General features: G+C 37.7%; 4 protein-coding genes and 1 long non-coding RNA gene across 6 annotated transcripts; 1 reads left to right on the top strand and 4 right to left on the bottom strand.

Moving 5' to 3' along the window:
- Positions 1-8929: 8929 nt before the first annotated feature.
- Positions 8930-16699, bottom strand: LOC146324705 (uncharacterized). Its single transcript, XR_014770678.1, has 3 exons — positions 16534-16699; positions 16206-16428; positions 8930-9063 (listed from the first exon to the last, which is right to left on the bottom strand). It is a non-coding gene; the product is annotated as an uncharacterized LOC146324705 (long non-coding RNA).
- On the bottom strand, positions 9531-15957 carry LOC146324706 (uncharacterized). The gene is made up of 7 exons (XM_084722019.1): positions 15918-15957; positions 13821-13974; positions 13687-13739; positions 13289-13387; positions 12365-12402; positions 12110-12268; positions 9531-11133 (listed from the first exon to the last, which is right to left on the bottom strand). The coding sequence occupies exons 1-7, from the start codon at positions 15955-15957 to the stop codon at positions 10933-10935; spliced, it is 744 nt and encodes a 247-aa protein (XP_084578145.1). The 3' UTR covers positions 9531-10932.
- A 9524-nt stretch (positions 16700-26223) lies between the features above and the next one.
- On the bottom strand, positions 26224-31704 carry LOC146324704 (uncharacterized). Its single transcript, XM_084720317.1, has 7 exons — positions 31532-31704; positions 29962-30312; positions 29429-29623; positions 29051-29152; positions 28148-28185; positions 27893-28051; positions 26224-27015 (listed from the first exon to the last, which is right to left on the bottom strand). Exons 1-7 carry the CDS (start codon positions 31569-31571, stop codon positions 26815-26817), a joined length of 1086 nt encoding a protein of 361 aa, XP_084576443.1. The 5' UTR covers positions 31572-31704; the 3' UTR covers positions 26224-26814.
- Positions 31705-33108: 1404 nt separating this feature from the next.
- LOC146324703 (uncharacterized) lies at positions 33109-40019 on the bottom strand. The gene is made up of 8 exons (XM_084722047.1): positions 39993-40019; positions 39457-39562; positions 37961-38311; positions 37393-37614; positions 36995-37093; positions 35313-35350; positions 35059-35217; positions 33109-33498 (listed from the first exon to the last, which is right to left on the bottom strand). The coding sequence occupies exons 1-8, from the start codon at positions 40017-40019 to the stop codon at positions 33298-33300; spliced, it is 1203 nt and encodes a 400-aa protein (XP_084578173.1). The 3' UTR covers positions 33109-33297.
- Positions 40020-48821: 8802 nt separating this feature from the next.
- Positions 48822-52669, top strand: LOC146324702 (uncharacterized). Of its 2 annotated transcripts, none has more exons than XM_084720315.1 (6): positions 48822-48934; positions 49057-49386; positions 51526-51843; positions 52189-52296; positions 52379-52413; positions 52498-52669. In XM_084720315.1, the coding sequence occupies exons 1-6, from the start codon at positions 48895-48897 to the stop codon at positions 52606-52608; spliced, it is 942 nt and encodes a 313-aa protein (XP_084576441.1). In that variant the 5' UTR covers positions 48822-48894; the 3' UTR covers positions 52609-52669. The 2 variants fall into 2 exon arrangements, with proteins under 2 accessions (XP_084576441.1, XP_084576442.1); XM_084720316.1 differs by having other exon boundaries at positions 48829-48934; positions 49060-49386.
- The last annotated feature ends 8279 nt before the right edge of the window (positions 52670-60948 follow it).

Below are 60948 nucleotides of genomic sequence, written 5' to 3'. Positions count from 1 at the left end.
TATTTTATCACTAAGTAACGAGGGTAATGATATTTTTCTACATTAAATGTGTAATTGTATTGTTGTACATTGAAAACTGATAGTCACTGACATCTATTTATTGCTAATAATCCTGAAGAATCATGTTTTAAACTAGCAGACACGGTCAGAGCTGCGGTCGTGGACCTGCAGACACAAAGCAACAATTTCAGCTAATGTTTTTGATTTAAAATGTGATTCTTCATCTTGAGGTTTCACATCAATGTTCTTCCACTGATGTTATTTTCTCTCTTGTGTTAAAGGGACGTTGTTGTAGTTTGGAGTCTGGGTTCATCTGCACTCGACTGTTGGAGCAGGAGAGCCGCCGCACAAAACGTATTCAGAAATTTATTTCTCTGTTTGCATCGATTTGTGTCTCGTGTCGCCCAGCTGGAAGCGCGAGAGAACGCATGTCATTAGTCTGATGAGCCGATCAACGGTAATGAATGAAAGAAGGACAAATTTGGCAGCACTGGTTGAGATCAACACCAACATTAGCTCTGTTTCCATCCAAATGCAGAACAAATTTTAAGTAAATTGTGCATTTGTTGGGAACTACTTTTAGCAGCGGATTAATCCACATCTGGGGCTCTAGTGAATTCTTTTTCTTCTTTGGCACAGAGGAATAAGATTTATCAGGAAATGGATAAACTTAGTGGGATTAATTCGTTGATGTTTTCAGCTTCTCAAATGTGAGAGTTTGAATTTCTTGAGCTGTGGGAAATTATAACATTTTTTTTTACTATTATCTGACACCTTATTGATAAAATGATCAATCAACGTACAGGGAAAATAATATTAATGAATATACAATTAATACATAACAATAACGCAGACAGTGTTTGATACATTACAAGCAAATTTTAAGAAAAACCCTTAATTCTACACAATGGAAAATTGTCGGCTGAAAGATAAAATGTACATAATTCATCGTTAAGGAGCTGAAACTTTTAATTTTAATTTTCAGTTATTTTTCCTCTCCTGCTCTGACGAAGGTGGTGAAGATGAATCCACGCTCCACAATTTGCACTGAGACACTTCAGAGCAGAGTCATATATTTAAATTCTTTGAAATCTCTAAAAAAAAAAAAAAAGTTTATTTTGACAATAAAGAGCAAAGCTTCCTTCGTTTAAGTTGATGAAATAAGAAAGACGTCGAAGCGTGGTAAATATACGACTCTGCTTGAGAGTAGAAACGGCACACGATCTTCCAAAGTCGTTTTCTCTACATTAGAGATTTGTGATATTGATTCTATGCAGCTTTTATTCTGTCAGCTGACCTTCATCCTCCTCCTCTTCCTCAGTGTGTTTACCTGTAATGTGCCACAGCATTTATTTTCACCTGACACTCCTTTATTTAAACCTCATGCTGTATTTAGTTTACTGTTTATCGAGTCATTATTATTTTATTCTTCTTTGAGCACTGTAAGGCTGTAAAGGGAAATATTTACCAAGTGTTTGTCTTCCATTTATAATTGATTTTACATTTTAAGTTAAACTTCATTGTAAGTTAAGTTTAGTAGATTTTTGTATTTGTGTTTTTGTCTTTTTTATGGACAACATGGACGAGCCACGCAGCAGTTTGGTGAGTCGAGGCATCACAGGACATTAATCTGTGTAAATGTTATTTATGCCATTTTCAGTTCAGCTGCCACTTTTGTTCACACCACATGTAGTGATACAGATTTTAAAAGAAAATCAGAGCTTAAGGACATGAACTTGTGACAAGAGTAGTTGATATTTTTTGTAACGTAGTTTATGAACCTGCTTGCAGCGTCTTGAACCGGCGACGCTGCAGTTCGTTACACTACAGCACAGTCTGGTATTCAACACAAACCTGGAGGAGATTAGTGGCTGAAAATATTTATACACTTATTTTGTAAAAGATAAAGACCATAAACTGTTTAAACTGCCAATGTTCAATTCATGTCAAGTTTATTTTCATTAAAAATATGTAAATTACTGCTTCTGTTCCGATTCATTCTTTCACTTCACAGATGTTGTTTATGTTTGAACAGTCGGTTAGAATAAGTCAGAATAAAGTCTGATAGAAGTTTGATATTCTATTAAATATCAATGTTATTAAAATGGAATGTTGTGATATTTAGAATCAAACTGTCAGTTATTAAAAATTTTAGATTCACCACCAAAAAAACAATTTTAGTTAAGAAAATGCAGAGAAAAAGCTCAGTACTTAGCTGCAGTAACAAAATGTATACATTTATACAGAGCTGATAGAAATGTCTCATCTTCACTGTTAACATTTTAAAACATTTTTTCCAGTGAGCAAACGTTTGTGTGAATGTGATGCATTCAAACAGTGAGTTCACCTGTTGGCCACTGGAAGTGTAAACCGACAGGACTGACAGCTTGAGGCGAAGCAACGGTCGAGTGCAGAGGAGGCGAGGAGGCGAGGCGTCTTCAGCGAGGCTGCAGTCCGAGGAACAGCAGGTGAGTTTACTCAAGACATCTTCCATCTGGAAGAAAACAAGAGTACATTGGTATCTGTGTAACAGTGACGTTTGTCCACAAGGGGGCACTGAAGAGTTTATTATATTAAGTGAAATGTGTCACTCAGAACATATCACAGGCACATTTTTCTTAGAATACAGATTTAAAGGATCCTAATCAAAATTTATGATTATGTCTTCATGTGCAACCCCGATGTTTTAAATGAAAACATAATTTAATGGTTTGCCAATCATTTTCAACTACTATTCAAGATATTTAATGTTCAAAATAATAACTTTTATTGGTTTTGGTAATTTTATACACTCATTCTGACTTTGATGCCTGCAGCACATTTCAAAACAGATGTAATGAGGCAACAAAAGACTGAAAGTTGTGGCTCGTTCCACAGGTAAACAGGCTGGTTGGTAAAAGGCTCAGCTGTTCACATGTATGGAAGGTGTGAGGTTGACCACTTTCTGAAAAACTGCAAGAGCAAATCGTCCAACAATACAAGGAAAGATTTCTGAACACAAAGCTGCAAGGAATTTAGAGATTTCACAATCTACAATCCATAACATCATGAAAAGATTCAGAGAATCCAGAGAATCTCTGCACGTAAGGACCAAGGCTGAAAACCAACACTGAATATCTGTGACCTTTGACCCCCTCAGGCAGCGCTGCATTAAAAACTGCATTAAAAAACCCACATCATTGTATAAAGGATAGTACATGGGCTCAGGAACACTTTGGAAAACTGTTTTCAGTAAACACAGTTTGTCTCTGCATCTACAAATGTAAGTTCAGACTCGACCATGCAAAGAGAAAGACATATATCAACAACATCCAGAAACACTGCAGACTTCTCTGGACCCGAGCTCATCTGAGATGGACTGACGCAAAGAGGAAAAGTGTTCTGTGGTCTGACGAGTCCACATTTCAGACTGTTTTCACAAATCATGGACCTCGTGTCCTCCGGGCTAAAGAGGAAAAGGACCAGGGTTAAACTGACAGCTTTCAAAACAAACTGCGCTACACGGACAAACAGACCACAGTCCGTTTTAACCAGACCAGATGAGTTAGGTGTGAAAACGCCCTCAGCTGTTCAGCCATTATTTTTCGCTGTACTGTGCATGTTCTGACTATGATGCCAAACTTGAGGCTTCAAAAACATAGTTGACAAACCAAAGAGTGACACTGCGGTTAATTCACACTTACAGCCACTTAAAAAAAAAAGGCCCCTCCTCTGGTCCCGGGACAGGAAGTCCCTCTGGTTTTGAGTTTGAGTTTACTCGCCAGTTTTGTCACATGCTGCCTCTTGTAAAAAGTTTTATCAAACACAGTTTTATCTCCAAATTTTTCATTTAATATTGAACTGAGTATCTGTATTTCAGTGAAGTTTCCACCGTCTCTCACGCTGAAACATCAGTCTGAAGACTTCCTCATCAAGACAGCAGAGGCTTGTATGTTGAGATATGATCACAAACAGGCCTGGTTCCTGTTTCTGAAAGAGGCAGCATGTTTGTCTGAAATGCAACAAAATCCTTCCTCGGTTGTTACTTACTTTTTTCTGAGACCTGGCTGCGGTGGACACTGTAAACTGTAGATATTTCTGCAGGAGGAGATCTGCTGCGTCTGTCCTCCTCTCTGATCTCAGACATCTGGATGACCTGCGGGACGAGAACGGGGGTTTGTTTTTTATCAAATCAGCTGGTTTCACATACAGTAATGATGCTCAACGTCCCAGAATTACTCAAACTCACCTCACTGACATTAACATACTCTGCATCAACACCAGCTTCTGAAAAACATGCAGTTCAGGAGATTAGGTCCACTGTTAAAACATCCGGCTCAGTCAGAGAGACACATAGAGCCCACTTCCACCACAATGTTCCAGGAACTAACAGGAACTAAACCAGGCCTCTGTATCTGTACTCACTACCTTTAAGGTATGGACTGAAATGACCCTGAACAGAGTAGTATCAAAACTTCTTCAGTCAAATGATACTGGAATAATTTGATGTTGCCTACTTTTATTTTGACTTTTACTCAGAACACAAAAGAAAGATATTAGAAAGATATTAGAGAGTCTAACCTGGGATTTGAATATAACAGAAACAGCTGGTTTCCACCAATAATTGGTGACGCCTGCTGGAAGGGCTGCAGAGTCGACATGTTATGGTTGAGACACATCTGACGGCAATATTATTTCATGAATTTGTCAAAAAAAATAGAAAGTTTTCCAGTGCTTGAGTAGTATTCCCATCTTTTTTAAACCAGGAAGTGAGACAGGGGTCCTTAGGGTACAGCTAACCCTGATTAAGGTTCAGCTATATATTTTAAAACAAAGATAATTGTAAGCACAATTTGTTGCATCTTTCAGTTATCAGTAGGTATTGTTAGTTTTACATTTTGAAAGCTTTTAACATTTTTAAATTGTTTGAAGTTGTGATTTTTTTGTTTTGAACAAGGCTGTTTTCTGACACAGAGCAACTTTATGAATTTAAAAAATTTAAAGCAAACCAAAGCACTGTTGTTGTTGTTGTTGTTGTTGAGCCAGATACTGGAGTGTAGATGACAAACAGCAAAATAATTGTGATAAAAACATTTAAATATTGATTTTGAGTTCACTGGAATATTGATATATCTTATCTTTTTCTTTTCATGTGATAAAAATGTGAGAATATTTGTTTCACATGTGAAAATGTTCATGTTTTGGATGTGCAGTTGTCTTTGTTGTGAGTGTGTGTGTGTGTGTGTGTGTGTGTGTGTGTGTGTGTGTGTGTGTGTGTGTGTGTGTGTGTGTGTGTGTGTGTGTGTGTTACCTGCAGGTTTACTGATCCTCTTCCTGCAGAAGATCAGCACAGCTGCTGATGATAAGATGATCATGATGACCAGAGTCAGACGCACAGACAGTAACACACCTGTGGGTTTTTAGCAGTAAAAAAAAGTTTAACACTTCCTGGTTCATAATGAAAAAAAAAGTACATGTATATGCAAAACTTACTTCAAAGAATCAAGTACTTCTGTATGTTTGTACAGATAAAAATAAAGGGTAGTTGTTATTTTATTATGCTAATTTAAAGGAAAAATCTGTAATATATTTACTATAATAATAATATGACATAATAATAAGAATTATAATATCAAAGATCAAGGAAACATTTCATGTGACATTTTGGTTTGTCTGTTTCTGGAATAACTTGAAACTTTAAGTTTCAGTTAACTAGGAGACCTGCATGTTTCTGTGCTGTGGAAAACTGAAGTTATAAACAATTAAAATACACATGAATTACTGAAATGTACCTGAAGCTGCATCTGAGTTTGTTTGTTGTGCAGACACATACAACCTTTTGTTGAATTCTGTAAATGTACCTGGACCTCCAGCTGTCTGTTGCTGTTGAGACTGTTTGGTGGTTTCGGTGGAGGCTGATGAAGATGAGGAGCTTCCTGAACTGGAGCTTAAACTCTGTGTTGTTGTTGTTGTTGGTGGCGGCGGCAGCGGTGGTGGTGGTGGTGGCGGTGGTGGTGGTGGTGGCGGCGGCTGTGGTGTGAAGGCTGATGGGACTGATGGTAAAAAAGGTTGAGGAGTCCAGATGAAAGGCACAATAAAACAATCAGATAGTGATTGTACAGATACAAAGAACACTGTGGCAACATTTCAATTAAATAACACAAATTCTCTGTAAATCTGTCAGTGTATTTTAATCATAAAGCTAAATATTAATAATCAATGTGTTTGGTGCAACAAATCAGCCGCAGTTTGTCTGTTTGTGTGACACTTTCAGATAGTTGTTGGTTTTAAAGGAGCATTTATCAGAGTTCACAATGATGAGAATATACAGCTCTAAATATAAACTGTTAGAATAAACATGTTATTTGAAACTTCAGCAGCTGTCAGTGAAAAGTTCATTTCATGACTCTCAGTAGAAACTCACCATCTTCAACTTTAACTTCAAAATCTTCACTTGAATCTAGAATCCATCTGTCCAGACTACATCTGTACTGTCCAGAGTCAGACTTAGTCAGGTTTGTGATGATCACATACAGAACTGCAGAGAATAGACTATTTTTTTCTGTATATTCAATGCTGTATCTGCCATTCTCATCTCTGTCTTTAGTTGTATCAATGAGAATGTCTTTTTCGTCTTCACATTTTTCCCTACAGAAGATCTTCCTTTTTCCAGAGAGTCTGAAGGTACACGCATGTCTGATGTTTCCTCCCTCCTTCTCTGTAATGATGCGTTTTTCTGCACTGATGAGACGTTTGTTTCCATCCTGCAGTGCTGTTGAAAAGATGAACAGTCAATAGTTATTATATGTTCTTTGCACAAGTCAAGATGATGCAGTTTGATTTATTTCACATTTGCACAGACCCACAGAGTCATACTGGGAGCAGCCCAGTCCAACCAGTCTGTGACTGAGGAATGACAGTTTAATCCAACAGAAACTGGTTTGGATTCATTCAAGATTTTACACATCAGAATCTTAAACTGTCCTGAACAAAAAAATGCAAATGTAAACTGTACAAACTACATCATTCAGTAAACTATAACTAATGTGAAGAAGATGATTTTAGATGTGAAAATACTGCAGTCTGATAATAAAGTAATTCACAGATCCACAGAGTCACACTGAGAGCTGCTCAGTTCAAACACAGTAAAACAGAAATATATTTAATTTGGATTCTGTCAGTGAAGATTCAGAGCATTGTGGAATCTCTATTCTACAATTTTATTAAATTGATAATCTGCAATTAATGTTAATAATTCTGAAAGAAAGAATTGTTCATATTGCATAAAGGTAATGAACTGATCAACTCAACACATGTAAACGTCACAGTGTGGTTTTAGTATAAAGAAAGACATTCATTCAGATTCCCACCAGCGTTATCCTGAGTGTCTTCACTGTCCCTTCAGTCAGTCATTCAGACTCTTTGTTCAGATTAGCTGATTTTGCAGAGGGAACAGTTTCTGATAAAGTGTGTCCATGAAAGAAAATGTAAGGAGAATTGGTTTGTTAGCAGCCGCTCAAGTGACTTTAGATTTAGAAATCAACATCTGATTGGTGGGTATCGAAATCTCTGTTTAGTATCATGTGACTAGTTTTCTGTTAAACAGTTAATCTTTTGTTTTTCATGACAAGGAGAAAATTGAAATAAAACAATTTAAAGAGTGTGTTTTGTTTTTAATGGGGTTGTATGAGGAACTGCACAGTCAGTGTATTACCTCCAGTAGATGGCGGTCAGTGTGGTCTGTATACACCAAATTTAGTATTTTTTCACAGCTTTATTTTGACTTTTTTTTTTGGCCGTAGTTCTTCCGTATATTCCTACTCATCAGAGCACTTGCTTCTGCCTCGCTCACTGCCTCATCGCTCTGCAAATCAGCTGTTTGGGGAGTAAACTGAAGTTTATTCAAGAATAAATGAAAATGAGAAAAGCAACAGCGACAACTACATGCAGTTCACTGTGTGTGTGTCTTGAGAAAGTGTAGTGCCAAAATAAAAGGCTATCTGGTGGCAAAGTAAGGCGGTTAAAAAAATTCAGTTTAAAATTCAATTTAGTGTATACTTGAACAAATATTGATTTTTTTTTTTTTAGTATTTACTTATGTGTCTAACAGTACAGTGCTGAGCTCCATGACTTCTCTCCCCTTCTAACTGTGACTGAGCTGAACATCATCATCTGACAGTAACGCAAAGTGGACCATGAGTTCTTATTATTTGTTTTTGTGTTGTTGTTGATGTTGCATCTTTGTGTTTCTTTTTGTTCTGTGTGTGTGTTTTAGTACATTTCATTCTCTCTTTCTGTTTTTTAGCTTCTGTGTTTGGTTCCTCAAGTTCATTTTCTCATGTGTTGATTGTCGCTCTGTGTGAAATGAGGTTTGGGGTGTGTTGTGTAACATGACAACACACATCTCAGTTTTTCAACAAGGTAGCTAACAGTGGTTCACTGCTGCTGTTCTTCCTTTGGAGCTTGTTAACATAAAATTAAAAAAAAAAAAGATGAATGTATGTTTTCTGTCTTTGTTGCTGAGAAAGTAAATAAAACCTTTTAACAAACAGGAAGTTAAATAAAGCAAGGCAATGGTTTAAAGTGACTCATATCAGACTCTGAATATCATGTTTAACCACAGAACAAAACAAGATCAATTTAAACAATGCAGATCAATATATTAAGATAAAAAATTAACAAAATAATAAATAATCCCACAATGGGGAGATATGCAGCGCTATGGCAGCAAAAGGGAAGAGCAAAAAATAAACTCAACTAAACAACCGAACAGTAACAGGAAATATAAAAAATAAAGTTGTGACGAGTCCCTCAAAACTGTTAAAAAGATGTGACAAAACTAACTGAACTACAAAAGATAAAGAAGAGAACATGAGAGAGAATGATAGAAAATAAAAGTAGTTTGTACTCACAGAGGAGGAAGAAGCAGATCAGAGTTTGACGGACGTTCATGTTGGAGGTTCTGGTGGTTTAACGCTGCTTCTCTTCTTTCCTGACTGATAAACCAGAAACTTCACCAGTCCCTCCTCCAAACACCACACACTCACACTTCCTCCTCTGTTATTAGTCTTTTAGAAGCTGTTGCTGAAAGATGTAAACAGTGGAGACTTTGTATAAAACAAACAAAAAAAGTTAGTTAAAAAAAACAGATAGAGAAATCAGTCATTTTCAGTTTTACGTTAGTGAGAAAAAACTTAGAGGCTAAATCAACAACTGCTCTCACCTGGTAACTCACCTGGTTTAAGCAGTGACTGAAGACTTGTGTGTGCAAACACTGATGAACTGATGAAACCACTGACGGCCAAAAACATTTTGTGTGTTTTGTAAAAAAAAAGCTCATGAAATGATACGTGACATGTTATGTTGATATGTGCGACCACATTTTCTTGATACATGGATTTATACAATTAAAGACGTCCAGAGCGCAGCAGTAACCCTGCAGATAGAGAAAAACATGAACATGTCCATAATCAGACACTTTGATTCTTTTTTTGGACTTCAGAAATATGAGCCTGTGTTGGCAGTTAATGGAGATGTGAGGTGGAATCAGGAGAATAAAACCAAATGACACTTTTAGAAAATTCATTCAACACCACACAGAATGATTTTCATTTCTCTTGAAAAACTTGTTTATTTTAAAAGATAATTCATGTAACATAAAACATGCATTTTATACATTTAGCTACAACTGGCATAGTTCACTGTTAAATTAACAAAATAAATTAACATAACAGTTTATTTTGTGAAGCTTTCAGACTTTTTTCCCTTCAGAACTTTTTTTTTTTCAGATTATGACTGCTAACTGACTCTCATTGCTGGAGGAGGAACGTAAATTAAATACCATCACTGCAAGCTAGTAAGTTAGAAACATCCATCCATAACAAATGTGGTGTAAGTAAATAACCTGTCACTTTATTTCCATCTGTGAAAAATAAGAGACACAAAAAAAGGATCAAGGATCCTTGTCATCTCCCTCACAGACATTCATCCACACTTGATAAAGACTAAACTTCCAGTTTCAATTCTGCAATACTTTTTGTCATTTTTCTTCCTCATTCAAACTTTCTGTCTCTTTTTTGTGTAACGTCACCAACTCTCCACAAAGACTAGAGAAGCTGTTCACTCCAGGGTCAAACCTCACTTCGTATTCAGTGAGTCTTTAAAATTGACCTTTCCTCAGTTTCACGAATACATTTCACTTTTTTTTGATCAAGCTTGGTATCTCTGTTAACCTTCTCCTGTCCTGCTTCCTGTACTCAGATATGTTATGTGCAAGACTTGTGTATCTTGAACAGAAAAACAGATTTTGAAGATGTTAAAAAGATGTTGCTGAGGAGCCTGAAAATGTGACTGTATATAGTTACATCTTAAGTTACCTGATGTTAGCAAAACACTAGCTATCAGAAATCAGAAATAATGGATTGGTAATGTCATTCAATCAGTTTTAAATCAGATGACACAGCGTTCAGCCGCCGCTCCCAGAGGAATTTAACCTGTTTCAAAGCTTTACAGCTCAATGACAAACATATCAGCTATAATCTCATCAGCGCCCCTAAACACACAGCACATCTAAACACAGGAAAGAGGAAAGGAGAAAGTTGACTGAGGTTTTGCCGGGTATCGAGGTTGCTTAACTCTTATTGGAGCACAGAGTGAAAAGAGGCGGGACTTAGGAGAGGTCAATCAGGCAGCAGCTGGTAATCACACACTAGAAAATAGTTTTCAGTACAGACTGTTGACAGTGAAATCTGTGGATTATCCTGAGTAACTGAAACTGAGTGAAGCCCAAATTATAACCCAAATAACTTATGATAACTTATATCTTCAACCAAAAAAGTTGAGAGAGCTGTAACTTCTCACAGGTCGTCACATGAACATTTTTGTGTGAATGAGACTCACTCAAACCACTTCGTGTTCACCTGTTGGACACTGAGAGTCGATGAGGCGCTGAAGCTACTGCTGAGGCAAAGAAACAGTCGAGTACAGAGGAGCTGAAGCACCTTCAGCAGGGCTGCCGTTCGAGCTCGCTTCCACCTGAGGAACAGAGTAGATGAAGTTATCTGCGACGCCTCGGGGGGCGCTGCTGAGCGACGAGGCTGCACCGTTGGAGAAGTCCACCTCAGAGTAGGTGAGTTTACTGGAGTCGTCTTCAGCCTGGAAGAAAACACACAGAGGTCAAAGGTCATTATTTACTGACAATTTTAGACTCAATCGCAACTTGAAGTGTTAATTTTACTTTGAGGCTACATAGATTCTAAGACAAAAAAAAAAAAAATCCAGTGACAAACTAGTGAAAGATGCTTTTTTCTGTCTTGTGCACACAAGTTATTATTATAAAATAATAACCAAAAAATCCCATGTCATTTGTTTTAGATATCAGCAGGGTTTTCAAGGATTAAGGATCACAAACTGACCTGGTTCCTGTTTTTTCTTAACAAGTTACTTTTCTGTCTAAATGAACAAAACAGACAGATGTGCAAGATGTTTTCTTTTCTTTCCTGACAGCTGATGAGCAGAAATCAAAACCATTACCGCGTCAAGTTATTTTTTTTGTCAAAGGTGAGAAGTAACTAAGTACAATACTTTGTTACTGTACTTAATTCAAGTTTTCGGGCATCTGTACTTTACTTGTGTCTTTATTTTTCTGACAGCTCTTTTACTTTTACTCCCTACATTTCAACACAAATATCTGTACTTTCTACTCCTTACATTTTCAAAATAGGCTCATTACTTTAGTTTTAATGCAGTTGAGAGGAACTGCTGATTGTTTTTATTTTACATCACTGTCTGCTGCCTTCCCAACATCAGGACCGACTCCAACCAAAAGAGACAATAACACAAAACACAAAAGACGATTCCTAACAAGATGTTACTAAGATGAAACAGACACATAGTGAGACTAGATCTTGGAGAAAAGGTGACGCTCAGTTTGCTTTAAAAAGGAACAATAGAAATGTCCTTCAGACAAATTTTTACTTTTATACTTTGAGTGCATTTTGGAGCCTGAACTTTTTCACTTTTACTGCAGTAAAGTTGAATCAGTTCTTCTACCTTGTGTCTTATTGACACACGAGTATCTATAGCTGCAGATGTTTTCTAAGCCTGCAATCTGAGAATAATTAAAACTTACTTTGTCCTGAGGACCGGCTGCTGTGACGAGGCTGTAGTCGTCTGTTGTTTCCACTGCATTTGGTTTGGTGTATTTGGCAGAAGTGTAAATTGTAGATATTTCTACAGGAGATCCTTTCTGTCTGTCCTCCTCTCTGATCTCCTCATACTCTCTGTCGGGCTGTAGGAAGAAAACAGGGTTTTTGTTTTGTGTTAATATCAGCTGGTGACACAAAGACTAATGACTCTGACATGTCCCTAATTTACTCAAACTCACCTGTGTGACATCATCATAAACAGTTTCCAAAGTATGGTCTGAAAAACATGCAGCTCAAAAGATTAGGTTCACACATACGTCCCATTTTGACCAAAACGTTCTCGTAACTATGGAATTGACTTTGAAGTGTCCCCAGTATTTCTCAGTGTCTCATGTGGCTGTGTGGTTTCTGGATTGACTGTCAACCAATCAGAAGCCAGACAGAAACATGAATGATCAATCCCTGATCCCTCCTCCTCACCTGAGAGACAGCCACGCAGGCTGTCTGTGCAACAGCACATCATAATATTTGTATTATTGTTAGGCAGCGACCTCCAATGGTCGTAGTAATCATGACAGGAGCAAAGGAGGAAGTCAGGTGACATAATATAAAGACTGACAAGTCCATGTATAGAAGAGGTTTGACTGGATGGATGTATAAATAAAACGCAGGACTTTCACCCAGGTCGTCTCACTGATACTCTTTTGTGAAACCAGAAGTCAACACTGACTTATTTTTCTTATTTTATAGCTTTGCGTCCTCATTGCAGCACACTGCACATGTGCAGTAGTGTTTCTCCTGCTACTTCACACTGGGATGACATGATGCACTTAAAAAATTCTTTAAAATGTTCTGAGAGGTTTACAAATATTAACTTTCCATGGATTAAAAAATCCTAATTCAAAGAGTCATAACTGACTTTCTTTACAGTTCAAGTTTCCTGTTAACAGTTTTACAGACGTCTCTGGTGATCCAGAGGAAAATTACACTGAATAACTCTCAAGTCACAAAGGACTAATTACACACAACCTACCAAGTTGCGTTATTTAGAGTATTTATTTCACATATGAAATCTCATTTGACAGGTAAAATGTTGTTTCTGAGAAATGTTAAGTTCTGGATGTTGCCTCTGTTATGTGTGTGTGTGTTTTGTGTAGCCTCACCTCTGGGTTTCCTCGTCCTCTTCCTGCAAAAAATCAGCACAGCCACCGAAAACATGATCACCATGACGACCAGAGTCAGACCCACGTACAGCAGCACGTCTGTGGATGTTTGATCTGAAGTTAATTTTTTACATGTTTTGCATAACTGGACTCTCAGATACATGTGGGGACCTGAGGATCTGTTCATGCAGTGTTTTCATACTAATAACATCAACTAAATATTTAGATCATAAAAATCCATATGTAATAACAATACACAACAATAAAACTAATAATTACACAAACCAACCATGATTAAAATTTCCACACAGACAAGCACACACATCCATGTATTTGCATATCTACAGTACATGCAGACACATACACAAACAATCTTTTGTTGAATTCTGTAAATGTACCTGGACCTCCAGCTGTCTGTTGCTGTTGAGGCTGTTTGGTGTCTTCAGTGGAGATTGATGAAGGTGAGGAGCTTAAACTCTGTGTTGTTGTTATTGTTGTTGTTGTTGTTGGCGTTGTTGTCGTTGGTGTGGAGGCTGATGAAGGTGAGGAGCTTCCTGAACTGGAGCTTAAACTCTGTGTTGTTGTTGTTGTTGTTATTGTTGGCGTTGTTGGCGTTGGTGTGGAGGCTGATGGGAGTGATGGTGAAAAAGGTTGAGGAATCAGTTTTGGTGTTGAAGTGATTGGAGCTGTGAAACATGAAAAACTCATTAAAATAACATTAATAGTCGATGTATTTTTAAACATACAGCTCAATGCAGGAGGAAAACAATGTGTTTGGTTCAACAAATTAACTTCAGTTTTTCCAGTTTGAGTTTATCAGATATTCTGAACTGTTGGTTTTAAAGGAACATTTCAGTTTTCCTGATGATAAAAATATGCAGCTTCCAAAATTTATTAGACTGAACATGTTGTGTTATTTGAAACTTCAGCAGCTGTCAGTGAAAAGTTCATTTCATGACTCTCAGTAGAAACTCACCATCTTCAACTTTAACTTCAAAATCTTCACTTGAATCTAGAACCCAAAATCTGTTCAGACTACATCTGTACTGTCCAGAGTCAGACTTAGTCAGGTTTGTGATGACCACATACAGAACTGTAGAAGATACTGGAAAAGTTCCTTCTGAATATTCAATGCTGTATCTGCCATTCTCATCTCTGGCTTTAGTTGTATCAATGAGAATGTCTTTTTTGTCTTCACATTTTTCCCTGCAGAAGAGCCTCCTTCTTCCAGAGAAACTGAAGGTACACTTGTGTGTGAGGTTTCCTTCCTCCTTTCCTGTAATAATGCTGTTTCCAGCACTGATGAGACTTTTGTTTCCATCCCGCAGTGCTGTTGAAAAGATGAAAAATCAATTGTTATTATCTGTGCTTTCCTCAGTTGTCACAGTTTGATTTGTTTTACATATACACAGATCCACAGAAACATACTGGGAGCTGCCCAGTTCAACCAGTCTGACTAGTAGTAACAATTTAATCCAACACAAAACTGATTTGGATTCATTCCCCAAACATTTTAAACATCAGACGTGCCACGCTGAGCTCTGTCTTCAGTTGTATCAATGAGAATAATTTTTTCTTCACATTCTTTCCTACAAAGGATCCTCATTTTTCAGAAAAAGAGAAGATGCATCCATGGTTGAAGTTTGCTCCTTTTCTGTAATAATTTGCATCATTCTTTTTCTATTTGCATTTGTGAACAACTGAACAAACCATCTGCTAAAAGACTCGAGATGCAGTTAAGATCCAGTGAAAGCTAGAAAGTGGACCTTGAGTTCTTATTATTTGTTTTTGTGTTGTTGTTGTTGTTGTTCTTATGTCTTTGTGTTTCTTTTTGTTCTGTGTGTTTTAGTACATTTCTTTCTCTCTTTCTGTTTCTTTCTTTCGTTCTTTCCTCGTGTGTTTGTGTTTTTTAGCTTCTGTGTTTGGTTCCTCAAGTTAATTTTCTCATGTGTTGATTGTCGCTCTGTGTGAAATGAGGTTTGGGGTGTGTTGTGTAACACGACAACACACATCTCAGTTTTTCAACAAGGTAGCTAACAGTGGTTCACTGCTGCAGTTCTTCCTTTGGAGCTTGTTAACATAAAATAAAATTTAAAAAAAGACGAATGTATGTTTTCCATCTTTGTTGCTAAGAAAGTAAATAAAATCATTTAACAAACAAGAAGTTAAATGAAGCAAGACACACTGACTTCTCTATTGGTCTGTAAGAAATGTTTGTTTTTGTTAAATCTATGAGACGAGGTTTTGAAGCGAGAACTGTCTCAGCACAGTCAGACTGGAGCAAAACTAATGGTTTAAAATGACTGACATCAGACAAATATCATGTTTAACCACAGAACCAAACAAGATCAATTTAAACAATGTAGATCAATACATTAAGATGAATAGAAATTAATAAATAATCCCACAATGGGGAGATCTGCAGTGCTACAGCAGAAAAGGGGAAGAGCAAAAAAGAAACTCAACTAAACAACCGAACAATAAGAGGAAATATAAAAAATTTGAATAAAGTTGTGACGAGTCCCTCGAAACTGTTGAACAGATGGTACAAAACTAACTGAACAACTACAAAAGATAAAGAAGAGAACATGAGAGAGAATGATAGAAAATAAAAGTAGTTTGTACTCACAGAGGAGGAAGAAGCAGATCAGAGTTTGATGGACGTTCATGTTGGAGGTTCTGGTGGTTTAACACTGCTTCTCTTCTTTCCCGACTGATAAACCAAAAACTTCTCTAAAACTAAATGATGGAGTCCCTCCTCCAAACACCACACACTCAAACTTCCTCCTCTGTTAGTAGTCTTTTAGAAGTTGTTGCTGAAAGATGTAAACAGTAGTTAAAAAAAAAACAGATAGAGAAATTAGTCATTTTCAGTTTTATGTTAGTGAGAAACAACTTAACAAATTTTTCCTCTTACCTGTAGTGATATTTATCCATCTATTCTTTGGTCATTGGCCGTAGAGAGTTTTTTACACGGTGCATCAGTTCTTGCAGAGCCGACAGCAGGCTGGAGGTGTTACTGGTGGTTTAACGCTGCTTCTCTTCTTTCCTGACTGATAAACCAGAAATGATGGAGTCCCTCCTCCAAACACCACAAACTCACACTTCCTCCTCTGTTATTAGTCTTTTAGAAGTTGTTGCTGAAAGATGTAAACAGTGGAGGTTTAAAAAAAAAAAACAGATAAGAGAAATTAGTCATTTTCAGTTTTACGTTAGTGAGAAACAACTTAAATCTTTCCTCTTACCTGTAGTGATATTTATCCATCTATTTTTTTGATCATTGGCTGTAGAGAGTTTTTTACACGGTGCATCAGTTCTTGCAGAGCCGACAGCAGGCTGGAGGTGTTACTGGTGGTTTAACGCTGCATCTCTTCTTTCGTGACTGATAAACCAGAAACTTCAGCAGAGTCCCTCCTCACCACCATCAACACCACACCCTCAAACTTCCTCCTCTGTCATTAGTCTTTTTTCTACTGCAGAGTCATTGACGTGTAAGCACAACTTTAAATTACTCTAAAACTTGTCTTGGTTATATGAGGAAGATTTACAAACAATGATGTGTTGCTGAAAGGTGTAAAAAATTGAGGCTTTATATGTATTTAAAAAAATAATAATGCATTTCAAAAAACAGGTAGAGAAAGGAGTAGTTTTCAGTTTTATGTTAGTGACAAACAACTTGAGTTCACAGATAAATACAAGTGTCTTGTTTTGTTTTTTTCTAGATGAGAGTCTGTTGTTTTTAAATTGTGCGTCAGTCCTCTGCAGTGGAGCGTTCAACATGTTCACACGGCGGCCATCCTCCTCTGATGTCACATTACATTGCAAGTCGTGCAACACCAGTTCTCGACAAACTACAAACGTGCTAAAAGTCTTCAAAATCTAAAGCTAACAATATCTACTGATAACATAAAATAAAAAATCATCATCTTTGTTTAAAAACACATTTTTTATAAAAAAGGTTGGCCCTTTAAGGTTGTGTCCTAACTGAGAGGTTGAACCGTTAAAAGGTTCAACAGCCAAGAGTTTGAACCTTTAAAATATATTTGTGTGACTCATTCAAACCACTTTGTGTTGATCTGTTGGCAGAGGTGGAAGTAACTAATTACAAATACTCAAGTTACTGTAATTAAGCTGCTTTTTGTTTTTTGGCACTTGAGTAGATTTTCAAGTCGGTGCTTTTATTTGCACTTAAGCATTCATCACACCATGTAATCTACTTAGTTACTTTTAAAATTATAATTGAGTACAATTTGATTTAATATCCAAACCTTTCATCTGTATTTTTGTAGCCAAAAAGACGATCTGATCACAAACAGGTCGACGAAAACCAGGACATATTAATTACAAAACAAAACACTGCAGCAGCACAGGTTTGGAGCGAGAATGTTAATAATTATTAATCAATCAATCACCACTGAGGATTTAACCAATTTATTCCATTTCCGTGGATATTTAATCAACAGTCTAGAAATGGCAGAAACTGCTTCTTATTTGACATCGTTCTGTCTGACAGAGTCACTGGTTGACTGAAGAGACTTCAACTTTAAATGAGAAAAAAAAGAGACAAAACAAAATTGAAAAAGCTGAAAATTAGGAAGAAATACCAGAAAAAAATTTTAAAGAAACACAAACACCTTTGATTGAAAAGCTGCTACTGATAATAATAAATTCTGTGTTTTGTTTTATGTGCCGGTAAATGAAACCAGTGGCTACATAAAAAAAATAAAAACAAACATTCAAAAAAAAACACACTGCTTCTTTCAGTTAAGTTGAAATATGAAAGACGTTACAGGAAGTGATAAATCTACTTGAGAGTAGAAACGGCACAGATTCTATGCAGCTTTTATTCTGTCAGCTGACCTTCATCCTCCTCCTCCTCCTCAGTGTGTTTACCTGTAATGTGCCACAGCGTTTATTTTCACCTGACATTCCTTTATTTAAACCTCACATGTTGAATTTAGTCATTATTATTTTTCTTCTTTGAGCACTGCGAGGCTGTAAAGAGAAATATTTACCGAGTGTTTGTCTTCCATTTATAATTATTGTTTTTAGGACATTAACTTGTGACAAAAGTAGTTATTTATTTTTTTTTTTTAGTTTATTTTCAGTAAAAATATGTAAATGATTGCTTCTGTTCTAATTCATTCTTTCACTTAACAGATGATGTTTGGAGAAAAAAGTGAAGACAACTTTATTCAAAAGAGCATTTATGTTGTGAATATGGAATCAATACATTCCTGTTAGAGTAAATATTGTCCAGTATTTAGCTGCAATGACAAAATATATCCATCTGTACAGATACACAAGAGTGAAGATGAGATGTTTCTATGAGCTCTTGACATTTTTAAACCTAAATATTTACTCTTTATCCAGCAGTTATGGCTGTTTGATGTTATATTTTATAAAACTGATCACCTGCTGGGACACTTTTCTCACCAGGAACATTTAATGTTAACTATAACTGACATAGTTCACCATTAAAGGTCCAGTGTGTAAGATTTATTCTAGAAAATGGAATATAATAACCAAAAGTATGTTTTCATTTTCACCTCTATGTTTTTGGTGCCTTAGATTGAGCTGTTCATCTAGAGACGGCGCAGGGCCTCTTCCACAAAGGCCACCATGTTAAACTGCCGTGTTTCTACCAGAGTTGTGACGATACCAGAATTTTAAACTTCGATAAACGACACTTGATTCCTCTGACGATACCGCAGCTAAAAGAAAAAAGTTCCAAGCACAAAAATTAAGACAATTTCTGTCTTTGTCTTATAAGAACCTGCACACAGTGCTGGCACAGGAAAAGTCCCTGAACACACACTGAACTGAGGTCTCCAATGAGCACTTAGATAATTTCTTTTTATTGCTTTAGTGTGTTCAAGGATATAAAATGTTGGTATTGTATTTAAACGTGGTATTGAATAGTGTCCGTACTTTCAAAAACCCAGTTTCCATAGTAGTCCAGAATGGACAAACCAAACGGCCTTTCATGAGTTTTGCAGCCACTGCAGGTGTTCACACTCTGTAGATGGCGCTAAATCCTGCACACTGGTCCTTTAAAGTAGAAGCAGTAAAAGTACATCTGACTTGAAGCAAACTGTTGTTCCAGCACAGTTATGTCATAAATGAGAGAGACGTAACTTCTCACAGGTCGTCACAGGAGCAAACATGGATTTTTGTGTGACTCATTCAAACCACTTTGTGTTCACCTGTTGGACACTGACAGAGTCGATGTTGAAGCTACAGCTGAAGCAAAGCGACAACAGAGCAGGAGAGGAGCCGAGGCGTCTTCTGTCCGAGCTCACTTCAAACCAAGGACAGAGCGGACGACATATGGCGACATATGACAGATTATGAAGCTGCACCGCTGGAAAAATCCCCCTCAGAGTCGGTGAGTTTCCTCGGTGAGTCTTCAGTCTGAAAGAAAACAGAGTAAACTGGTATCAACACGAGTGCTGCAAGTTTGTAGCAAGAAATCAAAAAATTCAATTCACCCAATCAAAAATGATGATTGAGTGTTAATGTAAAAAATAATAAATAGCAGACTAGATCCAGCTAACTAGAGCCAAACGATCCCTGGTCATTTTTGCTACTTGCCACTCCCTAATATTGGCATTGACCCCAAAAATCCAATTTTAGTCAGGCTCTATTCTAAACCATAAAATATTTCTATCAGCAGCACAAATCCATTATTGACCACTTTGTCAGTCGTTTGTGAACTAAAGATACATCTTAGAAAATGCAGTGTTACATATTAAGAGAGGAAACCGTTCTCTTATTTTCAGGATGAAGTTTGTTTAATATAGACCCAGATGTTGTTGCAGCTGGCCTCTAGTGACCACTGGTGGTTCTGCATCTTGACATATTTCCACACTGCTGTAGTGCAGGCTGTTGAAGCAAACACCAGCTCATGTTTCAGTGTGCAAACAGATTATTCATATTTTATGTTTTCACATTTTAACACAAACATGCATATTAACCACAGACTGTATACTAAACAGCAGACAGAGCTTCCAGGTCTGAGAAGTCAAGTCGATGCAGAAGAGCTCTGAACCTGCATTTGTTTCTAATGGCCAGCAGGGGGCGACTCAACTGGCTGCAAAAATTAGTCTGATTGTATGAAGTCATGAGGCAAAGTGGCCCCACCTTTCACTCGATTTATGATCTCATTCATGAATTTATGGACTCATTTATTAGTTTCAAGTCTTCTTCTACACAGCATGATGTTCATTTACATGCATGCAAAAAAAAACAAAAACAAAATGGCAACCCTCATAATACCAAACTTGAAGCTTCAAAACCATCGTCCACAAACTCATGAGTGATGGTGACAGTTGGTTCGCACTTGATATGGACAGCCAGTTAAAATAAAAGACCCTCCTCTGGTCCCAGGACAGGAAGTTCCTCTGCAAATTCATCATTTAATATTGAATTGAATATCTATATTTCACTGCAACACCTTTTCCTCTGTCTCTCACACTGAATCATCAGTCTGAAGACCTCCTCCTCAAAACAACGGAAGCTTGTAGGATGAGATATGATCACAAACTGACCTGGTTTCTGTTTCTTAAAGTTGCAGCACATAACTCAGAAATAAAAGCAGACATAAAGTTTAAGACCAGATTTTGAGAAGTATTTAACACTACAAAAAATATTTATAGGCCTACTGTACAATGAAGCCATCAAGTTAGATTCATACTACTTACTTTTTTCTGAGACCTGGCTGCGGTGGACACTGTAAACTGTAGATATTTCTGCAGGAGGAGATCTGCTGCGTCTGTCCTCCTCTCTGATCTCAGACATCTGGATGGCCTGCGGGACGAGAACGGGGGTTTGTTTTTTATCAAATCAGCTGGTTTCACAAACAGTGATGATGCTCAACGTCCCAGAATTACTCAAACTCACCTCACTGACATTAACACACACTGCATCAACACCAGCTTCTGAAAAACATGCAGTTCAGGAGATTAGGTCGACTGTTAAAACATCCGGCTCAGTCAGAGAGACACATAGAGCCCACTTCCACCAAAATGTTCCAGGAACTAACAGGAACTAAACCAGGCCTCTGTAGCTGTACTCACTACCTTTAAGGTATCGACTGAAATGACCCTGAACAGAGTAGCATCAAAACTTCTTCAGTCAAATGATACTGGAATAATTTGATACTGTCTACTTTTATTTTGACTTTTACTCAGTTAGAACACAAAAGAAAAATATTAGAAAGATATTAGAGAGTCTAACCTGGGATCTGAATATAACAGAAACAGCTGGTTTCCACCATTAAAGGGTGACGCCTGCTGGAAGGGCTGCAGAGTCGACATGTTATGGTTGAGACACATCTAACGGCAATATTATTTCATTAATTTGTCAAAAAAATAGAAAGTTTTCCAGTGCTTGAGCAATATTCCTGCCTTATTTTTAAGGTTTGGCTGTATATTTTAAAACAAAGATGACTCTAAACACATTCAGTTATCAGTAGGTATCATTAGTTTTACATTTTGAAAGCTTTTTAACACATTTTTAAATTGTTTGAAGTTGTGAATTCTTGTCTGGGACAAGAGTGTTTTCTGGCACAGAACAAGTTTATGAATTTGAAAACTTAAAGCAAACCAAAACATTGTTATTAAATATTGATTTTTAGTTCACTGGAATATAATATATCTTATCTTTTTCTTTTCATGTGATAGAATAGAAAAGAAAGAAAAGAAGAGAATATTTGTTTCACATGTGAAAAATGTTTTGGATGTTCAGTTGTCTTTGTTGTGTGTGTGTGTGTGTGTGTGTGTGTGTGTGTGTGTGTGTGTGTGTGTGTGTTACCTGCAGGTTTACTGATCCTCTTCCTGCAGAAGATCAGCACAGCTGCTGATGATACGATGATCATGATGACCAGAGTCAGACGCACAGACAGTAACACACCTGTGGGATTTTTAGCAGTAAAGAAAAGTTTAACACTTCCTGGTTCATAATGAAAAAAAAAGTACATGTATATGCAAAACTTGCTTCAAAGAATCAAGTACTTACAGATAAAAATAAAAGGTAGTTGTTATTTTATTATGCTAATTTAAAGGACAAATCTGTAATATATGTATTACAATAATAATATGGCATGTCATCAAAGATCATGGAAACATTTCATGTGACATTTTGGTTTGTCTGTTTCTGGAATAACTTGAAACTCTTTAGTGAGGTTTCAATTAACTAGGAGACCTGCATGTTTCTGTGCTGTGGAAAACTGAAATTATAAACCATTAAAATACACGTGAATTACTGAAATGTAACTGAACCTGCAGCTGAGTTTGTTTGTTGTGCAGACACATACAACCTTTTGTTGAATTCTGTAAATGTACCTGGACCTCCAGCTGTCTGTTGCTGTTGAGACTGTTTGGTGGTTTCGGTGGAGGCTGATGAAGATGAGGAGCTTAAACTCTGTGTTGTTGTTGTTGTTGGTGGCGGCGGCAGCGGTGGTGGTGGTGGTGGCGGCGGCTGTGGTGTGAAGGCTGATGGGACTGATGGTGAAAAAGGTTGAGGAGTCCAGATGAAAAAAAAAGAGAAAGGCACAATAAAACAATCAGATAGTGATTGTACAGATACAAAGAACTCTGTGGCAACATTTCAATTAAATAACACAAATTCTCTATAAATCTGTCAATGTATTTTAATCATAAAGCTAAATATTAATAATCAATGTGTTTGGTGCAACAAATCAGCCGCAGTTTGTCCGTTTGTGTGACACTTTCAGATAGTTGTTGGTTTTAAAGGAGCATTTATCACAATGTTCACAATGATGAGAATATACAGCTCTAAATATAAACTGTTAGAATAAACATGTTATTTGAAACTTCAGCAGCTGTCAGTGAAAAGTTTATTTCATGACTCTCAGTAGAAACACACCATCTTCAACTTCAAGTTCAAAATCTTCACTTGAATCTGGAAGCCAATCTCTGGTCAGACCACATCTGTACTGTCCAGAGTCAGACTTAGTCAGGTTTGTGATGATCACATGCAGAACTGTAGAATATAGTGGATAACTTCCTTCTGAATATTCAATGCTGTATCTGCCGTTCTCATCTCTGACTTTAATTGTATCAATGAGAATGTCTTTTTTGTCTTCACATTTTTCCCTACAGAAGAGCCTCCTTCTTCCAGAGAAACTGAATTTACACGCATGTCTGATGTTTCCTCCCTCCTTTACTGTAATGATGCGATTTCCAGCACTGATGAGACTTTTGTTTCCATCCTGCAGTGCTGTTGAAAAGATGAACAGTCAATAGTTATTATATGTTCTTTGCACAAGTCAAGATGATGCAGTTTGATTTATTTCACATTTGCACAGACCCACAGAGTCATACTGGGAGCAGCCCAGTCCAACCAGTCTGTGACTGAGGAATGACAGTTTAATCCAACAGAAACTGGTTTGGATTCTTTCATCAAGATTTTACACATCAGAATCTTAAACTGTCCTGAAGAAAAAAAAATGCAAATGTAAACTGTATCAACTACATCATTCAGTAAACTATAACTAATGTGAAGAAGATGATTTTAGATGTGAAAATACTGCAGTCTGATAATAAATTAATTCACAGATCCAGAGTCACACTGAGAGCTGCTCAGTTCAAACACAGTAAAACAGAAATATATTTAATTTTGATTCTGTCAGTGAAGATTCAGAGCATTGTGGAATCTCAATTCTACAATTTTATTAAATTGATAATCTGAAATTAATGTTAATAATTCTGACAGAAAAAACGGTTCTGAAAACTGTTTTAAAAGCTGCAGCTGCGTCCACCTCCTGCAAACTTATTGACATAATTTTGACATTTTTCTGTTGCCTTTTTCATGGATGTTGCTGTGCAGCGTCTCCCAGCAGCCATTCATTTTAATTAATGCCAACCTTTAAAATCAAAACATCTGAATTTGCATCATTCTTTTTCTATTTGCATTTGTGAAAAACTGAACAAACCATCTGCTGAAAGACTCGAGATGCAGTTAAGATCCAGTGAAAGCTAGAAAGTGGACCTTGAGTTCTTATTATTTGTTTTTGTGTTGTTGTTGTTGTTGTGTCTTTGTGTTTCTTTTTGTTTTGTGTGTGTTTTAGTACATTTCTTTCTCTCTTTCTGTTTCTTTCTTTCATTCTTTCCTTGTGTGTTTGTGTTTTTTAGCTTCTGTGTTTGGTTCCTCAAGTTCATTTTCTCATGTGTTGACTGCCGCTCTGTGTGAAATGAGGTTTGGGGTGTGTTGTGTAACACGACAACACACATCTCAGTTTTTCAACAAGGTAGCGTACAGTGGTTCACTGCTGCAGTTCTTCCTTTGGAGCTTGTTAACATAAAATCAAAAAGAAAAAGATGAATGTATGTTTTCTGTCTTTGTTGCTAAGAAAGTAAATAAAATCATTTAACAAACAGGAAGTTAAATAAAGCAAGACACACTGACTTCTCTATTAGTCTGTAAGAAATGTTAGTTTTTCTTAAATCTATGAGACGAGGTTTTGAAGCAAGAACTGTCTCAGCACAGTCAGACTGGAGCAGAATGAACTGTAGGCTTCCTCTTCAACAGTCATACAAATACAAAAAAAAGCAACAAGAAAACTAAAAAATGAGTTTGTCTTTAAATTTTGAGGAGATAACCACTTGAAGTGATTCATACCAGACTGGGAACATCATGTTTAACCACAGAACAAAACAAGATGAAGTTAAGCGATGTAGATCAGTATGATAAATTAAAAGATAAAGATAAAATAATCCTGTATATTAGTCCCACAATGGTGAGATCTTCGGTGCTACAGTATCAAAAAGGGAAGAGCAAAAAAGAAAGAAGCATCAACAACAAGCAACAAATAATACAACTAAACAACCGAACAGTAAGAGGAAATATAAAAAATAGAAAGGATATGAGGTGCGACCAAAGTTGTGACGAGTCCCTCAAAACTGTTGAACAGATGCTACCAAACAAATTGATCAACTACAAAAGATAAAGAAGAGAACATGAGAGAAAATGATAAAAAATAAAAGTAGTTTGTACTCACAAAGGAGGAAGAAGCAGATCAGAGTTTGACGGACGTTCATGTTGAAAGTTCTGGTGGTTTGCTTCTCTTCTTTCTTGACTGATAAACCAGAAACTTCTCTAAAACTAAATGATGGAGTCCCTCCTCCAAACACCACAGACTCAAACTTCCTATTCTTTTATTAGTCTTTTAGAAGCTGTTGCTGAAAGATGTAAACAGTAGAGGTTTAAAAAAAAAAACAGATAGAGAAATTAGTCATTTTCGGTTTACATTAGTGAGAAACAACTTAAAGGGACAGTTCACTCCCTTCACAAAATCAAAAATACATATCTCCTCTTACCTGTAGAGAGTAGAGAGTTTTTTACACGGTGCATCAGTTCTTGCAGAGCCGACTAAACTAAAATGCTGAAAGATTTTTGTTGTTGTGATGTTTTAGATTATGGGTCAGGAATATGGGGTATCAAGAAAAGAGGCTAAATCAACAACTGCTCTCACCTGGTAACTCACCTGGTTTAAGCAGTGACTGAAGACTTGTGTGTGCAAACACTGATGAAACCACTGACGGCCAAAAACATTTTGTGTTTCATAAAAAAAAGCTCATGAAATGATACATGACATGTTATGTTGATATGTGCGACCACATTTTCTTGATACATGGATTTATACAATTAAAGATGTCCAGAGCGCAGCAGTAACCCTGCAGATAGAGAAAAACATGAACATGTCCATAATCAGACACTTTGATTCTTTTTTTGGACTTCAGAAATATGAGCCTGTGTTGGCAGTTAATGGAGATGTGAGGTGGGATGTGGAGTGTTTGTGCATCAGGAGAATAAAATCAAATGACACTTTTAGAAAATTCATTCAACACCACATAGGATGATTTTCCTTTCTCTTGAAAAACTTGTTTATTTTAAAAGATAATTCATGACACAGCGTTCAGCCGCTGCTCCCAGAGGAATTTAACCTGTTTCAAAGCTTTACAGCTCAATGACAAACATATCAGCTATAATCTCATCAGCGCCCCTAAACACACAGCACATCTAAACACAGGAAAGAGGAAAGGAGAAAGTTGACTGAGGTTTTGCCGGGTATCGAGGTTGCTTAACTCTTATTGGAGCACAGAGTGAAAAGAGGCGGGACTTAGGAGAGGTCAATCAGGCAGCAGCTGGTAATCACACACTAGAAAATAGTTTTCAGTACAGACTGTTGACAGTGAAGTCTGTGGATTATCCTGAGTAACTGAAACTGAGTGAAGCCCAAATTATAACCCAAATACCTTAAGATAAATTATATCTTCAACCAAAAAAGTTTACTTTAACAGTACTTTAATATATATATATTATATATTTAAGATGAGCTTATCTTAGCCTGAAGCTAACTGTTTTTATAGTTCAGTCATGTTATGAATGAGAGAGCTGTAACTTCTCACAGGTCGTCACATGAACATTTGTGTGTGAATGAGACTCACTCAAACCACTTCGTGTTCACCTGTTGGACACTGAGAGTCGATGAGGCGCTGAAGCTACTGCTGAGGCAAAGAAACAGTCGAGTACAGAGGAGCTGAAGCACCTTCAGCAGGGCTGCCGTTCGAGCTCGCTTCCACCCGAGGAACAGAGTAGATGATGTTATCTGCGACGCCTCGGGGGGCGCTGCTGAGCGACGAGGCTGCACCGTTGGAGAAGTCCACCTCAGAGTAGGTGAGTTTACTGGAGTCGTCTTCAGCCTGGAAGAAAACACACAGAGGTCAAAGGTCATTATTTACTGACAATTTTAGACTCAATCGCAACTTGAAGTGTTAATTTTACTTTGAGGCTACATAGATTCTAAGACAAAAAAAAATAATCCAGTGACAAACTAGTGAAAGATGCTTTTTTTCTGTCTTGTGCACACAAGTTATTATTATAAAATAATAACCAAAAAATCCCATGTCATTTGTTTTAGATATCAGCAGGGTTTTCAAGGATTAAGGATCACAAACTGACCTGGTTCCTGTTTTTTCTTAACAAGTTACTTTTCTGTCTAAATGAACAAAACAGACAGATGTGCAAGATGTTTTGTTTTCTTTCCTGACAGCTGATGAGCAGAAATCAAAACCATTACCATGTCAAGTTATTTTTTTTGTCAAAGGTGAGAAGTAACTAAGTACAATACTTTGTTACTGTACTTAATTCAAGTTTTCAGGCATCTGTACTTTACTTGTATCTTTATTTTTCTAACAGCTCTTTTACTTTTACTCCCTACATTTCAACACAAATATCTGTACTTTCTACTCCTTACATTTTCAAAATAGGCTCATTACTTTAGTTTTAATGCAGTTGGGGGAACTGCTGAACAAGATGTTACTAAGATGAAACAGACACATAGTGAGACTAGATCTTGGAGAAAAGGTGACATTCAGTTTGCTTTAAACAGAAACAATAGAAATGTCCTTCAAATGAATTTGTACTTTTATACTTTGAGTGCGATTTAGAGCCTGAACTTTTTCACTTTTACTGCAGTAAAGTTGAATCAGTTCTTCTACCTTGTGTCTTATTGACACACGAGTATCTATAGCTGCAGATGTTTTCTAAGCCTACAGTCTGAGAATAATTAAAACTTACTTTGTCCTGAGGACCGGCTGCTGTGACGAGGCTGTAGTTGTCTGTTGTTTCCACTGCATTTGGTTTGGTGTATTTGGCAGAAGTGTAAACTGTAGATATTTGTACAGGAGATCCTTTCTGTCTGTCCTCCTCTCTGGTGTCCTCATACACTCTGTCGGGCTGTAGGAAGAAAAGAGGGTTTTTGTTTTGTGTTAATATCAGCTGGTGACACAAAGACTAATGACTCTGACATGTCCCTAATTTACTCAAACTCACCTGTGTGACATCATCATAAACAGTTTCCTCAGTATGGTCTGAAAAACATGCAGCTCAAAAGATTAGGTTCACACATACGTCCCATTTTGACCAAAACGTTCTCGTAACTACGGAATCGACTTTGAAGAGTCCCCAGTATTTCTCAGTGAACGTGTCTCATGTGGCTGTGTGGTTTCTGGATTGACCGTCGACCAATCAGAAGCCAGACAGAAACATGAATGACCAATCCCTGATCCCTCCTCCTCACCTGAGACACAGCCACGCAGGCTGTCTGTGCAACAGCGTATCATAATATTTATATTATTGTTAGGCAGCGACCTCTAATGGTCGTAGTAATCATGACAGGAGCAAAGGAGGAAGTCAGGTGACATAATATAAAGACTGACAAGTCAATGTATAGAAGAGGTTTGACTGGATGGATGTATAAATAAAACGCGGGACTTTCACCCAGGTCGTCTCACTGATACTCTTTTGTGAAACCAAAAGTTAAGCCTGACTCATTGCAGCCTGCTGCACATGTGCAGTAGTATTTCTCCTGCTACTTCACACTGGGATGACATGATGCACTTAAAAAATTCTTTAATATTTGTAAAATTCTCAGAACATTTTAATCTTCAATGGATTGAAAATTCAGAATACTAAGAGTCATAATTGACCCTGTTGACTTTCTTTGCAGTTTGTCAACAGTTTTACACACCTCTCTGGTGATCCAGAGGAGAATTACACTGAATAACTCTCAAGTCACAAAGAACAAATTACACACAACCTACCAAGGTGTGTTATTTATAAGAATATTTATTTCACATATGAAAGCAGGTTTGACAGGTAAAATGTTGTTTCTGAGAAATGTTAAGTTCTGGATGTTGCCTCTGTTATGTGTGTGTGTGTTTTGTGTAGCATCACCTCTGGGTTTCCTGGTCCTCTTCCTGCAAAATATCAGCACAGCCACCAATGACACGATGATGACGATGACAACCAGAGTCAGACCAACATACAGCAGCACGTCTGTGGATGTTTGATGTTGACATGTTGTTTTGCATAACTGGACTCTCAGATACATGCAGGGACCTGAGGATCTGTTCATGCTGTGTTTTCACACTAATAACATCAACTAAATATTTACATTATTAAATCAATATGTAATAATAACAATAATAATTATACAACCCAACAATGATTAAAATTTCAACACAGGCAAGCACACACATCCATGTATTTGTATATCTACAGTACATGCATACACACACAACCTTTTGTTGAATTCTGTAAATGTACCTGGACCTCCAGCTGTTTGTTGCTGTTGAGGCTGTTTGGTGTCTTCAGTGGAGGCTGATGAAGGTGAGGAGCTTCCTGAACTGGAGCTTAAACTCTGTCTTGTTGTTGTTATTGTTGTTGTTGTTGTCACTGGTGTGGAGGCTGATGGGAGTGATGGTGAAAAAGGTTGAGGAATCAGTTTTGGTGTTGAAGTGATTGGAGCTGTGAAACATGAAAAACCCAGACACAGAGACGTCCTGATGATCAGATGCTCCCTGCAGACAACTTTCATTAAAGTAACATTAACAGTCGATGTATTTTTAAACATACAGCTGAATGCAGGAGGAAAACAATGTGTTTGGTTCAACAAATTAACTTCAGTTTTTCCAGTTTGAGTTTATCAGATATTCTGAACTGTTGGTTTTAAAGGAACATTTCAGTTTTCCTGATGATAAAAATATGCAGCTTCCGAAATGTATTAGACTGAACATGTTGTGTTATTTGAAACATCAGCAGCTGTCAGTGAAAAGTTCATTTCATGACTCTCAGTAGAAACTCACCATCTTCAACTTTAACTTCAAAATCTTCACTTGAATCTAGAATCCATCTGTCCAGACCACATCTGTACTGTCCAGAGTCAGACTTAGTCAGGTTTGTGATGATCACATACAGAACTGCAGAGGATAATGCACTAGTTCCTCCAGAATATTCAATGCTGTATCTGCCATTCTCATCTCTGTCTTTAGTTGTATCAATGAGAATGTCTTTATCGTCTTCACATTTTTCCCTACAGAAGATCCTCCTTTTTCCAGAGAGTATGAAGTTACACGCATGTCTGATGTTTCCTCCCTCCTTCTCTGTAATAATTCGATTTTCTGCACCGATGAGACTTTTGTTTCCATCCTGCAGTGCTGTTGAAAAGATGAAAAATCAATAGTTATTATCTGTTCTTACATCAGTTGTTGAAGTTTCACATTTACACAGAACCACAGACTCACACTGGGAGCTGCCCAGTTCAACCAGTCTGTGACTAGTGGTAACAATTTAATCCAACACAAATTTGATTTGGATTCATTCCCCAAACATTTTAAACATCAGACGCGCCACGCTGAGCTCTGTCTTCAGTTGTTTCAATGAGAATAACTTTTTCTTCACATTCTTTCCTACAAAGGATCCTCATTTTTCCAGAAAAAGAGAAGGTGCATCCATGTCTGAAGTTTGCTCCTTTTCTGTAATAATTTGCATCATTCTTTTTCTATTTGCATTTGTGAAAAACCGAACAAACCATCTGCTGAAAGACTCGAGATGCAGTTAAGATCCAGTGAAAGCTAGAAAGTGGACCTTGAGTTCTTACTGTCTTTGTGTTTCTTTTTGTTTTGTGTGTTTTAGTACATTTCTTTCTCTCTTTCTGTTTCTCTCATTCTTTCCTTGTGTGTTTGTGTTTTTTAGCTTCTGTGTTTGGTTCCTCAAGTTCATTTTCTCATGTGTTGATTGTCGCTCTGTGTGAAATGAGGTTTGGGGTGTGTTGTGTAACATGACAACACACATCTCAGTTTTTCAACAAGGTAGCTAACAGTGGTTCACTGCTGCAGTTCTTCCTTTGAAGCTTGTTAACATAAAATTAAAAAGAAAAAGATTAATGTATGTTTTCTGTCTTTGTTGCTAAGAAAGTAAATAAAATCATTTAACAAACAGGAAGTTTAAATGAAGCAAGACACTGACTTCTCTATTAGTCTGAAGAAATGTTTTGAAGCGAGAACTGTCTCAGTTACAGTCAGACTGGAGCAAAACTAATGGTAGGTTTAAAATGACTGACATCAGACAAATATCATGTTTAACCACAGAACAAAACAAGATCAATTTAAACAATGTAGATCAATACATTAAGATGAATATAAATTAATAAATAATCCCACAATGGGGAGATCTGCAGCACTACAGCAGAAAAAGGGAAGAGCAAAACAGAAACTCAACTAAACAACCGAACAGTAAGAGGAAATATAAAAAATAAAGTTGTGACGAGTCCCTCAAAACTGTTAAAAGATGCGACAAAACTAATTGAACGACTACAAAAGACAAAGAAGAGAACATGAGAGAGAATGATAGAAAATAAAAGTAGTTTGTACTCACAGAGGAGGAAGAAGCAGATCAGAGTTTGATGGACGTTCATGTTGGAGGTTCTGGTGGTTTAACGCTGCTTCTCTTCTTTCCTGACTGATAAGCCAGAAACTTCACCAGAGTCCCTCCTCCAAACACCACACACTCACACTTCCTCCTCTGTTATTAGTATTTTAGAAGCTGTTGCTGAAAGATGTAAACAGTGGAGACTTTGTATAAAACAAACAAAAAGAGTTAGTTAAAAAAAACAGAGAAATTAGTCATTTTCAGTTTTACGTTCATGAGAAAAAACTTAAAGGGACAGTTCACTCCCTTCACAAAATCAAAAATACGTATTTCTCCTCTTACATGTACAGAGAGTCTTTTTTTTACACAATGCATCATTTCTTGCAGAGCTGACAGCAGGCTGGAGGTGTTACAGGTAAAACTAAAATGTTCAAAGTTTTTTGTTGTTGTGATGTTTTAGATTATGTGTCAGGAATATGGGGTCTCAGAAAAACAAACACGAATCAAGAAAAGAGGCTAAATCAACAACTGCTCTCACCTGGTAACTCACCTGGTTTAAGCAGTGACTGAAGACTTGTGTGTGCAAACACTGATGAAGCCACTGACGGCCAAAAACATTTTGTGTGTTTCATAAAAAAAAGCTCATGAAATGATACGTGACATGTTATGTTGATATGTGCGACCACATTTTCTTGATGCATGGATTTATACAATTAAAGACGTCCAGAGCGCAGCAGTAACCCTGCAGATAGAGAAAAACATGAACATGTCCATAATCAGACACTTTGATTCTTTTTTTGGACTTCAGAAATATGAGCCTGTGTTGGCAATTAATGGAGATGTGAGGTGGGATGTGGAGTGTTTGTGCATCAGGAGAATAAAACCAAATGACACTTTTAGAAAATTCATTCAACACCACACAGGATGATTTTCATTTCTATTGAAAAAACTTGTTTATTTTAAAAGATAATTCATGTAACATGCATTTTCTATATTTAGCTACAATTGGCATAGCTCACGGTTAAGTTAACAAAATAAATTAAGATAACAGTTTTCCACAGTAACTCCCCAAACCCCACCCGTCTCTGCAAAATGGATTTATTTTGTGAAGCTTTCAGACTTTGGAAAAAAAAAGTTCAGGGTGAAAACTGTTCAAGATTATGACTGCTAACTGACTCTCATTGCTGGAGGAGGAAAATAAATTGCATACCATCACTGCAAGCTAGTAAGTTAGAAACATCCATCCATAACAAATGTGGTGTAAGTAAAAAACCTGTCACCTTATTTCCATCTGTGGAGACAGAGACACAAAAAAATCAAGGATCCTAGTAATTTCCCTTGTAGACATTCATCCACATTTGATAAAAACTAAACTTCTTACATACATACACACTTACATACATACATACATACATACACACACACACACACATACACACATATACATATATATATATATATATATATATATACACATACATACATATATATATATATATATATATATATATATATATATATATATATATATATATATATATATATATATATATATATACATATATATATATATACACATACATATATATGTATATACATACATATAAGCTTATCTTAGCCTGAAGCTAACTGTTTTATAGTACAGTCATGTTATGAATGACAGAGCTGTAACTTCTCACAGGTCGTCACATGAACATTTGTGTGTGAATGAGACTCACTCAAACCACTTCGTGTTCACCTGTTGGACACTGAGAGTCGATGAGGCGCTGAAGCTACTGCTGAGGCAAAGAAACAGTCGAGTACAGAGGAGCTGAAGCACCTTCAGCAGGGCTGCCGTTCAAGCTCGCTTCCACCCGAGGAACAGAGTAGATGACGTCATCTGCGACGCCTCGGGCGGCGCTGCTGAGCGACGAGGCTGCACGGTTGGAGAAGTCCACCTCAGAGTAGGTGAGTTTACTGGAGTCGTCTTCAGCCTGGAAGAAAACAAACAGAGGTCAAAGGTCATCACTTACTGACTGTTTTAGGCTTGATGGCAACTTCAAGCATTTAATTTACTTTGAGGCTAGATGATATTTAACACCTGGCCAAAAAAAAGTCGCACACACACATTTCGTTGGATCGCCTTTAGCTTTGATTACAGCACACATTCACCATGGCATCATTTCAATGAGCTTATGCAGTGTCACATCATTTATTTCTGTCTACAGTTGCAATAATGTTTCACCAAGATCTTGTATTGATGATGGGAGAGTCGGACCGCTGTATAAAGTCTTCTCCAGCACGTCCCAAAGATTCTCAGTGGGGTTCAGGTCTGGACTCTGTGGTGGACAATTCATGTGTAAAAATGATGTCTCATGCTCTCTGAACCTCTCTTTCACTTTTTGAGCCCGATGAATCCTGATATTGTCATCCTGGAACATGTCCGTGTCATCAGGGAAGAATAAAATCCATTGATGTAAAAACCAGTATATTCAGGTAGTGAGCTGAACTCATTATTTTGGGCTCATAATGTTGCTGAAACTCGACCTGAGCAACTGAAGCAACCCCAGATCATAACACTGCCCCCCACAGGCTTGTACTGTAGGCGCTAGGCATGATGAGAGCATCACTTCATCCACCTCTCTTCTTACCCTGATGCCCCCATCACTCTGGAACAGGGTAAATCTGGACTCATCAGACCACATGACCTTTTTCCATCGCTCCAGAATCCAGTCTTTATGCTCCCTAGCAAACCGAAGCCCTTTTTTCTGATTATCCTCACTGGTAAGTGGTTTTCTTAAAGCTACACAGCTGTTTAGTCCCAATCCCTTGAGTTTTCTTCACATTGTGCATGTGGTAACGTTCTTACATTCACTATTAAACACAGTTGTGAGCTCTGCTGTTGAGAGGTAACGAGACGAAAAATGACTTACAAGACGTAATGGGGCAAAAAAGACATAAGATAAAAGGCATAAGATGAAAAACTCCATAAAAGGCGAGCTGAATAATGAAGTAAAAGTAATCAAAAAAAGACACGACAAAACAAAACATGACATAAAAGAAGTAACAAGATGAAGGCACAAGATGAAAAATGACAAAGACATGAAACAAAAAGCAACGTAAGACATTACATGACGTACAAAGACGAAAAACAACGCAAAAGATGTAACAAGATGAAAAAGGACATAAGATAAAAAGACATTACAAGATGAAAAACAATGAAAGACATAAGATGAACACTGACATAAAAGACAAGACAAAAGTTACGTGAAAGATGTAAGAGGATATAATAAATTGAAAAAAAAGACGTAAAAGATGACAAAGACAACAATATGAAAAAGACATAACAGGGGAAACTGACATAAAAGACTAGATCACAGAGAAAAGATGAGATTCAGTTTCCTTTACACAGAAACAGTACAAATGTCCTTCAGTGGACTAATTTTTACTTTTATACTTTCGATACATTTTAGAGCCAGAGTCTTTTTTTACTCAAGTATCTGTGGCCTAAAGATGTTTTCTAAGCCTACAGTCTGAGAATAATTTAAACTTACTTTGTCCTGAGGACCGGCTGCTGTGACGAGGCTGTAGTCGTCTGTTGTTTCCACTGCATTTGGTTTGGTGTATTTGGCAGAAGTGTAAATTGTAGATATTTCTACAGGAGATCCTTTCTGTCTGTCCTCCTCTCTGGTCTCCTCATACACTCTGTCACCCTGTAGGAAGAAAAGAGAGTTTTTGGTTTGTGTTAATATCAGCTGGTGACACAAAGACTAATGACTCTGACATGTCCTAATTTACTCAAACTCACCTGTGTGACATCAGCATAAACAGTTTCCAAAGTATGGTCTGAAAAACATGCAGATCAAAAAATTAATTCCGTTCACTGTTAAAACAGAGAGTCACATGAAGTCCATGTCGACGAAAACATCAGGAACTAGATTTACCGATTTTAAAGAAAACTTCATGTTTTTTTCAGATCCTAGCAATGTTTTGGGCTGACCATAACTTCTGTCTTAAAAGAGAGTCCCCATTATTTCTCAGTGAACGTGTCTCATGTGGCTGTGTGGTTTCTGGATTGACTGTTGACCAATCAGAAGCCAGACAGAAACATTAATGACCAATCCCTGATCCCTCGTCCTCACCAGAAAAACTGCTGTATAGGCTGTCTGTGCAACAACATATCACCATATTGATATTTATATTTATTGATAGGCAGCAACTGTTAAGGGCTGCAGTTATGACGAAGGGAGCAAAGGAGGAAGTCAGGTGACATAATATAAAGACTGACAAGTCCATGTATAGAAGAGGTTTGACTGGATGGATGTATAAAGAAAACACAGGACTTTCATCCAGGAGACTGTGACATCTCATTGATTCTCCTGTGTGAAACGAAAAGTCAAGACAGACTTATTTAAAAATTTAAGTTACTAGAATTATGTTCTGTTACGTGACTTTTATATTTGTAACCCCTCCCTCAAGCTGAGAAAAGCAATTTAAAAATATGTGATGTCATCACGATGTCAAGTCTATGATCTGAGGAAGAAAGGGAAGTAAATTTAGACACTAGAAAACTTGCTTATTACTTACTGGCTTATGCACCTGGTGAGCAACTATCACTGGACTGAATAAGCGACATCTTTGCGTGCTGCATGTAGTTCATTATAACACATCTATGATTCTAACCCAAACAATGATCTTTTCCTAAACATAACCAAGAAGTTTTGACGGCTAAATCTAACCTAAACTGACCGCTTTACAACATTAACCTTGTTTAATGTCTTATGACTTGTATAATGTGCTTGTAAAGTAACGTCAATAAAGCCTACAGCCACTAACTGCTGTGACACTACAGGAGTAACAGGAGAAGGTTTGTTGTTCTGACAGTTTCTGTTGTGACCAAACCTTAAAGGTGTTGCTTTTCATCATGTCAGATTTTCAGCTATTTTTTGTGTTCATGCCACAAATGGTTCGGTCACACCTATACAGATGTTAGCTAGTTAGTTAACATACCAGGCTCAAAGATAGCTCACACTCATTTGAATGAAAATTGCTCACACAGCGCATGAGACAGAAGAAGTTTTATAACTTGAGGGTTTTCGTCCACATTGTAGCACAGTAGTGTTCCTCCTGCTACTTCACACTGGGATGACATGATACACTTAAAAAATTCTTTAAAATGTTGTGAGAGGTTTACAAATATTAACTTTCCATGGATTAAAAAATCCTAATTCAAAGAGTCATAACTGACTTTCTTTACAGTTCAAGTTTCCTGTCAACAGTTTTATAGACTTCTCTGGTGATCCAGAGGAAAATTACATTGAAAAAACATTTCACCTTTCAAAGGTCAAATTACACACAAAGTGCCAAGGTGTGTTATTTATAAGAATATTTATTTCACACGTGAAATCTGGTTTGACAGGTAAAATGTTCCTGAGAAATGTTAAGTTCTGGATGTTGCCTCTGTTATGTGTGTGTTTTGTGTAGCCTCACCTCTGGGTTTCCTCGTCTTCTTCCTGCATAAAATCAGCACAGCCACCGATAACATGATCACCATGACGACCAGAGTCAGACCCACGTACAGCAGCACGTCTGTGGATGTTTGATCTGAAGTTAATTTTTTACATGTTTTGCATAACTGGACTCTCAGATACATGTGGGGACCTGAGGATCTGTTCATGCAGTGTTTTCATACTAATAACATCAACTAAATATTTAGATCATAAAAATCCATATGTAATAACAATATACAACAATAAAAATAATAATTATACAAACCACCAATGATTAGAATTTCCACACAGACAAGCACACACATCCATGTATTTGTATATCTACAGTACATGCAGACACATACACAAACAATCTTTTGTTGAATTCTGTAAATGTACCTGGACCTCCAGCTGTCTGTTGCTGTTGAGACTGTTTGGTGTCTTCAGTGGAGGCTGATGAAGATGTGGGGCTTAAACTCTGTGTTGTTGTTGTTGTTGTCGTTGTTATTATTATTGTTGTTGTTGTTGTTGTTGTTGTTGTTGTTGTCATTGGTGTGGAGGCTGATGGGAGTGATGGTGAAAAAGGTTGAGGAATCAGTTTTGGTGTTGAAGTGATTGGAGCTGTGAAACATGAAAAACCCAGATACAGAGACGTCCTGATGATCAGATGCTCCCTGCAGACATCTTTCATTAAAGTAACATTAACAGTCGATGTATTTTTAAACATACAGCTGAATGCAGGAGGTAAACAATGTGTTTGGTTCAACAAATTAACTTCAGTTTTTCCATTTATGTGACAGTTTGAGTTTATCAGATATTCTGAACTGTTGGTTTTAAAGGAACATTTCAGTTTTCCCGATTACAAAAATATGCAGATTCCAAAATTTATTAGACTGAACATGTGTTATTTGAAACATCAACAGCTGTCAGTGAAAAGTTCATTTCATGACTCTCAGTAGAAACTCACCATCTTCAACTTTAACTTCAAAATCTTCACTTGAATCTAGAATCCATCTGTCCAGACTACATCTGTACTGTCCAGAGTCAGACTTAGTCAGGTTTGTGATGATCACATACAGAACTGTAGAAGATACTGGATAAGTTCCTTCTGAATATTCAATGCTGTATCTGCCATTCTCATCTCTGACTTTAGTTGTATCAATGAGAATGTCTTTTTTGTCTTTACATTTTTCCCTGCAGAAGATCCTCCTTTTTCCAGAGAGTCTGAAGGTACACTTGTGTGTGAGGTTTTCTCCCTCCTTTCCTGTAATAATGCTGTTTCCAGCACTGATGAGACCAGTGTTTCCACCTCGCAGTGCTGTTGAAAAGAAAAAAAATCAATTGTTATTATCTATTCTTTCCTCAGTTGTTGCAGTCTGATTTGTTTTACATATACACAGATCCACAGAAACATACTGGGAGCTGCCCATTTCAACCAGTCAGTGACTGAGGATCAACAATATAATTCAACAGAAATGTGATTTAGATTTCTTTCACAGATTTACCATTTCACCAAAGGACAAAAATAAAGTGCACCAACAAATTAATTCAACATTAAACACATGAAAGGAATGGAATGGATGGATGAATTCTACCTCAACAGTTGGATCATCTCTTTCAGATTACAGATTATGTATTTGGGACATGAGGGATCTATTTATTATGCAATGATTTTCCAGCAGACAGTTACTGTACCTAATAATCTTCAATTAACTTGGCCAGCAGACTTTAACATTGATGTTACAGAGAAAGAGTGGGATCATATATGTGAAAACATGAAGGGAACAACAGACATCAAAATTTGATTAATCCAGGTTGAGATTCTTAATCATTTTATTGGATCCCCTCAAGACTGTTCAGGCTTAAACTGAGAGACGATACTGAGGGAACGCTGAGAATGTCCTATGATTCAGAGCTATTGGCAAAAAGGTTCTTGAACATATAAAAAAACACATTACTCAGTAACCAACTCTGACATATTATCTTGAAGGACCACACATGGGGTGTTATGGATTACATGTAGTGGGATTACATAAAACGGATGCAAAACAATGATAACTGTATTCCATTAAGCTCCAGTAGGCAACAACGTTTTGGTATAATTGAGAAATAATTTCATAAAATCCTTTCAGCATATTGTGAATCAGGTGTTCTGAGAGAGAGCTACACTTCTGCACCTCCTCTATGGCTCTGTTTTCAGCATTTAGAGAATCTGCCCCATGACAGTAGACTTAACCCAATCGCAGATATTTTAAGACCTGAGGGACTCCTCCTACTAGTGCAGCTGTGCGTGCACGTTCCTTCGGTGAGACCCTGAATCAATGACAAACTACTGCAGGAAAAGTCGCTATAAAACAACATTATAATAAAGAGAAAAGAGCCTAATGAGCAACATGCTCAACTGGTCAGCTCACTCAGTTACTTCTGAGTTCACCTTCAGTTGTGTTAATTCATGTGTATCACGAAGCTTTGTCAACTGCCGAGAGGACCAGGCGGAGCTGTGAGCTGACAGACAGCTGCTCAGAGCCGGGGAGCTCTGGATGAGAGGGTGGGTAGCAGACTGGCGCTTCTGGAGGAAAAAAACACCAGAGTTGTTGTGATGCCGGCTACTTAACTGGATTTATCTTCAACCTACCCTGCTTCAACCTTCTGTAGCAACAACAAAGAAATCATGGAGTCACGGACCGGCCAGATGAGAGCTCAGAGTTTGTTTTTGAAACTTTTAAGATGAAAAAGTGGATTTATTTTTACTCCTGCCCCTCAGACCCTCTGCAGCAGCGATTCACGAAACAATTACAGATGTGCTGACCGGCCAGATGAGAGTTCAAAGTTTGTTTTTTTAAACTTTTGGGATTAAAAATGGATTTATCTTCATGTTTGCTTGTAAACCTGTGTGCAGCAGCACCATGGTGGAGCGACTGTGGTTTACAAAGTGAGTAAATGACACAATTACAGACACAGTGCTTTTGTACTGACATTTTTGGCCGCATGAGTCAAACCGTGTTGCCGCCCAGTTGCATTTTCATGACCGCTAATATCGCGGTGAGCTGTGCCTGACATGAACCACGAGCCGAACTTGCCTCCGAGTGGGCTGCGTCACATTGCACTGACCCCAGTCCAACAGTGGCGAGCCTCCAACAAACAAGTGTTGTGATACTGAACTCATGATTGCAGGAAAGCAGAGAAAAAGATGTTTTTAAGCTCTCAGTACTTCTGTATCTTCACACTGAACATTTATGTTTTGAAAAAAATGCAGTTTATCTCCTCTGTCAGTGTTTTTTTTACTGTCAGGCGTCTGTTTTATTACACACAGCTGATGTCTGTCGGTCTGTGCTCGCTCACGATAGCCTCCATAAACTGTTGCCTGCACTCATGAAGGGCGTGCTGCCTGTCTGGTAGGAGGGGCTCAGGACACAGAAAACAAAACCTAACTCAGATTAAACTCAAAAATCAACCGTTTTCAGGTTTTCTACTTACTGCAGCTCAGAAATAAAAAAAGAGATAATATGATTACAGATACATTTAGGAAAATGGGGATTATTAGTAGAATTAAATTTTTAAAATAAATGATCTACCACCATATGCAGTGCACACAGTTTGATTACTGTGGCCTCCAGTGAAATACATCTACCTCACTCACATGAACACACTTTGCAAGAACAGCCACTGCTAACTGAGATATTTTTTTAGATATTTTTTTATATAATCAGTATTATTTATTTAAAAATGGTTCCTACCATTTAAAATAATTATTTTACAGAAAATGCAGCATCTGTCTCAGGTCTGTAAACCTGCAGTAGGTTTTGATGATTTTCTTTATGTAATAGATTTAAATTGCTGGGGTCAACTTGAGAACTGCGATTTGAACTTCAAGAGAAAAGGGATGTTTTTCACAGATCATGTAGTCATAAAAGACTCGACTTGGATTGAATATTTCAATCTAAAACCAGATGGCTTCAATGAAGAGCTGAAAAATTTGATGCAGAACATATGATGCTCTCAGACAGTTTTTTTTTTTGTGAATTACATTACTTTCTTCATATTTAAGCCACTTAAAAAGGACCAGTGCGAAGGATTTAGTGCCATCTAGTGGATTATGGAGGACTAGTAGATTGCAACTAGCTGGCCTCAGCCTCTCCTTACAGTGGCCATGAAAATGTGAAAGACACTGTCTACAGTCAGTCTTTGGTTTGTCTGTTCTGGACAAACAACAACAACAACATGGTAGACTTTACAACTCCACACCCTCTGTAGACATAAACAGCTCATTTTAAGACAATGAAAACGCACTGTTTTGTCTTGTATTTTACGTAGTTTTTATCTTGTTGTATCCTGTTACATCTTTTATCCTGTTTTTGTTTTGTTATGTACTGTTACATTGTTGGCGTCTTCTTACACATTTTATGCAATTTTCATCTTCATCTTCATCTTGTTATGTATCGTTATCTCATTTTTGTCTTGTTATGTTTTCATGTCATTTTTACCTTTTATGTTGTTTCTGTGGTAGTATGTTGTTTCATCTTGTTTTCATTTTATTACATCTTTTTCTGTTGTTTTTGTCATTTCTTTTCATCCTTGCATTAAAACCAGCTTGATTTGAAGGGTAAAAAAGTACATTTGAGGGGTAAAAAGTAAAGTGTTTTCAAATGTAGGGAGTCAGAAAAAGAAATACTCAAGTTAAGTACAGATACCAGATACACTAAGTGTAATTTTGAAAATGCTGTGCAACTATTTAGCGTGTCTTGTAACTTCCTCCACAAAATCTATACTTATATATTCTATATTTACTTTTTGTGATCTTTAAAATAAAGATTTAAATGTGAGTATTGGAGAGCCACAGAGAAAATCAATGAGAGGCATTTCATACAATGATCAAAACATTCATTCATTCATTCATTTTCTGTAACCGCTTGGTCCGTAAGGGTCGCGGGCTGCTGGAGCCTATCCCAGCTGACATTGGGCGAGAGGCGGGGTACACCCTGGACAAGTCGCCAGTTCATCGCAGGGCCAACACATAGACAGACAACCACTCACACTCACATTCACACCTACGGGCAATTTAGAGTCACCAATTAACCTAGCATGCATGTCTTTGGACTGTGGGAGGAAGCCGGAGAACCCGGAGAGAACCCACGCAGACACGGGGAGAACATGCAAACTCTGCACAGAAAGGCCCTGCCCCAGCCGGGGAGCTGGGGGATCGAAGTCAGGACCTTCTTGCTGTGAGGCGGCAGTGCTAACCACTGCACCACTGTGCCGCCCATGATCAAAACAAATATTCATAAATTCAGAGAAAACAAAAAGTCAGACCATCTATATTTCTCCCCTCCCTCTGACAGCCCTCCACCCGTCCGGTGCATCAATCTATTTAAGTATTCGCAGTTTCCTGTGTTAAGCAGCTTCAACAAACTCAGCAGAAGCAGAACTGATTCCTCTGTTGAAGTTAAAATATAATAAATGCAACTGCAATACATTTTGCTCCCTATAAAAGACAGCAGAGCAACAAGTACAAAAAAGGTTAAAAAAAAAAAAAAAACTCATGTCAGACCCTGATCATGTTTGACCACAGAAACCAACAGCATGAAATGAAGCCTGAGAGGAAACACAGAGCGCTTGTGAAACTGTTTTCTCATTTTCTAAAAAGTGTAAATGTAAAGTAAATAAAGAAAGAAAAATTATGTAACAAAAAGAAAGGATGACTGAAACAGATTTTACTCACTGAGTAAGAAAAAGCACATCAAACTGTGATAGACGTTCATGTTGGAGGCTCTGATGGTTTCTCTCTGCCTCTCTTCCGTCTTCACTGGTAAACCAGGAACTTCTAACTTCTCTAAATGATGCAGTCCCTCCTTCAACACACTCCACTGTACTCTCCTCCCCTCTTTAACCCTCATAACATCCTCCCGACAGAGTAACATTCATTGTCCTCTGGGGTCCATTTGGACCCCAACTGGTTTGACTGTTAAAAAGCACAAAACATAACATTGTCACACAAATTTGTGTTTCATCTTTTTATTCAACTTCAGACCAACCTATTAATACAAATTTTACACTTTTTTTGTAATTCCTACCTTATTTATATGAAATAATAGCTATTGTTTGATTTTCACAAAACTGAAATTCTGAATAATTTCAAATATAGTAAAAATCAAAGGCAAATAAGTTGATGGATTATCAGACACTGGTATAAGTCAACTTCCATCAGGATTTTTTTTTTTGTGTGTGTGTGTGTGTGCTGTGGGGGGGGGGCAGTATGGCATGACAATTTGCCCCTTTGCACCCCTTTTGCTGTGGGGTACTTTTGGACCCCAGAGGACAACGAACGTTACTAAATTTAAAAAAAACACCCATAATTCAATCAAATTACTTCAAATTTATTTTAGTTGTGAAGATCATAGTATTAAACAGCCCCCGTTATTTTCAGACCATTTGATGAAAAAACAAGCATATTATGACAGAAAAAAGTTTTCGTTTGGGGTCCAAAAAGACCCCAGGACATCATGAGGGTTAATGTACTGGTCTTTCCTCCACTGCAGACTCAGTCAATTACCTGCAAGTTTTTGCATGATTTGATGATGATTTTCAACCCACATATTCAAATGATTACAATACAAAGACAGGATATTTAATGTTTAAACAGATTTTATTGTTGTTTTTTTTGTAAGCTTGTCTTTGCACTGTTTTCAGCTATATGTAACAACAATGAGACTTTATATCTGAGGGCTGTGCTATGAAGGAAGCTCAACACAGCCAGGCTCTCTCTGCATGAGCTGCTCGACAAAACCTAAAACCCCAATTAAAGATAACACCCATCACAATGATGGTTATCAACTTGCCATGTTAAGTCAGGCTTACTTCCTTTCTTCCCCACAGAGTGAAGCACTCACGAGCCACCCACTTCAAACAATATGAACAAGCTGCTACAATTAAGAGCTATGGAAAATATAAAAAAAAATTATGTCATGGCAAAAAGCAACAGTGTTGCTAAAAATGCAGCAGGAGAAGAAGAATGCTGTCAGAAAATTATTGATCTATGGGTGATTTTCATGCCAACATATATTTTTAACATGACAACTGTATAACAGTTCAACTTCTTACAGCAGATTTAAACATGATGCTGTTGGTGTGATACTGATTGATGATTTTCCGTGATAAATAGGACAGACTGATCAATTTTCTGATCAGTGTTCTGAGCTGCATTATCAGCAATGCAAATGATTAGCAAAAAGGGCACTACATCTTAATCTCATTATACAACCCTGTACTTGTGCCTTATCTTTCTGTCTCAAACCTAAAACTGTGTCACGTGTCATGGAAGCAGTGAGGGGAAGGAAATGCAGTCAACTGAGGCAGAGCTTGATGCAGTTCAATGATTTCTTTACACCAAAATGAAAATACAAAGGCTTACAGGATGGTGAGGCAGCCAGGGGTCAAAACCAAAGGCAGCAATCCAACACAGGCAGACAAGTCCAAAAGGAGCAGGAAAGAATCCAAAATCCAAAATAAAATCCAATAAAGAGGCAAGTTTAAACCAGCAGGTTGGGGAGAAACAGGTTCAGGTAACAGAGAACTCTAACAGGCGCTACAGAGCCAAGACATGAAGCACAGCTGCAAACATAATGTAATGAACTGGCATGCAACAAAAGGTGAGTGGCTGATGAACTGTTTGTGTTTAAATAAACATTTTGCTACCTTTTGTCAGGGCTGAACGCAGCCCTAATAAGAGAAGTGAGAAGTGTGTGTAGTTAGGTGGGATAGTCAGGTGAGGGGGAGAGGAAAACATCTGATGTCCAGGAGAACAGCACTGGAAGTCCCAGGGAAAATGTGAGGAATGTGGCTGGAGAGGAGGGAAAGGAAGACGGACTGCAACACTGTTATTTAAAAAAAAAAAATGCAAAGGGGGGCATGTTATTTAAAGTGGCATTGAGATGAAATATCCATATATCCAGGAAGTCCAGTTTGTCCAGTCCAGTTTGAGAAAAAGATCCATGATCCATTATTGTTCCCACTAATTGTGAATGATATCACAATTGCAATATCTGTTCCTAAAAGTGGCGACATACTTGTATCAGTGGCGGTGTAAGACTTCATCATAATGATGTTACAGTCTTATACATTATATGATAATCTGTGGGGTTTACTCTACAAAATATTCTTCCCTGACTTCAGCCTGAAAAGCAGTGCCTCTTGTGTTAAGGATAACACTCAGGCAACAAATGTCTCCTGGGGCCTTCATCATCACATCATCATCACTCCATCTGCTGTGTCCAGTTTGGAGACATTAAAATATATATATTTTTATCTATATACTTTTACAGGGTGTTTTATTCCAGGTAAGTATGGTGTTTTAGTTTAGGTAGTATGGTGGACTTATTTTAATTCTGAAAGCTGAAATCTGAAACCATTTCATAAAATAAAAAAATATGTGAACCTTAAGCAATATAGCAACTTTTAATGTATATTATTTTAGCACATGTACATCTGCACCAAACATGTCTCTCCTCCTTCCACTTTTTTAGTCTGCAAACTATGTAGTTCTCTATGTGCACCTGCTGCCCTCTGCTGGACATTTAAGAGAAGTGCAATACAAACCCCTCCATTAAATTTACCTGTTCTTTGTTTAAGTACCACTCCAGTAAATATAATTTAGTACTGCATGTCTATAAACTTGGGGAACTCACAGGAGGTAGATTAAATTAAATGGTCAAAACTGGAACAGAAGAAGCAAAGTCTCAGGGAGAGAATTATTAAAATCATTTTTTGTTTGTATTTCCATTGCTACAGATCATGATTAATAATAAACTTTTTTACAGCAAACAACAAAATGATCAGAAGATTCAGAAGCTGGAGCTCAGTTCTGGATACGGGGTAAAGCAAGGAAATATAAAAGTCTGTGTATACATTATACAAATAGCATAGTACAGTATATATCTTAACCAGGACCAAATTCAGAATCAATATCAAGCATGTTCTGTTCTTCTGCTTCTGATCAGGGGAGGACTGATAACCCAAAGGTCTGTTTAGGTTTAGTTTTGAATGTATTTGGTCATAAACTGAAATATTTTAAGGTGGCAAATTCATGAGGATGTTTTCTTGTGTTTTTTTCTGTTTTCATGTGTCTGTTTAAACATTGCAACGCTCACTAGTTGACACCAAAAATAAAAGTCAGTTAAGCTATTTCTCAATATTTTATTCATGTACAACACCAGTTAACTGTTGCCTCTAAGATGTTATGCAGCCACTCGCCATTACCAGGGCTATGACAGCGAGAAGCGTTCATGGAAGCGACTCGTCTCGAACAAACAATGGTGCCTCCTGCAGAGGTTAGCATAGATACTGTGATAAAGTCAGTTATCAGAACTGGAGAGTATTTCCTCACTGAAAGAAGAGCAAAGAATGGCAGTGAAGGCTTGTGTCCATGGAAAAGATGTTTTCGCTCTTGTTTGATCTGATGTTTGATCTGACTGATTAAAGTTAGCCTGTGTTAGACATGATAGACAGATAGTTTGTCCAGTCACCGATAACAGTGTTTGTTGAGCGCGCTTGCCCTTTTTCAAACAGTTTCTAAGGATAGTTCTGTGTAACAAGCCATCTGGTGTGTCAGGTTAGACAGGTGACAGCTCAAATTAATGCCGCAGTTTGGAAGTGTTTTGTTCTAGAAAATAAAAATAAGGTGGAATGTTGTCTGTGTAAGAACAAACTAAACAATAACAGAAGTGCACAATTAGTTGACTATAGAATTAAACGTCGCCACCCTCACTAGTCGGCACCAGAAATACTAGTCGTTAAAACTATTTATCAATATTTCATGCACAATTCCAGTTATCTGTTGCCTCTGAGATGTTATGCAGCCGCCAGCCACTAGTTGGGGCTGCAGCCTCATCAGACGGCAGTCCCTCTCACTGTACGCCAGATGCACGTATGCCCCGATCGCCCAATGGTGAAAAGAGGAAACATACTCTTTTTCTTTTTTTTTGCCCAGGGCAAAGATGCCCCTTTCACTCCCCTTTATGTTGCAAGTAAAAAAAAAAAAACTTCCTGTTTTCTTTCGTAATCACTTTTCCTTTACATCAGTGGAAAAATACAAAAAGCAAAGAGCTGTTGTCATACCACAACATGTTCTGTCAGCCTGGTCTCACTAAATACAGTATGAATAAAACACCAACGTCAATGTCTTAAAGGACCAGTGTGTAGGATTTAGTGACATCTAGTGAAGAGCTTGCAGGTTGAAAACACCTCATCTCACTCTCATCTTCCAGCTCTCATCTACAAAACCCATGAAAATTGTGAAAGGCCATATCGAGAGCCAGAATTTGGTTTATTTGTTCTGGACAAAATGCAGAAATATAGCGATACAACATGGCGGTCTCCATGCAAAAAGGGTTGACGACTTTTGTAAATATAAACGGCTCATTCTAGGGCATTTTCAGTGGCAAACAAGCATGGAGTGCCTGAACTCTAGTATAGTCTAATACCTCTAGTACCTGTACTCTTTTATTATGAGGCCATGCTGTTGTAACCTCTCCAGAATGTGTCTTGGCACTGTCTTCCAGAAATAAGCATGGATGTTCCTGAAAAAAATGCCTGGATGGCAGCATATGTTGCTCCAAAACTACAGATTAACTTGCTTAGCTGTGCAATGTTCAAAACAGGTGTACATTTTTTGAGCGTTCAGCCTTTTTTGCCATGTGTTGCAGACACCACATTCAGAATGAGTATATATTTACAAAAAACAATAAAGCTTATCAGTTTGAGTGTGAAATGTCTCGTCTTTGTACGGTTTTCAACTGAACAGAGGTCTAAAAGGATTTGCAAATCAGTGCATTCAATTTTAGTGTCACAACTTTTTTGGAATTGGGGTTTGTAAATACAAAAGTCCACCTCCACTCAGCCTGGAGGAGTCTTGTGCGTTGCATCCTGTCAGCTCAGAATATGATCCGTCTGTCAGGTGCAACACCTTGATCCAGTATGTTGTGGAGCAGGTCTCTGTAAGATGTGAGCACAGCAGTCTCCAGACATTAACCAGGGTTAGAATGGCTCTTGTCCCCACCCTCCTCCTCCTCACCCAACGTGGTCACACAACCTTTCGTGGTGTTGGGTCTTTAATCTAAACCCCCTCGCTTGATTTTCCAATGTCTATAATTGCATTTCTGTCATAGGTGATGACAGACGTGACACATTTAAGCAATAAAGAGGTAACAATTAGATTAAATGTGGCAAAATTTAAAGGAGCTACCGGCCACAGCATCAGCATGCAACACTATTCCCACAGAGAGGGAGTATTTTAAATAAAAGACTTCTCTTATTTATCATATTCTTCATCACCTATTTTTTAGGTGATAAAGGTGATCCAATCCATTTTTTTTTTCCAAGGTTATTTTTTGGGCTTTTTTGCCTTCAACGATAGTGACAGCTGAAGGTATGATAGGAAAGGGGGTGAAGAGACAGGGGATGACACACAGCAAATGAGCTGCAGGCGGGACTCGAACCAGCGGCTGCTGCAGAGGACTAACAGCTTCAATACATTGTGCGTACATCCTACCGACTGTACTAAAGGGACGCCCAGGTGATTCAATCCTTATAGGTGACCCTATTTGTAGGATAATTTAAAAAGCTGTAATGTTTGATTGATTGTTTGGTAATGTATTAGGTCACCACTTACAACTAACTGTTGTCAGGAAGCAACAGCTTTATTTTAAGATGCTTACTAGATTGAGATATTGAGTAACAGCTCAAGTCTTAGAATGACGGAGAGAGTGGGAGGGAGAAAATATTGCTGCAACTTCACTGAGGAACTATATACATTAATTTCCTTTAAACTTCAGACAAAGAGAGAGAGACAGGACGGAGAGAAGAAGTCGCTGCAGTTCACCTAAAACTTTGGAATTTTTTAAATTCAGAATGAATATCCATCATGTTCTGTTCTTCTGCTTCTTATCAGGTAAAACTGCTGGAATACTGACAGCTCTTGTACTGCAACCACGACTGCCAGTACTAGTACATATTATAGTAAGTCCAAAGGATATATCAGAATCTGACCCTCATTATCATTCTTTGTTTCAGCAGTGCCATTCGATGGAAACACTGGTTTTGTCAAAGCTCAGTTTACTAAACTGGAAGGCGAAGATTTCAATAACCAATTCAACTTGCCACGGCCAACAAGAAGCAGAATTTACCTCTGTAGGGACGAATGCACAAAAGAAGACCTCCTCATCGAAACACATGGGGTGAGATTAAGGAGTCACAGATACGCGATTAGATATGACAATAATACTAAAAAAGCGCATGTGGGCATCACTGGGCTGAAACAGTCTGACGCGGGACGGTACAAAGTTGGTGTGAGCAATTCTTCTTCACTCGGTTCATACCAGGAGTTCGAGCTCAAAGTCAGAGGTGAGTTGATATCTGATACTGAGGACTGCACAATCACATCAGACACACTTTATGCAAGAAACTTTATATTCTAAAATTAAGTTGGAGTGCATTTGAGAGCCTTACTAAAGTAAAACAATCTAATAGAAGCTCATTTTTGTCATAATTTTGCTTAGATTGTGAGAAAGTTAATTATGACCACTTCAGTCAGGATTTTTAACAAAATGATTCTATTCCTCTTTGGGCAGAAAAAAAAGTGAACTATTTTGAATGATGTTAAACAAATGTGTTCACATAGTTTAACATGTGCTAATACTGTTAAATGCAATGGGAAAAAAAAAGCAGAACCTCAGTCATTCAGGTCCACACTCTCCTCAGCCCCTCCTTATATACTTTTGAGTATTGTAACAAAAACGTCCAAAAAATCAGTCCAAGCAACTCCAAAAACGTTGAGACATTATGTAAAAACGTGAATAAAAACAGAATGCAGTGATTTGCAAATCTTATACAACCTAAATTCAATTGAGTATAGTACACAAATAAGATATTAATTACTCAAACTAATAAACTTTATTGTTTTTTGTATATATACACTCATTCAGAAATTGATGCCAGTAACACATTTAAAAAGAGTTGAGACAGGAGCAACAAAAGGCTGACTGACTGTTTGTAAAACACCTGTTTGGAACATTCGACAGGTAAACAGGTGACAGAATCACGATTGGTTGTTAAAGGAGCATCCTTGAAAGGCTCAGTCGTTCACAGGTATGGATGGGCTGAGGTCCACCACTTTGTGAAAACAGTGTGGACAAATAGTCAACAGTTTAAGAACAATGTTTCTCAGCTCAAAACTGCAGGACTGTAGGGATTTCAGCATCTACAATCCACAATATGATGAAAAGATTCAGAGAATCCAGAATGAATCTCTGCATGAAAGGAGCAAGGCTGAAAACCAACATTGAATGTCTGTGACATTTGACCCCTCAGGCAGCACTGCATTAAAAACCCACATAATTGTATAAAGGTCAATACATGGGCTCAGCTAAGACTGATTAATGCAAAGAGAAAGACACGCATCAACAACATCCAGAAACGCTTCAGACTTCTCTGAAGCCAGAGGTCATCCAAAATGGACTGACACAAAGTGGAAATGTGTGCTGTTTTTTTCTTTATCCCATAAAGAAATTTTCCACCTCACTATGCAATCTAACTGTGAAGTTAAAAATAACTACACATCAACCAGCTACAACAGTGTGGCAGAAAGTGTAGTTTTACTTGGAAATTTTAAGTAAAATCAGTACAATAGTTGCTGCTGGTCTAAAAAAAAGTGTGTGAGGCATTTGTGAGGTAATCACAGGAAATATGATTTTATGGACATTTCTATTGTGGCAATACTGAGTCAATGTAGAAGTTCTGCTGTAATTTTAATTATTAAACTGTGACCACACACTGCAGTTCCTCAAAATATTAACGAGTCATAGTTTTCTGCTGGGGAGAGGAAGTGGCACAGAAACACAAGACTCTCGGTTGTTTTGCTCATCGCAAGGTGCCTCTGTTAACCTTTTGATTATTCATAGTGCAACAACAAAAAAACACTTCCTGTTGTCAAAGAGCTGCAGAGACCTGAAGAGCGGGCTGCTGGTTTTCAGGCTGGCAGGAGCTGGAGCTACTTATGTGTCTTTGGGTTAATGATAACTGCCTCACAGTGTTGTTACAATGCTAGGATTTCTCATCTGATAAAACTATTGTCATCAACAGTGTTTTTGATAGCACAGGGAAAAACTGACACAGCTCGGACACTAAAATTTTACACTTTCATTGACGACTAAGGTTGGGTCAATGACCATCACAATGGCTGACAGTTGTTGACCCCTGAGCCCTCTACCATTGTAACATTGTGTTTTAACAGTACAGTTAACTTCAAAATTTTTACCCTGGACTGTACTATTTATCCATCTCAATAGTTTTGGTGCGAGTTGCAACACAAAAAACAAAAAAAAATCTGGATGGATAAACAGCATGACAGGCAAGGGGAAAAACATGGCTTTTTGATTTTGCAGTGAACCATCACTTTAAAAGCTTTTTGTTTTCTAGATAGCGTTGCCATAGAGCTGTTGCCTAAGTTCTGTTTTTGACATGTGCCATTTGTCTTTTCAACAGCGCTGTGTGAAGAAGTCTCTGGAGAGACCAGAATCTACAGCGCAACTGAAGGGGAGAATATCACCATAACATGCTTCCTGTTTTTAAACCCGCAAAACAGGAAGTTCCTCTGCAGGAAGAAATGTGACAAATTTCTCTTTGACACCAACGATGAGAGAGCTTTGAGTGAAAGATTCGAAATCCAATATAGAAACAGGACCCAGTTTGATGTGACCTTCACACAGCTGACCAGGTCTGACTCAGGACAGTACAGGTGCGGTGTGGGAAAACAAGATGCCAAAAATACATGCCAGAAGTTTGAACTCACAGTTGCAGGAGGTGAGTTACTCTAGTTTTCACTAGGCTTGTGCGATAAAACAATAGCAACAGCTATCAGCAATACGCACACCATTAATAGCAATAAGCCATATTGCGATTTTGATACAATTTCAATTAATTGTGCAGCCCTACTTTGTGATGTCAGCAACTATCATATCGTCCAAAGAACCAATATAATATCGTATCATGATGAAACTTCTGATTTACACCCATTATTTCATGCATACTTGCAACACAATTTATGGCATAATGTCCCACCAGGTTAGGTGCGTGAAAATGAATCATTGCCTAGTTTTGATTTGTCACTGTTTGTTCAGTTGTTCCTACTCTCTTATGTCTCTTCAGCACGTAATGCCGTGGTTCTGGCTGTTTGTTTGACTGTAGTTATTGTGCTGATCGCCGTCTGTGTAGGCCTACTGCTCCTCTACAAATGGAAGAGAAGACATGCTGACAGTGAGTAAACTTTCTGCTCTTATCTGCACAACAAATAATTACAAACAAGGAAAATACCTCTGTTGTTTTTTATGTTGCACAGATGTGAACACCAGGAGGAATGGCAGAAACACAGAGGTAACTTTTTTGTATCTCTCAATAATCATCATGCTACTGCTTGTCACTTCAGTAAAATTACAGTTTGTTTTGTCTGTTTTCCAGATTCCCATCTATGAAAACACTGCTGCAGTCTCCACACGTGAAGAATCAATCTACCAAGACCTCGATCCACACAGCAGGGATAACAACGTGTACAGTTCAGTTAGGACGTAACCAAATATATTATTCAGATATCAACAGATGTTCTTTAAGTCCCTCAAATCTGAACAGACAAAATCTTTCCTGTGATTTCAATGTCCATTGAGGACAAGATCCAAACAAATCTGCTTAGCGGGCCAAATCTGGCCTCTGATATCGTGCCAGGTGGCCATGCCTGCCATTTTATGATGCACAATGAAAACTAGAAGAGTCCATTCAGTAGAGTGCAGATCCCCAACAGGAAACCGATGGTGAAGCACCAACTGCAATACCACCACAACTGCCACATGCAACCAGCAGAGATTTGTGAAGGTCTACCATCATTAACATGACCTACACACAAGTTTTCCCAAGCTCAAACTGAAGCAGCTGTTGATCACTTGTGACCCCAAGTCACTTGCAACTTGAAAACACAATGTCTCTGGCCATGAAAACATACAGACACAAAAGTATCCTTAAGTGTAGGGTAAAGCTTGTTGAATGTTATTTTTACCTCATCTAATGTTTAAGCCTGCAGCTTACAAGACATCACAGTAGGCAGAAATAACAAGCAGAAGTTAGCAACTGTCTCAAAGATGCATACCCCCACTAGAGGTCACCATAGCTTCACAGTGGAATTGCAAGGCCTTCTTGATTTTACAGGAATAGTTCACACAAAAATGAAAAATCCGTCATTATCTGCTCACCATCATGCTGATTGAGGGTCGGGTTTATTTTCTTAGGCCACATAACACTGCTGGAGTTTTACAGGAAGTGCTGTAGAATCTCCCAAACAATGTAGGTCAATGGTGTCCAGTTTTGGAATGGAAAAAAGGAAAAAACAACTGGGAAAAAAATAAACAATAATAATAAATAACAAAAAGCAAATAAAATAAAATGCCTCCATACTGCTTGTCTGGCATAATCCATGTCTCTTAATGTCCAGACATGCCGTCTGCACACTGTCTCAACACACATGCACAGTTCAGACTGTCATGTGTGCACATTTTTTTTAGTCACCTTGGTATGTTGAAGCTTTAGGAGATTTGGATTACACCAGAAGAACAGTATGGAGGCATGTTATGTTTTTATTCTGTTGTTGTTTTTTTCTATTTGAAAAGTGGTTACAATTCACTACCATTATCGGGAAGATTCTTATCCCTTTAAAGCGTGTAGGAAAACTTTATAAAGTATGTTCATTCCTCAGCATTTCATTAATCTTTGTAGAGAAAAACTAAATTAAATTGTTATTTTTAGATTATTATGGCATACAACTGTTCACAACAAGGTGTGTAGATTATCTTGAGTAATTGGGTCATGATTCCTGAAAGACTTTAATATTACGTTTTTCCAACAACAAACAGATCACACTTTGAGCACCACCTATTTCCATTATATTCCTGACAGAACATCTCCACAGCCGATATCTACTCAGCAACTCACACCAAAACAATCTAGATGGATGAACAGCACTAAAGGTTAGAGGATTTTGGCGTGGACTCTCCTTTTAAGTGCAGTACTTGAGTATCTAAATGTTCCTTCCACCACTGCCGGTTCTTCAAATTATGTGATTTAGTTTTGACCATACAAAAAAGTTCGCTCATGAGAAACTCTAAAAACAGCCTCAACAAACTCTAAATGTATTTATCAACATAGCATCGATTGTAATTTAGCTAGACTACAAAACGGTCGCACCGCTCATGAAAGCAGCCATAAACACGCAGTGACGAAGTGAGCGGTCTTACCTTAAAACCAGGTGTTTTTCATCAACGGGTTCTGGGGGGAAAATCCAGCACTGCCGGGATTTTTCTTCTCGGAATATTTTCAAGACGCGAGTGAACAACTCCTCCTGTGTTATTGTTCAAAACTCTGTCCATGTCTGTCCTCTTCGTCTTGTTACTCCTTCGCTGAAACCAGCTAAAGCTAGCTAACTCCTCACAAGTTTAGAAAAGCTAACGGCTAAAAAACAGAGCGTCGCGCGACAGGTGGCAACCAGCTTTAAGGTGCATTATCGCCGCCCTCTATGATGGAGTGTGGAAAAAAAAAAACCTAGATTATTTTAATCAGATTCGTTTCTTTCACAAAACGGATTAAAGCCCCTAAACCAAAAGCAAATATTTTTTTAGGCTTAGCCCTATGCCCTGTTTCATAACTTCCCGCTTTAGTGTTTCTCGCTCTCTGGAATACTTTTGGCAGCGAAGTATTCGCCAACTCTGCCTCTGATTGGTTCGAGCGAAGCTATGATCCGCCCTACTCTGCCTCTGATTGGCCTGAGCGTGAAACTTTGTTCATCCAATCACTGCGACCGAACGCCACACATGGAAGGTGCCAAACACCACTTCTGAACACTTTAGATCAATTTAGCACTGCTTTTATACAGTGGAATGTTATATTATTGATATTTTGATAAAATCCTTTGTTAAAAAAAAAAATCAGGATTGTCTGAAGAGAACTGAAAAAAGAGGGCGAAGCAGAGGTTGTGTTAGACTTTCTCTGGATCGGAAAAATCTTTATAATTGTTGTTGATGTTGCTGATGTTGGTGTTAATATAATAATGATAAATTACTATTGCTATTATTATTGTTGTTGTTGTTGTTCTATCTTTATTTTTTTACATTTTCTATTTTAGATGATGAGATAGCACATTTAATTGTGTTTAATTTTTAAAAACATCTTGATCACAAGTATGAGTTAACAGGTCATTATTGTGAAATAAACATGTTGGTCTTGAATCATGCCGAAGGACTTTATTTCACAATGTTATAATCATTATTACATGGCTACTTACTAAAGAAATATCAATAATTTGGCACAAAATATTGATTTAAAAGTGAATTTGTTGATTTAAAAATTATTTTACTGCTCCTCCAGATGGTATGATCAGAACTGCGTCCATAGCAACCATCTGCTCTTCATAGCAACAGTCTATTATACATAGCAACCTTCAGCTATACAGATGCTGTAAAGGACCAATCAGAATTGAGTATTTTATAAAGCAGTGTAATAATAATCTTTAAACACAGAACAAACTTACCGATAAGACATTTCTAAGGTCCTGGGGAGAAAAGATGAGCAGAGTCTCTTTTCATGCCAGCACCACACAAAGCAGATGATTTTTTATTTTATTTTTTTCCAGTAGTGACAGCTGAGGGCCCTAAACACAGCGTCCATTGTTCCTAAATGGGCCAGCTGGGTAGAGATGATAGGGACATGTCCCTACCAGTATCCAGCAATTACTCAATTGTTTTTTCAGACCATTTTTGTTGCGAGAGATGATGAAGGTGAACCATGTGTCATGTGACAAATTAAAACATTGCTATTTAAGTTCCTTCCTCTTTTTTTTTAATATTGCACCATAATTGAGAATGTCTTGTGCGGGTGTTTAATTAACTTGAACAAATAAAACTTTTTCTACTGATATATATCTTCATTTTCTGGATTCCCAGCAGATTTTGCTGCCTGTCACAGGCTGGATTAGGTTGCAGTTCAATGTTTGACTGGTTCTAAGTGGTGGAATAAGTAGGCCCCCTAAAGAAGAAATGAAAGCAATATCAAACTGTGGATGTAATACTCAGTTACAAGCGGGTTTAAGAGTCATGTATTCAAAATAGTACTTGATGAGAAATTTAAATTTAAGACCATTTTTAAGTTGTATGTAGCTTCTACTCTTATGTCTTTGAGTAGGAGTAAAGGTGAAATTCAAAATGTCACTTTCAGGACTTTGGTCAAAACTGGCCTAGTTCTCATAATTTTGTCCATAAATAAAGCCTCTCCGTCGTCCCCACATCTCTCTGTTTCGGCACCGCAATGAGGAAGTGAAACAAGCACCTGATGTGTTTTTGACCTGTTTTTAGATCATGGCACCGATCAGGTTTGTTACAGCCTGTAGTCAGGAAAAGAAACGGTTTCATTGCCAAGTAGGTTTTCACTTACAAGGAATTTGCTGTGGCATGTTGGTGCACAACAATACACATTGTACTAAAAATATACAGATTAAGGCAAGTACTGTCAGTTAAAACAGCAGAAATAGAAAAAAAAGTCAATGAACACAATAAAAACAAAACTGTATCAGAACTGTGCAGCTAAAGGTGTATTAGTTGTTGTCCGTGTGTTAAACAAAGGAGAGTTTAGTTACAACAAGGATTTAAAAAAAAGTTTCCTCAGCTTTAAATCTAAACTAACTGATGTACAATAATAAACTTTATTTACACTTTATTAAAACTTGTATGGTTGAGACAGGACTGAAACACTTCAGGACTGCTACAAGGAAAATAAAATCAAACAATTTAAATGATACAAAAAATAGAATAAATAAGTAACTTAGGGTAAAAGCAATAGCAATAATAATAAAACAGATTAGAAATGTCAGAAATAAAATGGCATGCTAGCAATAATAACTAACATTTATTTTAATCATTAATTAATAAGTCGATTATTTTTGTCAATTTATGAATTCGTTTTTTTGCACATAAAATGTCAGAAATTTGTGAAAAATGTTGATCAAAGTCCAGGTTTATGTTCTCAAGTGTCTTGTTTTGTCCACAACTAAAAAACTTTGAGTTTACTGTCAGAGAAGAGTAAAGAAACCAGAAAAATAATCACATTTAAGAAGCTGAAATCAGAGAGTTTTGACTTTCTTTAATGAAAAAAGTGACTCAAAATGATTGATTAATTAATTGATTAATTCTGTCACAATATTGTCACTTGAAAATAGCTCCAAACACGTACGTATGTCTGTGTTCTCTACATTTTTCAAGTCTTTACTGTAATGATTGTTTTCATGATCTCTTAATCTCTTGACCATTTTCTCTATTATTTATATTTGGTCCATAAAATGTCAGAAAATGGTGAAAAATGTTGATCAGTGTTTCCCAAAGTCCAAGATGACGTCCTCAAATGCCTCGATTTGTTCACAGTTCTAAAATATTCAGTTTACTGTCAGAGAGGTGTAAAGAAACCAATATTCACATTTAAGAAGCTGAAATCAGAGAATTTTGACTTTTTTTTTACTTAAAAAATGCCTTTAAATGATTATCAAAATACCTGCAGATCAATTTAATAGTTGATTAATAATAATGTAGATTAATCATTGCAGCTCTGAGCATTATGTTCATTGTTAGGTTTATTAGTTTGTCCAGCTGTTCCTTCCTTTGTTGTGTGCACTTTATTGATTGATTGATTGATTGATTGGCTGATTTAAAGACAAAAAATGGTGAAGCATTTTTTTGTATCCAGATCCCATTATATGTAATCCTTTACTCCCTATGCCTGTTAGCTGCAGCCCTGCTGTAGATGAAGCTATAAATTGTTTAAACCACAGAGGGGAAGACAGATGTTATATTGAGCAGCTTCCTGATTGATCAGACGGACAGAGACTGGAAGTGAAGTGACAGAGGCAGTTTATTCAGAATGAATATCCACCATGTTCTGTTCCTCTGCTTCTTAGCAGGTGAGGACTGATTACCTGAATGTCATTTGTTCTAATGTTGAATGCCACGGTTTCATTGCTTCTTATTTAGATGTCTGATTTTTCCCTGATATGTCATGTTGCTTCTTCAGCTGCCTCTGTATCGTCTCTGCTTCTCTTTTACAGTCAGTCTAGAATACATGAAGTCCTGATCACCAGTGTTCACTGTTCATCTTTTCCACAGCACTGCATGATGGGAACACCAGGCTCGTCGATGCAGAAACTGTCGTCGGTACTGAAGGAGGTAGTATCATAGTTCATTGCCACTTTAGTATCTCTGGAAGAAAAAAGTTCCTCTGTAGGGATGAATGTAAAAAAGAAGACATCCTCATTGAAACAGAAGGCGACAGAGCTGAGAGCGGCAGATACGGCATCTTATATAAAGAAGGAACTTTTCCAGTGTCTTCTACAGTTCTGTCGGTGGTCATCACACAGCTGACCGAGTCTGACTCAGGACGATACAGGTGTGGTTTGGAGAGACCATACTTCCCTGATTCATACTGGGAGTTTGACGTCAGAGTTACAGAGGGTGAGTTTAGACAAATGTAATGTTGTCCAGATCACATCTTTAGTCAATGTTTTGATGAACAACAGCTGTAGGACAGTTAAATATAAATCAAATGTTCATAGGGCTGATTTTCTTCAGTCAAATCAGATTTAGCCCTTCTATACAAAAATTCAATGATTCATCCTTTTTTTAACAGTGAAATGAGGTGCACCAAATTCCAATATGAGCCTACATGAGTATGTTTTACCAGTTAGACCTGCGTTTAATATATGTACTTCAGTTCTAAAATCAGTGATCCTGCATAGCTTATATCATGAATTAAAGGTTAATCTTGACCAAACCAGAGTTGGTGATCATTGTTATGGTGAAAAGACAAACCAAGATGTTTTGGTGAGTTTTATTTAGTTTCTGTAAAGTTTGAATGAATGATGATGATGCAAAGGGGGGCCAAGGAGTTTGGCAAGAGCAATCAAACAGCTGTTTCTGGTTAAACAAAACATATCTTACTCTTTAAAATAAGGTCTCTCACTGTTGTGATCCTTTCCGCAATGTTGTCAGACACCAACAATAGCAATATGAGCCTGTCAGTGGCAAAAACAAGCACAAACAGCAGGCAAACAAGCGGGCGTCACCTGCTCTGTGGGTGCGTCTGGATGAGGAGGCTGAAAGCACGTCACACCACTCTGCATTTCCATCACTCCATCACAGTTAGTTTTGGGGTTTGTGGTGATCTAAACACCAGTGAGGCTAAAGTTAGCAATGCTAGTAGCAGCAGCCTGCTCCGTTTGCAGGTTAACGACCATGTTTGTGCTAAATGTGATCACGGATCACTCTAGTCGAAGGGTTACATGCCAGGTTATTGAGACCACACAACAAACACACAAAAATGCCACATAGCTATGCTCTCCGCTTGCCAGTGCCAGGTTTACTGGCCACTGTGCTGGTTTTCTGGGTCAAACAAACAGAGGACTTTCACCCAGGAGATCAGGGTTCATGCCCCATTTGAAACCAAAACTTTATCAACAGTTGTAAGGTACATAACATTCTGTCAGTCATCAGAGTTTTATGTCCCCACGTGGGTCCTGATGATGCACTGACGATGCAGGATGACAGTCCCCAGAAACTGTCCAATCAGTGAGTTACCTAAGAGGCTGCACGGCTCTGCTAGCTTGTCTTGTTTCATTTCTTTTTTGTGGTGACTGGAGGCACAAACTTAACTGACAGCTGCTGATGTTTTAAATATCCTGACATATTTAGATTAACAAGCATCATCAGAGCTGCACATTTTTGTTTGTTTAAAGGTCAGCAAATGTGTATTTATGACTAAATATGACCGACTGCATATAAATTATGTATGTGTGCATGTGATTGTCATTGATTTTCACTATGTTTTTGTTATCCACAGCTCCAAAGATTCTCCCTGAGACCTTGAAGCAGCCTGAACAGCAGCCGACTGAGGAAACAGCAGCTGCAGCTACGGTTCACAGCGTTAAAGGTTCAAACCTGCAGAGCTGAAACTCTGCTTGTCCTCCTGCCAATCAGTGTCTGTTTCTGTCTACACTATCCTCAACAAAATCCTGATAACAACGTGTTAAGTATCATGACCTGGTCAAGATAAGACAAGAGTCAAGATAATCCACAGACCTTGTTGTGAGCAGTTTCATTTAGCAGAAAACTGCCCACAGCAAGGTGTGCGGATTATCTTGAGTTACACTCCTGCTGAGCTTTTCAAATGTATTATTTGTCAACTGGTTTCATTATGTTGGAGAAAAGTCAGACATCTCCACGGCTAATATCTCCAAAACTCACACCAAAATAATATAGATGATAAATGACACGACAACGAAAACTATTTATCTTTGAATTTGTTGTGATCTTTCCCTTTAAGTTCACCACAGTACAATACCACGAGCCCCCCCTCTCTCTCCTCTTTCCTATTCTCATTCTATGTCTCTTGCCCAGGTTACACCCTGCCTCTGGTTGTTTGCATCACTGTGGTCGTGCTGTTTGCTGTCGTCGTGTTGCTCCTCTACAGACGGAGGACAGGTGGGTTACCCTCCAACTTTATCTGTACTGTCAGGCCTAGTCCACATGTGCACAGGAATTTTTAAGAATGGTTTTAAAACCAAATCAGTCTCCATCCAGAGGAGCACTGTGGCTCATGTCAGAAGGATTAAAGTGTATAAAACAATTTAGAACATTAGACATCAGACTCTAACTCGAATAATGAGTTAAAACAGTCAGTTACAGATTCAGAGGCTGTTATGAAACACAGTGTGCTGGCTGTTTACAAGACACATGACCTATTTTGCACAGGCGACAGGCATGTTACAGTAATTTTAAAAGTCTTTTCAGCAGTTAAGATTGTCATTAAAATGCAGGTGCTTACAAATGCACTTTT

The sequence above is a fragment of the Lutjanus erythropterus genome, chromosome 6, assembly GCF_056507025.1.
Source record: "Lutjanus erythropterus isolate fLutEry1 chromosome 6, fLutEry1.hap2, whole genome shotgun sequence".
Classification (NCBI taxonomy): domain Eukaryota; kingdom Metazoa; phylum Chordata; class Actinopteri; order Lutjaniformes; family Lutjanidae; genus Lutjanus; species Lutjanus erythropterus.
This window is presented reverse-complemented; position numbering and strand designations above follow the sequence as displayed.

What these genes read in the sequence shown, in the direction of transcription:
- LOC146324702 (XM_084720315.1), top strand. Translation starts at nt 48,895, where the DNA reads ATGAATATCCATCATGTTCTGTTCTTCTGCTTCTTATCAG. An exon ending in GTTCGAGCTCAAAGTCAGAG is followed by an intron (nt 49,387 to 51,525) that starts GTGAGTTGATAT and finishes TCTTTTCAACAG; the next exon opens with CGCTGTGTGAAGAAGTCTCT. An exon ending in GGAATGGCAGAAACACAGAG is followed by an intron (nt 52,414 to 52,497) that starts GTAACTTTTTTG and finishes TCTGTTTTCCAG; the next exon opens with ATTCCCATCTATGAAAACAC.
- LOC146324703 (XM_084722047.1), bottom strand. Translation starts at nt 40,019, where the DNA reads ATGAAAATGCAACTGGGCGGCAACACG. An exon ending in TGCAACTGGGCGGCAACACG is followed by an intron (nt 39,563 to 39,992) that starts GTTTGACTCATG and finishes TTTTTCCTCCAG; the next exon opens with AAGCGCCAGTCTGCTACCCA. An exon ending in CAGCCGGTCCTCAGGACAAA is followed by an intron (nt 33,499 to 35,058) that starts GTAAGTTTAAAT and finishes GTTTTCTTCCAG; the next exon opens with GCTGAAGACGACTCCAGTAA.
- LOC146324706 (XM_084722019.1), bottom strand. Translation starts at nt 15,957, where the DNA reads ATGAACGTCCATCAAACTCTGATCTGCTTCTTCCTCCTCT. An exon ending in AGCTCCTCACCTTCATCAGC is followed by an intron (nt 13,740 to 13,820) that starts CTCCACACCAAC and finishes ACCTTCATCAAT; the next exon opens with CTCCACTGAAGACACCAAAC. An exon ending in TTTATGATGATGTCACACAG is followed by an intron (nt 12,269 to 12,364) that starts GTGAGTTTGAGT and finishes TTCTTCCTACAG; the next exon opens with CCCGACAGAGAGTATGAGGA.
- LOC146324704 (XM_084720317.1), bottom strand. Translation starts at nt 31,571, where the DNA reads ATGAACGTCCATCAAACTCTGATCTGCTTCTTCCTCCTCT. An exon ending in TTTATGATGATGTCACACAG is followed by an intron (nt 28,052 to 28,147) that starts GTGAGTTTGAGT and finishes TTCTTCCTACAG; the next exon opens with CCCGACAGAGTGTATGAGGA. An exon ending in CAGCCGGTCCTCAGGACAAA is followed by an intron (nt 27,016 to 27,892) that starts GTAAGTTTTAAT and finishes GTTTTCTTCCAG; the next exon opens with GCTGAAGACGACTCCAGTAA.